This window comes from Ambystoma mexicanum, chromosome 2q, assembly GCF_040938575.1.
Source record: "Ambystoma mexicanum isolate Mex_15411 chromosome 2q, UKY_AmexF1_1, whole genome shotgun sequence".
NCBI lineage: Eukaryota > Metazoa > Chordata > Amphibia > Caudata > Ambystomatidae > Ambystoma > Ambystoma mexicanum.
The window spans coordinates 134,692,276-134,764,364 of record NC_090924.1 but is presented as its reverse complement, the minus strand read 5'-3'; the positions used below and the strand labels follow the sequence as shown (position 1 = coordinate 134,764,364).

The following is a 72,089-nucleotide window of genomic DNA, read 5'->3' as shown; positions in this document are numbered from 1 at the left end:
AAGTTTTCTTGGATTTCCAAAATCTCTTTGCGGTAGACTCATATGACTGTGGTCGCACCGACATCCACACCACAACAATCCCCACGGACCCTGGCATGACTCCAGTGTTTGTGAAGCAATATCGCTTGCCTCTCGCATCAATGGAGTCCCTTACTGAAATAATTAAGAACCTTGAGTCCCGGGGAATAATCCGTCCAGTCCACAGCACCTTCAATAATCCGGTGCTGGGAATATTGAAGCCAAACGGCCAGTGGAGACTCTGCGCTGACCTCAGGGAGCTCAACAAACGGGTCCACACTTCCCGATGGCCTCTTCCCTACATTGACCAAGGGCTGGCCCAGATTCAGGGGTCACAGGTATTCACTGCAATAGACCTGACCAATGGATACTGGACCGTGCCTGTCAGTAGGGAGGACCAATACAAGCTGGCTTTTACCTTTGGGGGCCAGCAGTACACATGGACCCGGACTCCCTTTGGATACCTTAACTCCGGTAATGAGTTCAATATTTTCCTACATAAGGCCATGCCCGACCTGGGTACGAGGGGTAACCTGGCTTATGTAGATGATGTCCTCATCAAAAGTTCATCTGTGGAGGAACACATAGCAGAGATCCGTTATGTTCTGACACAGTTGAGGGCCGCCGGAGCAAAACTTTCCTTTCAGAAAGCACAGTGGTGTAGAACCCGTGTTAATTTCTTGGGGCATGAGATTACTCCTCAGGGTCTCTGTCCCCAGGAAAAGAAAGTGGAAGCACTTCAGAAACTGAAAGACCCCACAACTCTGCGGGAACTAAGGAGCCTCCTTGGACTGACTAATTACAGCAGAAAGTTCATTGAGGGCTACGCAGAGATCACCAGACCCCTGATTCATCTCCTGAAGGGGGGGGTCAAGTGGGAATGGGGTCCAGAACAAGCCGAGGCAGTAAAACAACTCAAAAGAAGCCTCTCACAAGCGCCTTGCCTAGCTTACCCTGTCAGAAACAAGGAGTTCTTCCTGGAGACGGGGTTCTCTAATACGTGCTTGACGACAGTATTATATCAAAAGCATGACAAGGTCAATAAAGTAATCTCCTATGCGAGCAAAACTTTATCCTCTGTGGAGGAAAAATTCAACGATTGTGAGAAGGCACTCCTGGCAACGGTGTGGGCATTGAAGAATTACCGCCCGTTTATCCAGGGGGAACACATCATAGTGGAGACTCCACACCAGCCTCTGCAATATCTCCAAAGTGACAGAATCCGGGCCGGAAATGTGAGTAATTCCCGAATTACTTCCTGGACTCTGTCAATGCAAGGCTTTCCTGTGGAGGTCAGATATGGCCAAAACAAGAAGAGTCCCCTCGCGCAAGGTCTGGCTGACTTGCATGATTGTGCCAGAGAAAACTGTCTCGAGGACGAAAGTCTAAAAATAAAGGACAACATGGAGGCATACCTTAATTCCCCCCACAAAGTCTTTGAAGAAGACAAGTGTGAGGGAATGCCCACTGTGTATGTGGATGGATGCTCTTACCATGTCGACAACAACGGGGAGAAAGAACTGGTGGCCGGCGTAGGGAATGCATGGGTGAATGAGTCCCCAGAACCCTCCGCTGGATACAAAATTGGTCCCCGAAGTAGTCAGGTGGCAGAATTGATGGCTGTGCATCAGGCCATCCTCACTGCTGTCCAGCATCAACTCCACGAACTGGTCATAATCACAGATTCGGATTATGTACGGAACGGGTTCGTGGAGCACCTGGTTAATTGGAAGACCAGAGGCATGGTATGTGCTAACAACAAACCCTTGAAACATGGGAAGTTGATCCAAAACATTGATGATCTGGTCACCTCGAATGGGATGACCATCTATTGGAAGAAGATCAAGGGTCATTCCAAAGTAGAGGGACCAGACAAAACTGGAAATGACTTAGCTGATCAGCTGGCCAAAACCGGGGCCATCCAAGGGGATCTAATTGAGATTGAGTCCCTGTTGGGGGAAATCCAGGTCACTGCCATCACTAGGTCCCAGACAAATGCTCACAACGACCTCTCAATTGCACAATGGAGTAAGGAGACCCCTGATGCTGATTTGATTACTGCTCAGAAGGGGGATCCAATAATTGGTAAATTTTACCAGCACCTTGAGGACCCTGAGAACTTTCCCCTGACGGATACCGATTACATTGGGAAAGAGGACCTAAGAGTGTTGATGAAATGTCCCAAAATGTTCCGGATCCAAGACGGTTTGTTGGTAAGGAAATCCAAAGCTGGCCACGATCAGTGGGTGGTTCCTACCTCATTCCGAAGCCTGATGTTAAGTCACGCCCATGATGCGGCCACTGCCGGTCATAGGGGGTTTCACACAACATTGGAAATCTTAAGAGAGGTTGCATACTGGCCACACATGGGGCAGGACCTCGACCAGTACCTGAAGGGTTGCCTTGTGTGTGCCCAATTTCAGCCATCATCCCTCACACACCGGGCGCCTTTACAAAAGAGGGGAATGACACTGCCATGGTCAGATTTACAAATCGACTTTGTAGGCCCTGTGATTCGCTCGGCTAGGGGGAATAAGTACATGTTGACCGTGACATGCTTGTTTACCAAGTGGGTGGAATGTCTCCCAGCCCCAAATTGCAAGGCAGAAACTGCAGCGGCCTTGATGATTAACCACATCTTTTCCCGTTTTGGTCTACCTCAAAGGATTGAGTCAGACAGAGGTAGCCACTTCACCAGTGAAGTAATGACAAAGATGTGGGAGATACTGGGGGTCAAGAGAAAGCTGCATATTGCTTATAGACCAGCTTCTTCTGGGGCAGTAGAGAGATATAACCGGACAATTGTGAGCATATTAAAGAAGTTTGTGGCAGATTCTGGGCCAAGTTGGGATATCCGATTACCTCTGGTCCTAATGGCCATCAGATCTACCCCTTCATCTGCAACCAAAATGTCACCATTTGAGTTGATGACTGGGCGCAAGATGGTGCTTCCGCAGCATTTGCTCTACAGGACCCAAGAGCAGACACTGATAAATGCCTCCACTACTCATGAGTATGTAGAGAATTTAAGGAAACACCTCCAACATGCTTTTGCTTATGCTCAGCGGAATCTAGAAAGATCGACTGATAGCATGAAGACCCATTATGACCTGAAAACTTCCAGGAAGGAATATCAGGTGGGAGACCGGGTCTATCTATACAACTTCCAAAGGAACCAGGCCAAGCAGCGCAAATTTTTGCCTACATGGAAGGGACCCTTTGAGATTGTCGATAAGATCTCCCCTGTGGCCTACAAGATCCGCATCCCCAAAGGTGGTTCGGCAGAGGGGGAAGACAAGTGGGTCCACATAAACCAGTTGAAATGTTGCCATCCCAGGCACACTCTGCAACAACTGGAGGAATCCTCTGGAATCCTAGCGGGTACTGTATCAGACTAATTCAGTTCCAATCATAAAACCTACCACATCTAGTCTCTAAAATAGTGTGATTTACATGAAACTGTCTCTAGTGATGCTGTTTTTTTTTTCAAAATAAGAATGTAATATTTCGTTACGATGAAATGCATATGCTGCCCCACTATCTCAACAGTGGTGGAAAAAAAAATCGTCTATGAGTAGATATTGCCGCTCTTCCTTTATCATCCTAGGAGAGATGAAACCATGAAGGATGACCAAGAAGGACGATCCGGAGACCGGGAGCAAAGACACAACGGGCCCGGGGTACCGCCCAATCTTCCCATCAGGACCGGCGAGGAGAACTGATCGATCTGACCGGATGGAGAAGAAGATGCTGAACTGTGCCATCTACAGAAGAGGAAGAAGATTATGCGGACAGACCGGTGCGTGGGTCAAAACCCTTGGGCACGCGACTCCCCATCGACCCAAACTCAAAGTGCAGTCACGTGGGGGGGCTTGTAGGGTGTCCTGACCCACGTTTAAGCTACCCTGCTACAACATTTGGTGCTGTGGGCTTAGGAAATTCAAGATGGCGGAAAACCCACATGTGCGCCGAAATCCAGGAAAGCTGCGCAGTTGTGCGCACACCAAAATGGTTACCTAACTTGCCACCCACCAGGGTAAAGAAAGGTCTTTGTTAACAAAATCCACTTTTACTGATGTCAAAAAGTTGCTGAAATCGTGACTCATTGGACCACTTTAAAGATTCAACCCTTTTTGTGGGGTTCCACATAACCATCTTACTGTAAGGAGCCCCATCAAAACAATGTTAAGCAAGGATTTACTACCATGTAAGAACCATTCCTGTTTAGAATGCATTAATCCAAGAAAATCCCAAAAATGGGTGCAGTACCAGTACTCACCACTATCCAAAAGCCGGCGTTTTAAAACCCACTGTGTGTTTTTCTGAAGGCAAGCAAAATGCCTATTTCAAACCTTGCAACATGTGCAAAATATTCACTGAACACCAGCAGACATTTGGCAGAATGGAGTTTTGTGTGCCTACAAAATCTGGGAAATGAAGAGCCCAAAAACAATGCTTATAACAAAAATGCTATGGAGTCAGCAGCTTAAGCCTAACTGCAACTGGATTTAAAACCACCAAAATCGAAAATGTTAAATTAAATGAGTGACCTATGTTTGGTGTCACATGCCTTTGTAACTGTTGAAATGTCATAGTTTTGCACTTAGAATCAGCATTCTAGCTGCATGTGTAAAATTACAAGTTATTTTAAAAGCAACAAAAAGTTAGCTGAAGGTCTGGCTTAAGGAACTTGATTTTGCCTAGCAACGGATCCCATCAGGAGTGAAACTTGAGTCACAACTATGTTCCCAGGCCAATGTTCCTTTTGCTGCCCACACTAAGGATATGCCATCTATCTGATAATTGAATTTCCTGTGCTCTGCCAGAGAGTGAACAAAGCCCTCTCCACTCAGGCAAAGGTTTTTATTACAGACGTCGTAAAAAGTGGCTTCCTCCTGGAGAAGCTGGGAGGGGCACTGCCTGTGAGAAGCAAGCTGGCTTGGCAGAAACTGGAAAGACTGGTTTCTGTACCATGTGACCTGAAAAGACACACCCCTGCAGCAAGGATATGGTTTTATAAAAAGGGGGATAATTCATAGTGCGGACATGTGAAAATTTTATAAATGATACCATAATTCTTGTGATTTTTCTGCCCACAGTTTAAGACGTGGTAGGAACCGGTGGTATGTTCAGGGGGGTTTTAGCGGAAAAGTGGATATTACTCTAAATGTGTGCATGTTAAAAATCTGAAACTTCATCAGTTAATGTCCCTACCCCCTGCACACATGTATGTAAAGTTGGGTCCATGTCGGAAATTGAAAAAGCAGTTAAAAAGTCAATTATGTACACTCTTTGAATGCAAGCTCCGAGAATGAGCAGATTTGGACATAGACATGGCTAAATTCAGCCACACCATGTATATGTAATTTCAAACAACTGTGTAACTCTGAAGTATGGATTTTGATCATATATATATTTGGGTGCACAGATGATAAGGGAGGTTGTTTCAAGAGATCATAAAATGACATCAATCTGACTCACAGTTCAGTTTGCCAATCAAGCGGAGGAATGGAAGCCTGACCAATGACGAATGAGAGGGGCAAGTCTAGTGATGCAACACACACACCCATTCTCAAGAAACAGATAAAAGCAGAGAGTCAGGACACATAGAGACATTCAATTTCATCTGCCGCTGGAAGCCCTGCCGGAAAAATCCATACTTACCTCCATCAAACTCCAGAAAGCCAAACTAGAGACTTCAATCTATCCAGAGCAGAGACCAGACCAGAGAGAAAGCAGTGCTGTGCCTAGCAGAGACCAGACCAGAGAGAAAGCAGTGCTGTGCCTAGCCGAGACCAGACCAGGCGCTGTGAGCAGAATCCGGAAAGACCTGACCAGACTGAAGATCGTGACCAAGTCGCTTTCCTGTTCAAAATCTCTTGTGAGTACTTAGCAAAACTCAGAACACATCTCTTAGTTTAAATTCATCTAATTCAATCTATTTAACCTAAGTAGAACTGCCTCCTATCTGTCACCTGTCATTTCTAGTAAAATTTGTCATTTTGAAAAAGTGTGCGTTTAAAATTTACAAAACCAAAAACGACCTTTACTAAATTACTCATATCTCCGCAACCGTTTGGGCTAGAGACTTGCAATAACTTTCATTTGGAAGCTGAGATCCCAGGCTTTCCTAGGACCCCAAAACGGTAGAGATAGTCCTTGCGGTTCCTTTGTAATAGCGCTCGGCGCATCCGCGAATTTTGCCGCGATTTGCAATTTCTTCACATGTAAAAAAACTGCTGCTGCCTGATTTCATTTGCCAGAAATTCGTTTAACCTGCTAACTATCCCTGCATCATTGCTAGTGTGAGCCTGGACTAATATTAACTAGATACCACTCATCCTGAACCTCTAAAAGGGAATTAAGAGCGTTTCCAGCATATTTCTCATTCATTGCTAGCACCTATCAAAGCATTTGCCTGTGTTTTCAAACTTCTGTTTAAGCTTGCTGGATTGAACTGAATTACAGTTGATTGCATTTCTGAGAACTGTGTGTTTTCCTTCCATTTCCTTGCCTTGCCTCAAGGGGGGGAGGGGAGTAGCCAGAGAAAAGTGATTACATTGTTTGGTTGAAATCATATTGCGTATTTTCTGTACTGCATTCATTGAATATTGCATCCACCTGAGCCTACATAAAGCATCCTCTACCACATTATACTTTTGTTCCTATTTACCAGTGTGCTACCTTATCCATTTCATGTCAACTCATTAGTGATTAAAGAAGTGTGCTAGTGCCAGATTCTCCGTTGTTAATATTTACCATATCAGATTAAGTGTGATATTCAATTATTAATTTATTAAAAAGTGTGATATATATTTTAATTTATCAAATAAACCTTTTAAACTTGCAAAACAGAATTACTTCTTGGCTCAGTGGGGTCAGGGGGATTCCAAGAGAGGGGTGTTATACAAGGATAGTCATCCAGAACGCATGAACTGGACCTAAAGATATATCAATAAGGGTTTTCATTCAGTATTCTAGACTAGGCGTTAACTTGGCTGTAGTGCTGAATTGAATCCTCTTACAGGGTCCCGAAAATGGGAATAACCGGGCCCGCAAAGGTCGGAATGGCCTGGTAATTCCCATTTTTTTCGGGACCCGAGTTTGGGGGTAGCCATGCCGCTAAAAACGGCATGGCTACCTCCAAACTCGTAATGAGGCCCATAGTACCAAATGGATGCTTATGCTACTCTAAATGCTTTTTGTAATTTTTGTCTGCATTGTGAATGTGAGGTGTTTAAGAACAGACTAAATCAGTGACTCTGTCCCTGAAATGTGCCTTAAATAAAACTTTAATGAGTCTAGTAATTATTGCATAGAATTCCAGAAAGACAGATTGGGTCTCATTATTGGTCCGGCGGTAACCACGCCGGTAAAACTGGCAGGTAGCCACAGGACCCGTAATGAACTACCGGCGCCTGACTTCCCAGTGCCACCAGGCTATTCCAAGTCCAGTAGATCAGAAGTCAGGCGCTGATAATTGTGTTAGTCCCCATTCCCAAGGAGTCGCATAGGACTCCATGGGAATGGGGACACGGGAGCAATCTGCGATCTGCGAGTGGGTGCTGTCCCATGCCGGCAGGTCTGACCCTGTTGGGCAGGATGGCACCCGCCCGCAGAGTTGTACTGTGCTGGTCTGGAAACGACAGTGCTGGTAGGCTTACCCCAAATTACGTCCCTACCTGTCTCAGGCTGGCTTTAGTGCAATCACTTGTGGACAAACACTTAAGAAATAATGTGTTGGATCTCTACTGATAGAGTTGACTTTCCAAAGACCTCCTCCAGTGAGGTGACAACGGAGTCTCCAAAGCAGATGTAAGCTCTGCTCCCTAACCATCCCCAGGAAACATTGGGGGTGATCTGTTTCTGGAGCAAGACTTGCCTTTCTGCCAACCACAATGGAACCCAGGACCTCACTTAGCTGAAAGAACCTTGCAGGTGTGTGGCAGCCTCCTATGTGTTAGAAGCCAGACAATAAGGACTAATCTTATTCTTGGGTCCATGGAGTGGGACTCAAAGCACTTTAGAGCCAATTTTTCACTGTTAAACTGCTACATGCCGTGATTCAAGCCTGTTCTACCCCATTGAACACAAATGACCCTTCTGAGCTACCTTCGGTGTTTGACAGAACTTTGAGCCGCTGTACTGCACACTCGAGCCAGTTTGCTGCCAAGCCACAGCAGCTGAGCATAGCACTGCCTCAGCTTGCACTTGAGGATCAGCACTGCATTTACTCTGCCCTTTGACCCACAAGTATCTTTGTTGCTGATCTTGATTGACCAAGGTGGCCTCATCAAACTGTGACCATCTAATGGTGCATCGAGCCACCTGACTTGAACCGTGCATCCATTCACCAGCATCTTCATTAAACCGACTGCCGGACTGACCTGGATAGCCTTTTCAAGCCATACCTCATCATAGTCCTCATCAAACCAATTGTCTAGTACAGCTTAAGCAGTCACCAGCTTCTTTGCATCAAATTTAATCTCGAACTGACCCTGGTGGACCTCACAATCTGCCCTTCTTTAAACATCGCTTTGAACCCCAGCAAACTTTAGTTCTACTCCAGATCAACACCTGCATCCTGGCAGGAACAAGGCAACCACTGCATCTGAGCCTGATGCGAACCACACAAACAGGACCGTAAAGCCTGGTTCGACTCTGTACAACTATCCAAGAACAGCAAAATGTATTATTGACTGGTAAATGCCCCGTTGTTCCATCTTTGGACCCTAGGAACTGGCAAGGTCACCATTAATCCCTTTTTGCACAAGAACATAAACAATGAATGAACATTGTAGTTTTTACTTATCTTTCTTCCCTGTGTCACTACGACATCTTTCTATCTTGTCATGTTCTGTTTTCTTTCCACAGGGGTGGTATTTGTGTAATGTTTTTCTATTTAGTTAGTTGTTGCAGATGTTATGTTTAATTAAAGTGCATACTTGATTTTTAACCTTAATTTGACATTCACTTTATTTTGAAATGTTAACCTATGCTGTTTGGGTTGTTACTTGATCACATTCACATACGTCTTGAGAGTATAGCCTTCCATCGACTTATGTTACCACAATAAGTGAAGGATATATTTCTATCAACTGTGCCTTTTTCAACTTTATGATTGGGATCACTCTTGTTTTGTAGAAGTTTGAGGGCTGAGTAGGCAGTTCAGCCACTTATCATCCTTGTACCCCTGTGGGGCAGTCATTTCATCACAGGGGTACAAACAGGAGCTAGGAGTGGACAATGTTTCATAAGGCAAAAATGCATGCAAACGCACAATGCTAAAATAGTGTACTTCGGAGCATGCGCAGAAAGGAAAACAGGAAAGATAAAACCCTCCCCTTCCCACGGAGCGGCCGCAGAGTCAATGCAGAGTCTTTTGTCTGCCTTGCTGCCTTGCTGCGTTTTTCCTACTTGTGTGGCTGAGCTGATTGGATCAAGTCCTCTTTCTGTGCCTGCAGTATAAAACCCTCCCCTTCCCGCGCAGCAGCCGTGGAGTCAACGCAGAGTATTTTGTCTTTGGTCTGCGGTCTCCGGACTCTGGCCCCCGCGGCCACCTGCAAACTACCAAGAGCAAGCGACTGAGCATGACCGGAAGAAGGAAGAACAGGAACTACACGCTGCAACGTTCTGAACGAGGAAATTACATATCCCAGTCTGAATAATAATTCAGCTGACAGGCAACATAGTAATAAGAAACTATAACACCGTACAAAAAGCTAATAACTCAACTGAATAGTAGTAGACACAACATAGGGTACGTGGAGTAACACAGTGGGCTGGCCTATCCTAGACAACTACAAGCTCACAGAAAAATTTAAAACACACCGGAGACTGTGGGACTGACAGTCTGATCCGGTCCGCCTTTGCAAATTACAAGCCACCATTAAACCGTGAAAGCACACCGGAGACTGCAGGGATTCGCCCTTTGATCCGGACTTCTTTGGAGACGCCAAGTTTCCAGGAAAACACGAAAGCACACCAGAGACTGCAGGGACTGGCCCTTTGATCTGGTCTGCCTTGGACAAACTTCTAGTAAAAGAAAAACTAAAAGCACACCGGAGACTGTGAGGACCGGCCCTCTGTTCCGGGCTGTGTTGGACAACCTCAGGAAAACCAGAAAGCATACCGGAAACTGCGGGGAGTAGCCCTTTGATCCGGTCTGCTATAGCTACTGAAAAGTGTACAGAAAGATTATAGAGATGCCGGTGAGTATGAAAACCAGTACCTTGATCCACCCGAATCGTTGTTTACTGCAAGCGCATAGACACTGCACAGAATCTGAATCCGGCACAGAATTTGAAAGAAAAAACCTTTGACACCGCGGATGCATCAAGTTCCATATTAAAGGAACTATGCAAACAAGCAAAATAGAAAAACCAGCCATTCAGGTTGGACCGAAAACAAGACAGAGAGGAAAGTTGGATGCCGCCTCCCCACGAGGAAGTGCAAAAAACCAAAATCAACATACTATAGCGCAAATACTATCCAAAAAGAAAAATATAAAGCAAGAACAAGAAGATATCGGCAGGGCACAGTCTATTTTTCTTCAAAAATCAATCACAGCCCAATTGGAAGAACTACAAAAATCAAAGAAGGAAGAAACTTGTAAAACGCAACAACATCCAACAAGCATGGAGCAAATACCGGAATCGCGGACCACCCGTAAACGGCCATGTGCAGTGTTCACAACTGCCACAGGTGCACACAATCAGCACAGGTGGAGGCAATATAGACTGGGCCAGCACAAAAGGAGCACACCCCACCCCTTTCCACACCCAGTCACACACAAAAATGATTCCAATACTACTAGCAATGCTGGGGATGGAGGACATGATTGCAGTGGAACTCCAGCTACAACAACAACAACAACAGGCAGCACAGAGGAGACGCAGGAGGAGAAGGAGGCTGAGGCATGCCCAGCATGTCCCACCAGTGCAGCCAGTGTTACCATGCAGGCAGCCCCCAATCCCTCGCATCAGAGCCAGTCCATTCAACCTAACCCCTGAGCAGATCCACACCCTGTACCGCCTGGAGCGGGACACCATCACCACCATTGTGAACATGATACATGACGACATTGTCAGCCTGATTGAAATACGCACTGCCATCCCACCTCTACTGAAGGTAGTGTCTGTGCTCCACTTCCTGGCCACAGGCACCTACCAGCACACAGTGGGGCACATGCATGGCATATCACAACCATTATTCTCACGTACGCTGAACCAAGTGCTCAATGCCCTCCTGAAGCACACAGGCGACCACATTTTCCTACCACAGACAGCCCAGGAGATCACCAACACCAAAGTCGGTTTCCATTCACTGGCCGGCATCCCTGGTTACATTGGCGCCATCGACTGCACCCACGTAGAATAGGTGGTCCCACATGCCATGGAGGTAGTGTACCGCAACCATAAATTATACCACTCCATCAACGTGCAAATGGTATGTGACTCAAACAAAATCATCACACATTGTTGTGCCCGATTTCCCGGATCAACCCATGATTCAATGGTCATGCTGAACTCCACGATAACACGCTACATGGAGGGACACTCAAGGCACAGATCCTGGCTTCTCGGTGAGTTGCATGTCAGGCTCATGGCATCACGATGTGGGTAGGTGATTGCGGGGTGAGATGCATACTTCACCTGGCTGAGATGGGGTGGTGAGATGCATACTTCACCTGGCTGAGATGGGGGGGAGAGATGTATACTTCACCTGGCTGAGATGAGGGGGAGAGATGCATATTTCACCTGGCTGAGATGGGGGTGGGAGAGATGCATACTTCACCTGGCTGAGATGGGTGGGGGGATGCATACTTCACCTGGCTGAGAGTACCTGAGAGGATGGACCATGCTCATACCATGCTCATATCCCAAAGCAGGCCAGACTTGACCTGACACCTGACTCCAAAATGCAAGACGTAAGCTGCCCTACAATGAAAATGATGCAGTGCTACAACCATTCCATAGCCATCAACATGTACACTGCACATAATCAGACTGTAGCCCCCGCAACACAATGCAGCGACAAGCAATTAGTATGGCCAATGCACAGCACCAAATACCATCATCAAAAAGGACAGTTCTCCATTACAGCGTACAAAGGCGTCATATGATCGCAAAATACATGAACACACCCCTACACCAACACAGAGGTCCCGCAAAACAGCATGTCAACATCTCTTGTGCTGAGTGAGATCATCATGAGTCTGCCATCAATGGTGACAGGATGAAAGCATACAATTGACTACACAGCACCCTGATCATGGGAAGAACTGGCGTCGATTACCACAGTGCATGGGCACACACAAGGAACAGGACACCCCTGCGCCCACTAAACGATGCCACGCAGACCTGTTGACCAGATGAATACACACATTGCAGTTACATCATGAGGCTTCGTTCATGCATGGATATGTGGGTGCAAACAGTAAATAAATGCATGCTATGGTGTCATTGATGCAGCCCCATATGATGCGATCACTTACACATAACCATTGTTGCACACATGCAGGTGATGCAGGCTATCCCTTGAAGAGGTGGCTCCTTAACCCAGTCCGGAACCCGTAGAACAGGCACGAAGAGGACTACAATTGTGCGCATACACGTACACGTGTGGTGATTGAGCAGTCATTTGGCCTTTTGAAGGCACGTTTTCGCTGCCTCAGCAGGTCTGGTGGGGCACTCCTGTACGGGCATGAGAAGGTGGGCAAGATCGTCATGGCATGCATGTGTCATGCTACACAACATGTGCATCAGACGGAATGTGCCTCTGCCCCCTGACGCTGAACTGCAACCACCTGATGATGAGGATGAGGAGGGTGGAGATGGGGCTGCACTTCAGGGAGGCAGCGATGCACAGGAGGGACGTGCCATGCGTCAGACTTTGATAAACCAATGTTTCTAGCACACATGGATGGGGAGTGTGACATGGAGGTGGGACTCAGGGCACTGGGCGTGTCAGGGACATGGACACTGTAGATTGTTCACCAATAAAGCAGACGTACACAATAAGCAATGTCCGCTCATGTGAATTCTGATTTCACAACAGGTGTTTTGAAGAAATGTAACAAATAAAGTGCACAAGCCCTCCACCCCACACACCCTCTTCCCCCTCCCCCTCCCCCCTCAACTTCCCCACACACCCTCTCCCCCTCCGCCTCCCCGCTCAACTTCCCCACACACCCTCTCCCCCCTCCATCTCCCCCCCTCAACTTCCCCACACACCCTCCCCCCCTCCAACTCCCCCCTCAACTTCCCAACATGCCCTCTCCACCCTCCCCCTCGCCCCTCAACTTCCCCACACACCCTCTCCCCCTCCCGCTCCCCCTCAACTTCCTCACACATGGTGTGCACTTGCATGCACCATTAGTCTTCAGGAGTTTGGATTGCCAGGCTGCACCCCTTTTCCACTGGCAGCATCGGGAGGACCCCTATCTGACTTGCGCACATTCCGCCCAGACTTACGCAGGGGGCTGGTCTGTCTGGAGCTGCCATTTGAGGAGGTCTCTGGTTGTTGAACCACCTGTGTGGGATGCAGGGCCTCCAATGCTGACACCATTTGGGTGAGGACCTGCCTCACAGCCGCCAATTCGCTACACATGTCTTTGCCAGTGGACTCAATGGCAGATTTGAGGGATGCTGTGCAATCCCTAATTTCCTCCTTTGCCTGGCCCATTCGGTGATGTGCTGGGTCAGCAGCCCTGTCAGCTCCTCCTGGCGCTGTTGTATTGCCCTGATGCCCTCCTGTCTGTCCCGGACACTGGCGGATGTTGTTGGTGCATGCGGAATGGGTGGTGCCTCATGCATGCTCCCCGTGGGCTGAAGCTCCCTGGCCAGGACTCCACGGCAGACAGCTTATGGCTGCTGGCATACTGATTGCTGGGTGGGGAGTGTTGGGGTGACTGCTGGGGGCCTGTAGCAGTAGGTGTTCCGGGTGAAGGTGTGTGTTCTTCATCATCGGACACAGCTGCCGTGGCAGCTGTCTCCCCAACGGTACTGCTTGCAGTGGATACCGTGCCTTCAGCCACTGGCTCCTGTGTGGATGTGGCTGGTGGGGGTGCTGTGGTGGTGTCCGTAATGCAAATTTGTGCTGTTGGTTCCTGCGTTGTGTTGGGCTTGCGCAATAGTCCAGGTTGCCCAATTCCCCTGGATGTTGAGGGACGGTTTGCTGGCTCCATGCCCCTGGAGCTCTTGGCTGGTCCTCCCTGGGGTCCTGATCCTCAGTCTCAGATTGTGTGCCTATGGGGGACCAAGAGAGGGAGTCCATTAGTGCTGGGTCTACATGCATCAGGCATGCATTGGGGTAGCTGTATTTCTATGGAATGGCAGGTAATTGATGTTGGTTAGTGACATACGGGTAGCTAGCCTCTTGGGTAGGTCATGCAGGGATGCGTCTGGGATGTAACATATGGGGGGTGCATCATGCATGTAGACAAGATGGTGCTGTGCACTGCCTGTAGGCAGTCTTGCAAACATGTGTCTGGTGGACCCTGCTTTGCATCATTGCACTGTCAGTTCAGGGGGACATCATCGTGTTACTCTTTACAGTGGCTCAATTGGGACACCTACCTCCATCAGCTGATGACGGGACTCAACGCTCCATGTACCCCACTCCCTCGATTGCCTCCATCCCGATGGTGCTTGCAGAGGTCTCCTCCCAGCGCTGCATCTTGATGGGGGAGGCCGCACCACCACCTGTTGCCATCCCCGGGCTAAGGTCAACAGAGAGGATGTTGCGGACGCGTAAGCGCAGGTCGTCCCAGAGCTTCCGGACATCTTTCACTGTGCGTGGGGTGGTGCCAACGACACTCACTTTCTGCGCCACCTCCACCCATATCTCTTTTTTCCGCTGCAGTGCAGGTTGCCGCATGTAATTGGAGAAGACGACATCCTCATTTTCTACCAGCGTGTCTGCCAGCATGTTGAGCTCCTCTTCTGAGAAGCGCTCCTTGGGCAAGCGCGCAGCACCTTTTGTTTAGTGCCTTGGGAATTGTAATATGCTGCAAGTATAGGATGGGTCAGGTGTGGTGGTGATATGGGTCCTGGTTTCAGAGGATGGCAATGGATTGTGTTTTTAAAGATGGCTGCCGTGCTCTTTCCCGTTCCTGTGCGATGACGCTACTTCGGTTCCGCTTATTAGCAGTGACCGCTAATAGTTGTCACCGCTGATAGCGGTCACCACTAATGCCGGCAGCATGGCGGTGGAGCTATCTGTGTTTCGCGCTATGCCAGTGAGGGCGATTTTTCGCCCTTTACCAGCAGGGTGGTAAGGTCCTTACCGGCATGGAGCAAAGCTTGTGCCCGAGTACTCGTAATCGCCATCTAATAGCGAGCTTGAAGCAACACGGACACGGTATTTGCTCCCTGCCGATAAGGGTTGTTCTTTACCTCCATACTCGTAATGACCCCCAATGACTTGGTCATTAACACAGGTCCGACCAAAACTGTGCAATTTTCAGGTACAAAAAGGAAAAGATATAGCTATTCATAGTGGTTGAACAACAATACGCTAGAGACTGTGAAGGAACTGAAATATTTAGGCTTCAAAGTGACTCCTAACGCGATCTGGAAAATCATTTTGTCCAAATTGAAGTCAAAGTTCCTGCATATTTGAGGGCAAATGACATTTTTGAATGATAGATAAGGACATTTTTCTTTGAATCCTGTAAATAAATTCTATGAAGGGAAGGTCATTCTAGCAATATTATATGGGTTGGAAACCCACCGTTGATTTTCATTGTTCATTTGTAGAAACTTATTAGGCTTACCGGTCTGTGTTCCGATTGGGCTGATCCACTTTGAGTTGGGGTTATGCTCCTTGAACTTCTACTTACTATGGAGAAGATTATTACTTTGTAAAAACGTAATGCTGCACCCTAAAATCACACATGTTGAGCTTTTCAGTGAAAACGGCCCCAGGAATAGCATGGCCTATGTGAAAACCTGTGAAAAAATTATCCTAGACAAAGGATTGTCATTCATTAATATTATGGACAATTGGGAAAGTGTGAAGAAATTATTGAAACAGCAGAATTGGTATGAGACATGTCACCATATAAGGAGCTATACACTCTTCCCCATTCTATCAATGGAACATAAGACATTAGGGGATAGAAATTGTTTTCTAGCACAATCTGCTTCCCCAGTTTTAAGAAAGATATTTATGACATGATGTTTTAACCTACTCAACCACGGACGTCACTTGGGCGTTCCCAGGGGTCACAGTAGCGACTCTTGGCGACTCTCCAGTGACCCCTGACATGGCCGTTTTGACCCATGCAGCTTGCAATTTTTTTTAAAAAATATTTTGTTGTTGAAACAACAAACTATTTTTAAAAAATCACAAGCTCCCTGATGCTTGCCTGCGGTGTGGCAGAATTGCCACAGTGTCGCCAGACGTTCTCGATCTCATGGTTTAGCAACCATGAGCTCAGCTCGTTAGACTTCCATGGGTGTATGGGTGCACATTGTGGCCTGACAGCACACTGCTAATTGGCTGCTTGTCTGGGCCTCAGATACTTCCGTAATTCCTGCGATTCCACCCAGATGAGATGAGCCAAGAAAGAATAGCACCCACCAAACTATTGCTTGTGATGGATTAAGTGCCCCCTTCTGCCATCCTTGATGTCTCTCCAACGCTGGGCTTCATTGCTCAGTAACACCGGAGAAACTTCCTCTACTGGAAGGGACAGAGAGAAAGTAAACTGCAGTGTTCAATCCTCGGCCGTTCCCACAGGCCCTGCAGTCGACAAGGGGAAGGCGAGCAAGGAAGGTGGCGAGAGAACGAGGCACTGGAGGAAAACAAGGGAAAGGGCATTTTAAGCAAAAGAAATGGAAATGAAGATGATGCCACAAACCCCGTCTGCAGCAGCAGGCAGGCCCCTTATGCCCACAAGACAAAGTAAGTTAATAGAATTATGTATGATGAGTTCAAATTAACATTTGTGATGCTTTCTGAAGTTTTCGTGTCTGGAAGGTGCATTGTCACAGTGGCACAGTGCTTTCAAAATTGAGGGTTGAGGATGTTTGCGTTCATTCTCACTGGTCTTTGTAGTGTGGGGCCCAGGGACGGAAACCTTAAGCATTTGCAGTGTTTTTGCCTTTAGCTGCCTTCTCTTGGAGGGATAGGGGAGGGGCAGGTACGGGTGAACTATTCGTAACTTTTCTCGCAAGTTACTTTGTCGTCTGTGTCATGCATTGAGTAACACTGAAGTAACACTTAAGTAGACCTTGGTAAAGGGGCTTTCTGGAAAACGCTGTAACAGAACATGCTGCAGATGGCTCAGAATATCACTTACATGGACATCATTTAGAGGTTGCCAGGGGTCAAAACTGTGATCCGTGAGGTAAAAAAATGCAAACTTTTTTTTGTTATTGAGGCGCATGGGCTGTGGCCAGCAGCATGTGGCTCTTTGTTTCTGGAGTGGCTGATTTTCGGATAGCTATAGCCGGTAAGATAGCTCAGTGGGTTGTGCACTGGCTGCTGCAATGTATGCGTGATCTGCTGGCTGTGTGTGACCTGTAGGTTGCAGGTTCGACTCCCAACAAGGTCAACTCAGTCTTTCATCCTGCTGAGGTTGATACATGAATACTAACACAGGTTGGGTGGTATTGTATGTATATTAGTTCTATATGAAGTGCTCACGCGTAAGTTCTATAAAATAACACATCATAATCGTTTGGCCTTGGACGTCTGCTTGCATTCACAGTAATTTGGTAATATAGGCCTATACGCACTGATATTAACGATACATATGCTGATCCATTTTTGTATGAAATGTATATCACTTTACAGTGATATTGTAACAATTTTTCATAGTGTACTCAGAAACAATTGCTTGTTTTGCCACTTCCTGTTTGTCGAGGGGTAAAAGGTTGTGATCCATCGCTTTCCATGATGTCACCTCCTGTGATCTCATCAGAGGTCAAGGGTCATATGATGTCACTTTCGCTACCCCTGGCATTTTGGTGAATTGACGTCCCTGGTGACTTATAATAACACCCAGACGATTGATTCCTGTTTGACGCTGTGATCACCTCAGATGATGTTTGCAAAAGGCTGTTAATGACTCAAACTGAACAGTGCAAAAATGTACATGCATACCTATGCCACAAACATGCATATATCCTTCCGGAATGGACCTTTTGCCCAGGGCCATCCCCTCATGTGTGTTGCTCTCGAACTTCATCTGCCCAAAACATGACATTGTTTATAATAGCGCCCCTATTTTGTCTGCCAATTTCTTGACAGACCGTTTAAATTATAAAAATTGAACAGCGGGTGTATGACCTCAGTAACAGCTACTATGGTAAACAGTTTTCATGGCCAATTGCATATATGGAGGATTTTGTGGGTGTTAAAAATGGTGAAAGTAATTAAAATGAAAAACAAGTGTGGGAGGGTTAGGATTAGGATTGGAGTTTGGAGCAGATGACAAGGAGTAGCCAAGGACAACTAAAACATTGTGACAGCTATGGGATAGACTCAAGTGGGGGATAGAGTAAAACATGTAAGGTATGTGCAGACAAATAGAAGTATACCTGGGTAACATGGGTGAGGGGCTAACAAGTACAAGTTTAGTGTGCGTGGGAAACGGCTTTAAGAAGCAAAAACTTAGTAAAGAAAACATGGGAAGGAAACATGTAAAGAAAGTATGCACAGGCCGTCACAAAAAAAGTAGCCATAAAAGAAAAGTCACCATACAAACAAAATGCACATTCGTCATAACAAGTGTTCAAAACAATATCCACATCAAAGAAAATGTCTGTTAACACATGCAGCCATGTTTGTCTCTCAGGGTTCTCCTTTCATGCCTTTGCTATTGTGCAGTCCCCGAAGCTGGCATGAGTTGGCAAGTACAATAGCAAGCCTTGAGATTCCGTGTTATGTACTTAAATGGGTTGCTTTTGCCACGCCACAGCTGACACACTGACCTGGAGTGGTTTTGTGGGACCCCCACTCTCCATCAACAAAACCACCCCCTCGAAGACTGCCTCACTCATCCCATAATGCCATTGCTTTGATGTGGTAAGTAAGTGGGCTGTCTGAGTATGCAGTGTGGCACAGTTCTGGAGATCATGTGGGCCCTGCTTCGACATTGCATTACACATGACAGTGCATGCAGACTTTGCATACATGTATGTATACAAGCATACACTTGTCACCGTAGCACACATCATAAAATGTTGCAACATTGTAGCACAGTACACCGAAAGATAGCATGAGGTCGCAGGGCCTGAAATATACAAATAAAACAGCGCAGAACAAAACGTAGCATACCATAGCACATCATAGCAAACCTAGCATAGAACGGCTTTGCATGGTATACTTGCATTACACAAGATGACAAGACCTGACAACATAGCCTCATGCCAGTGACTAATAAAGCAACAAAGCACGCCATTGCAGCATTGAAAAAGCAAGCACAACAGAAAACATGAACACATAACATCTGAGCTGAGCTATCCAATTGTGACACAATATGCTATAGAATCAGTGGCGCAGTTAAATAGAAACATTTATGAGGATATCTTCTACTCACCAACCTCAAGAGTACTGTAAAAAAAATATGGCACTACAATTATCAGGTTTATTAGCGCACCATGACATATCCTGGCTGCTTCTAAGCACTGTAATTATAAGTGTTATGTTAATAAGAAATGTAACCCTACATTACCAAATGATGTGGTATGCACATTTAAGGATGCATATCTGATTAGATAGCTCGGTGGGTTAAGTGCTCACTGCTGGGTCTATGTGTGTTTTGCCCGTCATAGGTTTGCATCCTAGCAAGGTCTACTCAACCATATAGGCCACTGACCAAATAGCTCAGACATGTAGAGTTAGTAACATATAAGGTTAGCAGCATGTAGGAGTGCAATGTTCTGGTGTCAGCCTCTTGGTCTGCTTGATGATGAACCATATATGCATTCCCTTTCAGTTTGTGTATGAACTTTTGAATTCAAATTTGATTGATTATATTGCCTCTACAAACTTGACCTTAATATTTTCTTGACAGCATTGTTTTTTTTTCAAAATTCCCTACCAAATCCAAGTCAAGATGTGATGTTGATGTTGCTGCATGCGCCGTTGCCTCTTTTTTCCCCCTAGGTGCAGGTTGCATTAGTTTCAGTGTAACTGTGCACCCTGACCATGCGTTGCCATTTTATCCTATGCTAGGTTTCTGCATCCTGTGGCACAGGACTGGGAGCAGAACATCCAGAGCGCACCAACACTAAGAAGGAGCAGCATTTATTGTCTTGTACGGTAACTCGAGATGACTGTAACTGCAGGCAAGCCAAGGTAAGGCCAAATGATTACATTCACTGTCATTTGGTAATATGGGCCTATACAAACTGAAAATAACGCTACATATGGTGAACCATTCTTGCCTTGTATGAAATGTATATCATATTACAGTGATATCGTAACCATATTTTTCTTCGTAATGTACTGAGGAACAATGCTATGTGATATCACTTCTTGTTTTGTCAAGGGGTGAAAAGCCATGTGCCATCACGTCCTGTGATGTTAATTGGGGGGAGTCAAATTACATCACTTCCGGTGATGTCATCAGATGCCATGGGTCATGTGATGTCACATCCGCTACCCCTGGCATTTTTGGTGAAATGATGTCTCTGTACTCAACACACAAGAAATATTGTGTATTTGATGCAAATCTGAGTTGAATTCGCTATGCAAGTTTTGTGAATGGAATGGAATGCCTCTGGTCTATCATTATCCCAAGGAATTTGTTGGGTTTAATGTATGTCCTCTTGCGATTTTTCCGGATAGTTAATTTAATATCTAATGTGGCATAGAGATGAATTTAATATATATTGACGTGCACTCGTACTGTGAGGATTGAGATTAAATGGGAAAAACACATTTTAAACCAGAAATACAAGAAACATAAGAGGAAAGTGTCAACTTTGTGGAAACATGGGTCTGTTTCGATGTTGTATTTGTGTGCTAGCCACAATTAAGTTATCATTAACTGGTAAATTGTGTAGAATTTTAACGATTTGATATTTGATAATCTTCTGTGTATTGTTACTGTGTTATTTAAGTGTAAGGCTTGAATTAAAACATGTGCACTAATACAAAAAAAACATGTCTAATGGCTAAGTCTGTGGCGGCTGTCTGTGAGGGGAATTGGTGTTTGTAGTGCAAGGTAGTAGGAGACCTTCGAGGGTAGGGGTTAGTTAGAGGAATGGGGGAGTTGGCCATTATAGGCAAAACAACCTGCAACCTTGCACTCGCACCATTGGCCCCTTGAATACAAGTGAAAATAAACTAGTCTCTCTCTCTCTCTCTCTCTCTCTCTCTCTCTCTCTCTTTCTCTCTCTTTCTCTCTTCCATACCTTGTTATCTCATGTGCAATAAAACCAGCCTTTGCAAGTTGGCAGATGAGGGGGAAAGAATAGTCTGTAAACTCTAGTCAATTACCATAAGCCACAGCTTTTGTTTGATGGAAAGGGCTGCAAGAAATTTGGGGACATAGTCACCCATTTTGCCTTGCTTAGCATGCTGTTTGGCAGGCTGCGAGATGGCACAAAGCTCACTCTGCCATGCTCAGGTGCTGTGCTCAGTGGCCTGCTGAGGCTTTTGAGAGCTGGTGTGGATTCCAGGCACTTGAGTGTCTGCATTCCATAGATTGCAGACGTAGACACAGAATCCCAAGCCACTACCAGCAACAAAGCGGCCTATATTATAGTCTGATTCTAGCCTAGATGCCCTGCCCCCACTGTAATGTGATGTGCCATGTGCATACAAGGGTGAGAATCTGGTAGCCAGATAAATGTGGTTGGTGGCAGATGAGACAGCAGAGGCAACAGTGCTTGCTACAGGAGGTAAAATAATACTTGGTTATTAGTAATATTAGTCAGGAAAAGAGAGGTGGGCAAAAACAGTATGGGTTTAGGGTAAAGAGGGAGTTTGGAGATAGTTTGTGGAATCAGTGGCCCCACCGGAGGATGCTGGCACTTAGCAAAGGGTAGCAAATAGCACTACCTATCTGTGGGAAAAGGCATTACATTCCAATGGGCAAGGGAGATGGAATGCACCAGGCATAGCAACAGTTGTGCAGGAATTAGTGAGTTGTTGTGTCCTCTGCTTGCAGCACAACCTCGTAATGGGGCGGTAAGGGGTTCCACCCACAGGCCTGTCAAATTGACACTACCCATATGGCCAGGCCTGCTGGTTACACTTATGCACTGGCGGTGATTAATCTGTTTAGTGGATGGGTGGAAGAGTATCATGTGACAGAGGTGACACCATCAATTGACCATCTCTTTGTAAAATTCTGCCAGTTTGCTCTACCCAGTTGATTGCCTTTACGACTTGCCCTCCTGTACAGGCGAGCCAGGTCTAATGGCACTACTGAATTATTCCTGCCATTCCTCATGTCAGACAACTCACTGCTGCAATCTTATCCAGGCTACATGCCTTCCAACCTAGTGCGCCATCAGGAATTGAGGATGTAATCATGAGCTTCCCAGTCAATAGATTTTACATTCTATGTTCAACAAATGTCCAGCAAGGGAATGTGACAAACGCTTTCACAGGGCTGAATTGTATTGGGAGAAATCTGCATTCACTTGCCCATGTTTAGGCTGCCCAGAACAATATCTGTAAAATGTATTTTATGTGTCCCTTTGGGCACTTGTGATTGTGAGTCCTTGGGTAACCCCACTGCACGATTCTGGTCAGTTACACAAAATATATATGATTATCATGCGTCATTATAAGGTGTCCGGTGCATGCAAGGTATTCTGTGTGAGAGAGAGTGGTACCTAATGGAAAGAGTGTCGCTGTGACTGGCAGAGTGTACAGGTGATTGAATAGTAGTGGAGGGGGAGGAAGTGTAGCTGTGTAGTAGAGAGGTAGAGAGAAACAAAGAGCGTAAAAGTGGCATTAGAAAGAGCAACTGGGGAGTGAGTGGAGTGGTGAAAGTTAAGAGTGCAAAGGGCAAGGGGTGAGAGTAAGAGGTAGTAGTAGGAACGAGTGAGGTCTGAAGGTAGTTGGGAGATGAGAGGGAGAAGACTGGATGGCCAGAAGAGACAAGAAGTGCGAGGAGCGAGAGAGAGAACGAGAGCAAGGATAGAGAGAGAGAGGAAAAAAAGAAAGGAGATGGGGCAAGAAGGAATAAGAGCTGAGAGGTGGAAGAAGGGAGAACAGGAAGGGACGACTGGAGGTAGTAGGAGGTCAGAGGAGAAGGTGGGGAGTATAGGATGGGAGGAAGATCAGAGAAGGAGTTAAAGCAATAGAAGAGGAGTAGAATATGGAGACATGAGATCAGGAGCGGAGTGCATAAGAGGGGGGAGAGGGTAAACAGGAGGGTCTGAGAAAGAAAGTCCCAGTGCCATTACCTTTGGGGAACCAATCATTGGAATAGGATTTGAGTAGGGTAACCTTTAGGAAATCCTGACGACAGTTAGGCAGAGAAGGGCTCAGCTTTTACGGCCGCCCATGGCAGAGAGGTTAATCTAGATAGTGGGGTGACCGGTCTCTGGTGTTTCATTTGACGTTGGGAAGTTAGAGTGGAGGGAGCTCCGGAAGGCTGAAAGACCATCCAGATGATCCATGTATCCACATCAACCTGCAGCTAATACCACCACCCTGCACCTCCCCAAGAAATATAAAAATAAAAACCCTTGAACCGTCCATTGAGTTTGTGAGTTTCTTTAGGTCATCTGTGACACAGGGTAGTGGTGGGAGAACTGGGATTTCTAGGAAAGTGGATGGCATCAGAAGGGAGTTGGTTAAGGGTGGCAGGAGACAAGATAAAAGAAGGAACCAGAGTGTAGTCACAAGGATGAGGCCAGGAGAGATTAGTTGGAGGGTGGAGACTGAAGGGAGAGAGAGAAGTAACACCAGGAAATGGAGTATATAGAGAGAGGGTAGAGATCTGTTGGGGCGTTGAGAAAGGAGAAGAGGGCAAGAAGGGTAAGGCTGGGGATGGAGTGTGGACAGAGACAGAGAGAAGGACGAGGGTGCCAAAGGGAGGAGACAGGTGGGTGCAAAGAAGGATAGGAGACATCCATCGGGAGGAGAAGGGCACCAAATCAACAAGACTGCCCTGCTAGGTCCAGTAGGAAATCTCTGTCTGTTCACCGCCCAACTGTGGGATCCATTCCTGTGTCACCGTGCAATGTAGTGACTCTGCTTTCCATTTGTCTATGGGTACCAGTTTGTGCACTGCCCTTCAAGTTCAGGCTAGAGTATATTGTACACCACAAGACCTCATCCCTACCGTACAACCAGTTGTGGACCCCTGTAGTGAGGTTTACACAATGGCTCTGTCCCCATCTCTGGGCCAATCCATTATCAGGCTCCAGTCATCTTTGACAGGTACCCATCCCATCCCTGGGCATGAATGCACCTGCTCTAGGCATCTGTATCTGTTTTGATCAGATTGTTGGATACAAGCCCATGATCAGACCATAATTAAGCATCCCACGAGATAACAGAATGCACTGGTAAGAACTGCCCTCTTTCCCCATCTTGGGCAGAGCCTCAGAAGGTCTGAGAAGGTGAAACACCATGCATGGCAACTGCATTACCTGGCACTCCACATTTTGGACCCATGCCGTCCACATTGCTTTACAAAGGTCGCTCAGTCTGAGGGAGAAATTCAGCCCTTACTGTGCCCACACTCACTATCCTGAGCCTTTATGTTTGTTCTGAGACAATATATAATCCCTGCACCAGGTCATCTCTGAAGCCTCAGATTCCCGGTGTAGAATCCAACAGACCCTTAGGTTGAGACCTGCCCAAGGGTAGGAAGGGAGACAGGAACAGAGATGATTTTGGGCAGTCCTTACTACCAGCATATCTTTGTAGAAATATTTGCCACCTCTCTGATTCTTGCACCATGGATACTCTGGGTGGAAGGGTCCCGTGAGATCATAATCTCACCATCTGTCTGTGCCATCGTCGGGTCAGAAGGCAAAACCGGATGGTCAGGTGATACAATCTGTAAGTAACTGCACCACCAGCAAGGACTGCCCATGTTAGCTCGCCCTGCAGAACCCCACATATGGGTTTGCCTTCAGATGCAGGCATCAGGGGTCAGCAAGAAAAAACATGGAGAACCACACCTCTGGTTCATTGAAGCCCACTGAGCATGCACCTATTTGTGTATGCAACTCTGGTGGGACATTCTGTCATCCGCAATTGCTACCGCGGGTGGCGGCTCCTTCCACGTTGGAGGCTAACCGGCAGGTAGAGAGGTTTAGTCCCTTCTTTGTGTCTGGTATCAAGTCATGGCCAATCACAGCACTGCCGGGAGTTTATCTGCCCTTCAAGCCCGGCAGTCGCTGCCTTTCAACCTATTGCTGGTTCTCGCTCCAGCGGCTCTGGTTTTTGCGCTCCCAGCGTTTGCCCTCTGCTCGCCTCGGCGTGCGGCGGGTTTTCTCTGCTTGCTTTTCCCTTCTCCTTGGGATAAAGTTCCTTCTACTTACCTGACGGCCGTTTAAGTTTCAGCGGTGGCCTTCTTTTCTGCAGCCTCTTCCTTGCCGATCCCTCGGCACTTCTTCGCTTTCTCCTTCTAGTCTCGCCGCTCTTTTCTCTCGCGGCTCTCCAGTTTTCCCTTTTTTTTCTCTGTCCGTTGTTTTCTCTCCTGTATTTTCTCTCTTTCTTACCGCGCCTGTTAAGTCCTTGGGCCGGTTGTGGCTTCGGCTTCCTTCACCTCTCATTGGTGTCGCATTGGACTTCCCTCCTGTGTTCAACCCTGTGGACCTCGCATCTGCTTCCAGTCCTACTGGTTACAAGCTTGGATCTTCACCTACCTCATTGCCAGAAGTATCCTAAGGGTTTTTCCCACGTGTGGGTTTTTTCCCTTTTGTCCGGCCTGTTCCCGGTAAAGGGGCCCCAGGACGGCTGTCTATTCAGTTGTCACTGTGGCTTCTCACCGAGACAGGCAAGTGCTACCTAAAAAAGAACGGGACTACCTGAGCCGGCGGAATCTACAGAACGCAGGCAACTCTGAAGACTCAGGTGAGGAGAGTGTGGAGGGACGGGAAGACGAAGGGGTTCTACAGCTTACGCAGTCACAGATTGAAACGCCATTAAGGACCAAGATGTCAGCCGAAGAACAAGTTCAGGAGTTATGGAAGGCTTTTCAGGCCATGTCACTGGAATTACAGGGGGTCAAGACGGAGAATGCCCTTCTAAAACAGATGGTAGCGGTCCGGGAACCCTCACATCCCCAGGAATTGCCTCCTATGGCTCTTTCATCAGGAAGATTTGATGGCTCACCTAAGAGGGTAAAGGAATTCCTGGAGGCCTGCAATGTGTACTTCACCTTCAGACCACACACCTTCTCCACGGACCAAGCCAGAGTAGGGTTTATGATCTCAAATATGACAGGGAATGCTTTAGCCTGGGCTACTCCGCTAGTTACTAACAGTAATGCCATTCTACAGGATTTCTCGGGGTTTCAGAACCTACTGAAACAGACTTTCGAGCGACCCGAACTATCTTTTACTGCAGGTGAGGACCTGCTGGATGCACGACAGGGTGCTCTAGATGTGCTGTCGTACATCTCCTCCTTTAAGACACTGGCAGCAGGAGTGGGATGGTCCGAACAAGCACAATATGCTGTATTCCGGAGAGGGTTGAGAGATGAGATCAAGGATGAGCTAGCCAGATCTCCACGCTCTCCCACATTTCCGGACTTACTTGCTGCCGCTCTCCACATCGAGTACCGTCTCCAAGAGAGAAGGACAGAACGCAGGAAGCAAAGAGGATCAGGAAATCCCATGAACCCTCCTTCACACTCTCCCTCTGGACGTTTCTCCTCTACTCAGAGCGAAGAACCGATGCAAATCGGAGCTACCAGAGCACCTCTGTCATCAGCGGAGAGAAGGCGAAGAAGAGAAAAAGGGTTGTGCGCCTATTGTGGTTCCGATCAACATGTACTGAAGGATTGCTCTGAGGTACCGGAGAGGAAGGCGGGAAACGACTACCCTCGGCGTCAATAGGGACGGGCAGCCGGGGGTACTCCGATCTTTTTCAGCGTCCCTATGTCACACTTTCGGTGTCGGCTTCAGAATCCCAAGAGGATTCCAGACTGATGGTACTATCTGTTACCTTGAATCTAAATGGAAGACCGGTGGAAACATTAGCCTTATTGGATTGTGGAGCGGCAGGGAATTTTGTGGACACTCTGTGGGCTGACAAGATGGGGCTCACTCGGATAGTTCGGAAGGTGGGTCAGAAAGTGGAAGGAGTGGACGGTACACCTTTGTCGTCTGGACTAATCACTCATACCACTGAACAACTCTCTGTGGTCATCAACCAACACACAGAGGCCCTGCAGTTCGACATTATTAGAGCCGCACATTTCCCCATAATCCTAGGCATTCCTTGGCTGCGCAGGCATAACCCGTATATCAACTGGACGGAAAATCGACTAAGTTTTTGTTCCACGTACTGTTCGGTCAACTGTCTTCCTCCCAATACCAGGGAAGATCAACAGTCAGTTAGAGTTCTCTCCAAAGATCTTGTAGGTATTCACGCGCTTCCTTATTTTTGTACACAATTCTCCGGGGTATTCCAAGAGAATCTTCACGCTCAGCTACCTCCTCATTGGCCAGAAGACTGCTCAATCGATCTCGAACCTAATGCACTGGTTCCATTTGGGCGCATGTTCTCTCTCTCCCAGGCCGAAAAGAAGGTATTAAGAGTCTATCTGGATACCAACTTGGAGAATGGTCTTATTCGACCTTCGAAGTCACCAGCTGGCGCCTCCCTGTTCTTCATCAAGAAAAAAGACACGACTGATCTCGGACCATGTATCGATTACCGGGGCCTCAATAAGGTTACAATCCGTGATCCGTATCCCATGCCACTCATAACCGACATTATTGAGGCGGTACAAGGGGCTCGAATCTTCACCAAATTGGATCTCAGGAACGCATATCATCTGCTTCGCATCGCTGATGGGGACGAATGGAAGACGGCTTTTCGAACTCCATACGATCTTTTTGAGTACAGAGTGATGCCGTTCGGCTTAGTGAACGCACCGGCTGCATTCCAGAGATTCATGGATAGGCTATTTTCAGATCTGCTGTCGGTCTCGGTTATAATATACCTCGACGACATTCTGATTTTCTCCCCTAACATGGAGGAACATATTCAACACGTCACACAGGTTCTGTCTCGTCTTCAGGAAAATCAGTTGCTGGTCAAGGGCGGGAAGTGCAAATTTGCAGAATCCTCGGTTCACTATCTCGGATTCATTCTTTCCGAAGAAGGGGTGGCCATGGACCAAACCAAGGTTGATGCTATTCTTGATTGGCCAGCTCCTACTTCAGTCCGAGAAGTCCAGAGATTCTTGGGATTAGCAAATTACTACCGCAGATTTATCTCAAACTTTTCGGAGGTAGTATACCCGATTACGTGCCTACTCAAGAAGGAGGCTGTTCCATTTTTTTGGTCTGATGAGGCAGAGAAGAGTTTCGATTTTCTCAAGAGATTGTTCTGTACTTCCCCCATTCTCCAGCATCCTGATCAATCACAACCATTTGTTTTGGAGACCGACGCTTCTGCGGTAGCTGTAGGAGCGGTATTGCTCCAGATCATCCTAGGAGTGGAACACCCCGTGGCATACATGTCAAAAACTCTTTCTCCTAGCCAGCTCAACTATTCGGTACTGGAGAAAGAACTCCTGGCCATGAAACTTGCCTGTGAAGAGTGGCGCCATCTCCTACTAGGAGCCAGACATACATTTCTGATTAGGACCGACCATAAGAACCTCAAGGTACTACAAGATTTGGAGTGTTCAAATTCCAGGCAGGCCAGATGGGCCCATCATTTTGCACAGTTTGAATTCCAAGTCTCGTATATCCCGGGATCACAGAATAGTCTGGCGGATGCCTTATCCCGCAAAGACTCCACCAAGGAACACCTGGAAATCAAGAGGGAGTCCATGTTCAAACGCAACCAATCCTAGCCTTTGTTGGCTCTTTCCTTAAAGTGGTGAAAACTGCCCTCATTCAGGAAAAGCCCCAACTACCCCTACGTATTACCTCTCCTTTTCAACAAAGAGGTGACTGGCTTTTCTACAAACAGAAATTGTACATTCCCAAAGGTCCTCTTCGTTCTAGAATCCTGAAGTGGAGTCACGACTCTCGCTCGGCCGGACATAGAGGGGCCGAGAATACCTTTGAGCTTCTCTCTAGAACGTTTCTTTGGCCAAACGCTAGAAAGGAGACATACGAGTATGTCAAGGCTTGTCCAATTTGTGCCAGAGCCAAATATCGCCTGGGAAAACCGTTGGGTCTTCTCACACAGGTCGAACTTCCAACGCGCCCCTGGGGTCTCATATCTACCGATTTCATTGTCGATCTGCCGGTATCGGAATCCTGTACCTGCATTATGGTCACGATAGACGCTTTTTCTAAGTTGGCACATTTTTCTCCTCTTCCAGGTCTGCCCACTGCGGCTAAGATGGCGGAGGTTTTCTCTCGAGATATATTCAAGCTACACGGTCTCCCCGATAAGATAATCTCGGATCGGGGAAGTCAGTATATCTCGAAGTTTTGGACTGCCTTCTGCAACCGTTTGGGCATTGAAAGAGCTCTCTCTTCAGGGTTTCACCCGGAGACCAATGGTCAGACGGAACGCCTGAATGCGACCCTGGAACAATACCTAAGGTGTTATATATCTCAACATCAAGACAACTGGGTCTCGCTGCTTCCCACGGCAGAGTTCTTGTACAACAATACCAGGCATTCCGCCACAGGACTCTCTCCTTTCTTCTGCACTTACGGGGTTCACCCTCGTGCCATGTTTCCGGAGTTTCCCAGCTACACCAACTCCCCGACGGTAGAAGAGGTATTAGGGAATATTAAGGAAGCCCAGACTTCAGCTATGCGGAGTTTAGAGGACAGCAGAAGACGGACAAAATCTTGTGCCGATCAACATCGGAAAGAATGTCCAGTATGGAAGCCAGGGGATCAGGTGTGGTTGTCCACCCGGTTTCTGCCCAGATGGACAAGGCCTTCTAAACTGCCTCCTCGTTTTCTGGGACCTTTCACTATTCTCTCTAAAGTCAATCCTGTAGTTTTTCGCCTTCGGCTTCCCTCCTCTCTTCGCCGCATTCACCCGGTTTTTCATTCCTCTCTTCTCAAACCTTACTGTCCCGATCTTCACCATAGAATCATTCCCAGATCTATCCTAGCACGGTCCTCGGAGCCTGATGAGTATGAGGTATCTAAGGTCCGTGATTCCAGGTATTATCGCGGACGTCTTGAGTACCTCCTGTCTTGGAAGGGATACCCTGAGTCGGAGGACTCATGGGAACCGGCTTCTCAGGTTCATGCACCAAGGTTGTTGGCTACTTTTCACCGCCGCTATCCAGGGAAGCCTGGGGCGGTTAGGTGGGGAGGGGGTCATACTGTCATCCGCAATCGCTACCGCAGGTGGCGGCTCCTTCCACGTTGGAGGCTAACCGGCAGGTAGAGAGGTTTAGTCCCTTCTTTGTGTCTGGTATCAAGTCATGGCCAATCACAGCACTGCCGGGAGTTTATCTGCCCTTCAAGCCCGGCAGTCGCTGCGTTTCAACCTATTGCTGGTTCTCGCTCCAGCGGTTCTGGTTTTTGCGCTCCCAGCGTTTGCCCTCTGCTCGCCTCGGCGTGCGGCGGGTTTTCTCTGCTTGCTTTTCCCTTCTCCTTGGGATAAAGTTCCTTCTACTTACCTGACGGCCGTTTAAGTTTCAGTGGTGGCCTTCTTTTCTGCAGCCTCTTCCTTGCCGATCCCTCGGCACTTCTTCGCTTTCTCCTTCTAGTCTCGCCGCTCCGGCGGCGGGCGTTTTTTTTCCTCCTCTTTGCCGCTTTTTCTCTCGCGGCTCTCCAGTTTTCCCTTTTTTTTCTCTGTCCGTTGTTTTCTCTCCTGTATTTTCTCTCTTTCTTACCGCGCCTGTTAAGTCCTTGGGCCAGTTGTGGCTTCGGCTTCCTTCACCTCTCATTGGTGTCGCATTGGACTTCCCTCCTGTGTTCAACCCTGTGGACCTCGCATCTGCTTCCAGTCCTACTGGTTACAAGCTTGGATCTTCACCTACCTCATTGCCAGAAGTATCCTAAGGGTTTTTCCCACGTGTGGGTTTTTTCCCTTTTGTCCGGCCTGTTCCCGGTAAAGGGGCCCCAGGACGGCTGTCTATTCAGTTGTCACTGTGGCTTCTCACCGAGACAGGCAAGGGCTACCTAAAAAAGAACGGGACTACCTGAGCCGGCGGAATCTACAGAACGCAGGCAACTCTGAAGACTCAGGTGAGGAGAGTGTGGAGGGACGGGAAGACGAAGGGGTTCTACAGCTTACGCAGTCACACATTCTTTGCTTTGTTTCCCGTCCCTGACTTATTTCAACCAGTACCTGTCCACTGTTAGGATATTGCTCAATAGAGCCATATGCAATTATGCTGATTAGAACGACACTGACCATGAAGGTCTCAAAATAGCACACCCCTTCCAAAAGTGTTTATATACTCCTTGGACACTGTTAGCAATACTATAGACATATGTTCCTGGGGAATGTCAGACTTTCCCAGTTCTGTTCCTGTTGCCATGTTGATTGGAAGTATATAAGTTGTCCATTGCTAATGTACAATTACTATCCTACCCTGGGGTCTACTGGCTATGCGGGCAAGATGGATGCCATTCACTGCCTCCCAGATTGGATGGTCACCTGCACCATAGGAATAGTAACACCTTCTTCATATGTGCTCTCTCTCTGCACCACTGCACATGACACCCTGCACAGGTCCTAGGGAGACTGATGGAAAATCCTCTGACCAACCGCCCTTGCTGGTGTAATACTCTGTTTGGTGCATACCTCGCACCCTGGGGGCTTGTCGGACACAAAAGGACACTGATCAATATGTCCCCCTTACTGGAAATCTTTAAAAATGCCACAGCTAATGTAATTGAGGCCCTACAGCGTGAGGTTAAAAGAATGTCTGCAGACATGGACAGAACCATATGGCTCTTGAGTTTCTCTTTCCCTCAGAGGATGGAGTGTGCCTCCTATTAAGCACCTCCAGCTGCTACCTAGTAGTTGGCTCAGGCTAGATAGGTGCTGATGTTGCTTCCAATAAGGCCTTGAGTCTTTGACGCAGTGGCTAATTTGGGAACCCCTCGACCATGTGAATATTTTAAACTAGTTAGATCATTTACTACCTGACATGTGAGGTCAAATATGACTGCCATTTATACTTGTTTTAGTTATACCACTGCTGCTGATCAGCATACTAATGATGATACAGTGCTGTATCCTTGCTATCACACACCTGGCACACCAGAGAAAGTCCCTGGCACCCTCTCACCTCTTGATATCTTTCGATTACCCAATACCTGACCTGATGCCCGAATGTGATGACGCTCAAGAATTCTTCGGGCACACCAGTCTGAACACCGAATCCTAGAGGCACTTTATTGATGCCTATCAGCATCTCAAGGGAATTATCGGAGGCAGAAAGGGATAGCATACCATGCACCATTTATATACTATGGTATTATTGTAATGTTCCTTTCAGGTTCCATTTTTAAATAACACATCTTTTGTAATTTCTCCTGGTCTTTTCACTTACAAGTGTCTTTTTGCCTTTGCTCTGTTGTATTCCCTTATGTGCTTCTCCCTGGCTGATCAGCAGGACTTCTTGTCTGTGCTCCAGAAGGACACATCATTAGACTGTGGGAGCACATCTTCTTCTCCGCTGGCAGACAAAGTTTAACTTCAAATGCTTGGGCAGTTCATGTCTGTATGATGTATGGTCTGGAAGGAGGGTCAGGAAGGAGCTGTTCCCACCACTGGATTCCGCTTATAATGAGATTGTTACAAATTCTGAATAAGTGGACGGTACAACAAGTTCAGCAGGACTGAGAAGTGCATTATTTCTTGCAAACGGACATGTGTGTGCATCTGTCCTGTATGTGGTGTCTGTCATTGTGTGTATCCTAATTATTTCTGACCTCACAGAGCTGGAGGATTCCTGGGAAAGACAGTAGGATCTTCAGTTTGTGACAGTGGTACTAGGACTCAGAGAGTGGCACTGCTGCTAGGGCCAAATGAATTTAGCATGATGGGAAAATAAAAGATTTCATTTTGCAGTGCACTGAACCACTACTACCAGAGTCCAAATCTGAGCCCAAATCTGCATAACCTTTCCTCATGCTTCTCTATGCATGTGACTGTGGCAGGCTTGCAAAAAAAAACGTCCATGGCTTTTTATTCTTGAAGACTCCATCCCCCCTTAGACGAGCAACTTATGCCTCGATGATTAAAGTGGCCAACTTTGACAAGGTTTGCCCCACCGAATAAAACCAAACTCTACTTATTGGCTTTCGTACCAAGACACATAATCCTTGATTTGGATTCATTGAGTAGAAGGTGTCCATCCCAGCAGAATACCTCAAGTTGTGCTAATTATTCACAGAGACTAGAGAACATCTTTGCAATCAGATAGTATCATCCACAAACATTAAGATCAGGATCTCCCTTCCACTCATTTTTGGCTTGTTGGCCCCCACTTTCTGCAATACCCCCACCAATGCCCTGCTATGAAGAGTAAAAAGAAGGAGAGGCATGAGACACCCCTGCCTATACTCTCTTTTTATGTTAATAGTGTAGGCTAGCTCCCCACCACTAAAATACTGCGTGGCAGCTGTGACGTCTGTATACAAGACCTGGAGTATTGCAATAACAGGGGTCAAACTCATACTCTATCAGGACTGACCACAACCTATTACTATTCACAGAGTCGAAAGCTTGCTGCAGGTTAATGAATGCTAACTACAGGAACAACGTGTGCCTCAATATACTTTGCCCATAAGGGATATAGCAAATAGGCAGTGGTCCACTGTCCCTATGCCTTCCCCGAAACCTGTCTGGAGCAGTGTGAACAGCCTGCTTTACTTTCTCTCAGATATCAACTTCCCTGTGGGCCCTGCTGTTAGACCCTTCCATACACAAGCTGGCCTACTGGCAAATGACATTTGGTGGCTGCCCAGTTTTGACCATGAAATCCCTGCCTTGAGCACTGGTCCACATATCCATTGTTAGTTTGACTTCATAATTCCTCAGTGGTACAGTGCTATTTTCACTGTTTCCACAATATTGTCTTAGAGGCGTGGTACAGAATTTCGAGTGAAGTAGAGCTGACTCAATTTCCCAGCGAAGATGAACAAGCCTAAGTAGCTTCCTGAATCCAGTGTTTTCAACCAAGGAATAGGGCAGTACATCTACTGCCAACATTACACTGTAGTTGCTATCGAATAAATATAGCATTTTCTGTCTTTTGTGATATTTTATGACATGCTGAAAATCCTCAGCAACAGTGGGCTCGTACATGGAGTGGGAAATAAGTTGCCTGCATGCTGTGAGGTCTGCTGGCAAATCAGGCACTCGGACACAGCTTTTGAAAAGAAACAAATCACCAGGATTCTATTTTGCAGTAGTGCAGGGTAGTGGCCCATATCTGCGTATTCTGTGCAGTTCAGCATTAGGAGCCTGTCCTGTCCCCATTTCCATTTTTCAAGCATGTGGTGATCTTCAAACTTTACATGGAATCACTCAGAACCCTCCTCGCTCCACACAACTTCCACGTCTACCAATTGGCAGATGGCACACAGATCTACTTCAAGATATCCCCCATCAAAGACATCCACAGGCTCATGGTCTCCATCACATTGATCCAGTCCTGTATGTCCAGTGCTTACCTGAAGCTCAAACCCTCCAAGACAGGATGACAAACAACACTGAACACTTTGGCATTCAGACCTATCTCTCTGCTATGAACCTTAAGGGGTGGCCAGAAACCTGCACCAAGTACCTTGGGTTCGACATTGACAGACACCTCACCTTAAAACAGCACATAGCAAGGAAGACACAAACGGCTTGGTACCAACTTTCTCTCCTGCATAAAATCAAGCCCTTCATCCCAGAGTACAACTTCAGATCTGCTGTTGTAGTCTTGGTCCTCTCCCACCTGCATGGTGGCAATGCCCTTTAGGATGCCTGTCGGTGACTACCCTGGCAACCCTAAGATGTCTCCTGCATGCAGCAGCATGACTTAAAAAAGGCCTCTGCAAATTCGACAACATCACCCCGACCCTCATTGAACTGCACTTGCTCCATCTGCAAACCCATACCATGTTCAAATTCTGTTACATCACCTATAGGGCTGTCACTCTGAAGTCCCCAAGCTACCTCACTGAGAAACTCAGCATATCTGGATGACTGTGATCCACCACAAGTAAGGACATGTGCAGACTTGAACTCTATTGGTACAGGAAGGAGAGAAGCAGCAGATATGCTATCTCTGTCTATGCCCTAAGACTCTGGAAACTGTACCCTGTCAACATCAGACCAGTCCCATCATTTCTGCAGTTTAGGAAATAGCCTAAGACCTTCCTCTTCAAGCAAAGGCTCCTCCCTAACACTGAGAGGACCACAAACTCTCTACTCCCCACCGTACCTGAGGTTCGTTGATCTGCTCCTCACTGTTTCCTCCACTGGTTGCTTGTAGATCCCTTGCTGTCAATTGTCCACCCTCCCCAGTTGTTAGCTCCCCTCTCTCTTTTTCTCTGCTTCCCTCACTGTGTTCTTCCCCATCCGAAGCTAGGTCCGCCCTCAATAAATACAATAATAGTAATAATAATAAAAATAATCATAATAATAGTAATAATAATAATAATAATAATAATAATAATAATAATAATAATAATAATAATAATCATAAGGAAGAGGAAGTATCATTTGAGCCCACAATGAAGAGGGTCTAAATTGGCACCCAGCTTCTCTCGCAAGACAGATTCCTTGCATATAATGCAGGTGGCAAGAAAGCTTGTTACTTTTCCAATGTAAAGTAACTTCACACATTTGATTTTGTGGGAGGGCTGAGATTGTCCCTTACCTCTCCTCCTTCTTAGGATCTTTTGGCGTACTTGGCAGTGGATCCCTGATGGGTGCTGGTTATGTCAATCACTACACATTTGTACTACCTCTACACCGAGTGGTTCCAAACCGGTTTTTGGAAAGGACCGTACCCTAGCACACGGACAGTGTCAGAAGCCTTCTCCCTGTGTACTTTTCTTGCAATTGACAATAGCAATGAATCATCAATGCCTGCACCGTGTTCTTTTGTCTGGTCTCCCTTGGTGCCTGTAGTATTGACAAATAAGAGGTGTCTGAATTTCGATTCTGAATCAGGGAATGGGGCATAATCATTGTCATGCTCTTTGTTGTAATCTGTTTCCAAGGCAATCAAGATGGGGGATTTTCAGGAATCTTCCTCATTAATGTATGTCTCTCTTTGTTGCAGAGATGCTGTCATATCTTTCCCATCGTGTGCCTTAGTTGGTGGTGACTCAACTGCTTCCTCATCCTCCTCCTCCTACTGCATGCCACCCTCTGGCACCTGATGCATGCGAAAAGGCGCTGCATGCACAATGATATGTCTTCACAATGCACCAGATTATTTTGAGACAGATACCCATGTTTTTGAAGAATAAGAGATCTGCAGCTACTGATTGGCTGGCTTGTCTGGTGCAGCGACCCACATAGTATCTGCGCTTCTCCAATGCAAACAGCTCCTGTTACAGCAGGTGAAAAAAAAGCCAACATATGCATTCCTCACCACACCGGTACCATGCACCCTACCAAGTTTGGGTTTTGCAGTAGCTGCAGACCTATCATTTTAATTCATCACTTATTTAATTCAATTAAGGCACCAATTGAATTCAATAAATACACATAGGGCCTCATTATGAGTGTGCCGGTCCGGAAACAATGGTGCCGGTAAGCCTACCGGCACTGTTGTTTCCGGACCGGCACACTACAACTCTGCGGGCGGGTGCCATCCTGCCCACCAGGGTCAGACCGGGTGGAACGGCAACCACCCGTGGAGATTCACGGAAGCAACGGCACCCTTATTAACGGTGCTGGTGCTTCTCTGTTCCCCATTCCCTGTTGGACTCAATTGGAATGGGGAATTACAAAATTACCAGCACCTGCCTTCCCGGCCGCCGGACTTGGAATAGCCCGAGGGCACCGGGAAGTCAGACCACCGGGAAGTCAGACGTCGGTAATTTTTTATGGGTCCAGAAGCAAGCCGCCGGTATCACCGGCAGGCTTACCGCCAGACCCGTAATGAGGCCCATAGTGTTCTCAGTGCTTTGGCCTTCTCATCCACCTGTAAATTGCACATTGGCTTTTCAGGGCTATGGCTTTCTGCTTCACCTACAAAATACATGTGGGGTTCCCAGTTCTTTGGCCTTCTCCTATACTTAGGAAATGTGTGTGGGGGGGGTCTTGGTGCTTGGGCCGTCTCCTATGCCTAGTAAGGTGAGGTTCCCTTTTCCGCCGACTAAATCCACATGGCGGTTACAGTGCTTTTGATTTCTCCTATACCCATTAAGTACACGTGTCCAGAGCGTGTTGGCCCATCTCTTAAACCTAGTAAATGCACATTCAGCTTTCCTGCTTGACCGTAAACTACACTTATTCTACACAAGTATGTTCTACTCCCCATCAATCTCAATAACACCCTCACCCACAAATCATGCTGCCCGAATCCTCCCAGACACAAATCCCAATGTGACTCTACCTAGGACTCATTATTGATGTAATTCTACTCTAACCTTCACTATCCTCGCTCCAATGTCCTTCCTTAATAAACAAACCCGAGTAGCTCCTTTCTCTCCAAATGCCAATCCATTAACTGTGTCAATGTTCCACGACAGGGCCTTTCTATAAACGAAAGGGCGAACCAAGATGAAATTCATATATAGAACCTCGGGGAAAAAAATAGGAAAGTTTGACTTTGTCGTACCCTTGAAAATACTAAGGATTATAATTTTTCCAAGCCCCATCCAAATGCCCCCACTGCTTAGGTGTAACCACGTTTACTTTGCCGAATTGAATGAGCTTTCATGGATGCAGTGAAATGTTCCCCAGGATTGATCTGAACTACCTACTGTTCAAAGCAAGTGTTTGTGCGTATTGGTGCAGTTTGAGCTAAGCTCTGATTTGTAGAGTGGTTGACTTTATCAACAAGCAAATCCCATGGAAAAGACTGCGTACACTGAAGAGTGCATACTCACCGCCCTCTCCCTTGTGCCTTTTTACACCCCCATCAGTACAAAAGTGAGGGCGTGTTGGAACCAGCATTACATCGAATTCCTGTGGGTTCAGCCTGCTTCTCGCACGCAGAAAAAGAAGGTGAACTCTGTCCACTGGCATCAAAATGAGAAGGTCAAAGACACTGGTAGTTTCTCTAAAAGGAAAAAGCCTACCAGGATGAAAAAGTAGAATAGATGTTACACTCTGTGGTTCTACTCCACCCAGGAAATAATTCCAAAATGACCCGTAAGATAATAAGACCAACTGCTTGTCTTCGAATATTTATTCATTCTGTGTCGTTTACTACCGGATGGAGAACGAGTCCTATCAGCTTGTTAAACTCAGCAACATTAACATATTTTCGGTTAATTCACTCATGTTTTTCCAAAAGTGTGTATTTTACAAAATTCATGTTTTGGTAATGTGTCTGTGTGTGGGCACGTGTGCATGCGTTTGTCTATGTGTGTGCCCGCATGCCTGTGTATGTGTGTGTTTGTTAGGGGTCTGAAGTGTGCTGAGTGTGGTAGGTTTGTGGGCATGGTGTCATTTGGTCATGCCTGAACATGGGATCTATGGTGGCCAACAGAGATAAGCTGTCATGGAAATTGTGCAAAGAGGTGATCTTTTCTGGATATTTGTTGGGAATATGTAGACAGTCAGGCGGTGCGGGAGCAGGGTTCTTGAGCATGCGTGCGTAGAGTGAGGGCAGATGGCGTGTTGAGTTAAACTCTTAGAGATGTAGTAAGTTTGTCACGTGCCACCGTGATCGGGTATAGGAGGTGATACGGGTTTATGGAGTCAGGTGGTTTGTATTGTGTTCATTATTTGTCAGACTTTAACATACATATTTCTGTTACTATTGAATATATAGCATGTATTTTATTCTTTTTTATATATTTGTTTGTATGGAAGTTATGTAATATGGTGCTAAACGTCGTTTATAAATAACTAAATGCACACAAAAAAATACATAAATAAATACAAAATAAAATATACAGTTGTTTGGCTGTTAGTGCAATCCCATGGCCCATTCTAGTTTTAGCCCTATGTGTCAGTGTCTCTTTTGCTACAAGATAGGGTGTGTGTACAGATGTTTCCTTTTTTAGCATGCATCTAAATATTAGCCCAATTTATTCATTTTACAGTTCCGTTGGTGCAGTGATATTGTGCACCTGCAGTGGAACTGCAACATTAATTCTCGCCTTTCTGACTGTGTACACTGGGATATACAACCAAGGATGGCTCTGACGGGAGTTAATGCGCCCATATCTTTCCCTTGAATCCAGGAGTTAAATCACGCCTTATTCATTGGCATATGGAGGAAAAAGCGGCGTACTAAATCAAATATTTAATTTCGTTTGAGCCCACACTGTGCAACTTTTTGTGTGACATGCGTAATTAATGCGCGCTGCTCAGCCATATCTCCTCTCGCTGACATATGTCGGAGGCGTCCACCTCTTCCATGTAGTTTCCTGAGGATTTACGAGGCCGCTTTCCCCATAAACCACGGCTTGCTGCAGATGCATGCAAACACGGATCTAGGCGGCTGCCTTTCCGGGTGCAATCTGTCCGCATTTGCATGCCAGATGTCAGCGGCGCAGGAGCAGCGTTTGAGAAGCTGCTCTGGTGACGTCATAGCATCGCGCCAACACATTTCAATATCTAAATGGGATCTAACACAACTCAGGCAACTTTCTACTCACAGTTATGCTTATACATACAACTCTGTGGGTATCCAGTGATTCCCTCGAATGCAAAAGCATCGAAGGCAAAAGCCTCGAATAAATGCATTTATTTTGTAGGTAAAGGTTTTTTTTAATAAAAATGGGTTTTAAGGGGTAAAAAAAACGGGGATTAGGGGAGGTGTCCCCAATAAAAAAATGAAAAAAAAAAATGAAGTTTTTCGATGCATTTTTTTCCCGAGGCTTTTGCATTCGATGCTTTGGATGTCAAGACTATCATTAGGAACCAACTCTATGTACAAGTCGCCACTTGTTAACTGAGCTTAGCTTCTATTGATTTCCAGTGATACATACCTATATCAACACGCACATGTATGGATAATTACTCAATCCATGCGGGTGAGGGCGGGGGGGAGGGAGGGGAGCAGAGCAGCTGTTTGGATGAGGAATACTGTAAGTAAGGGTGAGCCCCAGGAGTGAAAGGGAAAGAAACACTTTTCAATAAACAGCCTTCTGCTATTTGGTGGAATGTGTACATTTTGGGAAGTGCTAGAAGTTGATATTTGGTTCAGAGTTGTGTTTTTCCATTTGAAATTCTCAAGTGACACCAGACATCTATTGACCTTAAGGTAAGCACAGCATTGCATTGGAGATCGTCAAAAATTTTAAAGGAACTCCCAAGGATTTACTATTTTGTGATATGACTCAATGTGACTCGCACAAGAATCCGGCACAACAGGTGATGGGTGTATAAATACACAAGTAAACAATTCTTTCCTTAAAGCTCCCACTTCCTCACCACAGCACTTTCTTTGGAGGCGCCCCATCATTTTGGTAGGGGCTCGTTGACAACAATTGTGTAAAAGCTCTGCCCGCCGCCTGGAATGGGACCTAATAAATCCCTCAAATGACTCATAATCCTTTGGATTTGTTTCCGGATTTCCATGATAAGAACTCTGGGGCCAGATTATCTAACATTTGCACTGGTGCTATAAAATGAGGACATGCTTTGATAAAGCAAAATAGAGCAAAGGGATGTCACCAAAATCCATTTTGTCTAAAAACGTTTGCACTAGGACAAACATTAATCAGGCTTGTTTTTGCACTATATTTGCAGCATAAAATACCACATAATGGGCCTGATTCACAGAGCGTTTTCCAATGGGATTGCACCATTATAAAACGCTTCTGTGAATCAGCCCCATTGAGTCTACTACATTTCTTTTCATGTTACACAGCAAACACAGTTAATGAAACAGCCTGCTTCAATGTTCCCCGGTGTAACATGCTTAGATAATACTCAATGGGGCTAAACCTGTTTGCAAAATTGGAGCTAAATTCATTTGCTCCACCTTTTTGCACATGTGCAAATCTTTGATAATCCGGCCCCTTGAGGTCATTTTACACAGCGTCTCAACTGTGCTCTGTAAAACACCTCAGCATACTCTTCATGGGGTATACTCATCATTTATTTTAGAATTACGCCTCATATAGCAGTGCAATGTATAACTCTCTCCTTTGCATAGCCACATTAGTCATAACACAGACACGTCGCTTTTAAGTGACGTAAATGAGCGACCGCCATCAAATCAGCGGCAGGTGCCGATTTACCACAAAGCAGATCCGGGAGCAAAGAGTGATGCTACTCATTCACTGAGCCCCCCCCCCATGAGCCCTAAGAGAGGCAACACCACCTCCCAACGACCAAAAACACCACCCATATCCGATGGAAAGGAACCCCTAAAACAATATAAATAAATAACAAAGTAAATAAAAACATAGTCCCCTGACATCCTCAACACTCCCCTGCCACCTACTTTTATGAAATATATGTATATGATATTTCATTTATATCACGCCCATACACAAGTGTTTCAGAGCGCAACGAGGCAGGGGAGGGAAACATAGGAGGACAAAAACAACAATCTTACCATGCCCAGTGACATTGGGAATGTGCAAGTGCAGGGGAGAAGGGAAGGGGAAAGTGCAAGGGGAGGAGTCGAAAGTGCTGAAAATGTGATCAAAACAACAACAACAAACAACAACAAATAGTGCAGCCAGCAGGGGGTAAGTGTGGGAATAAGGTGCAGACAACGGGTGACAAATAAGTGCAAGAAGGGGACTTTAGGTTTGCAGCTATAGGCCCAAGTGCAAGGGAGGCCAGGAGGCAGTGCAGGTGTGTGGCAGGGTAGGCAGGGAACTGGGCTCAAAATCAGAGGGTACTCAGATGCCGAGTGCCGGAGCAGAGGAAGATCAGCAGGGGAAAGGAAGATCGAAGACAGAGGCAAAGAGGAGGGTCTTGAGGAGTTTCCGGAACCAAAGATAGTTCTTCTCAAGTTTCAAGGAGGCAGGGGGGCTGTCCAGAGGGAGGCCCCAGCCGAAGAAAGGAATCTACCCCCAACTCGTTGCGTGGAGATTGGAGGTGGAGGAGCGAAGAGCTCGAGTGGTAAGGTATTTGCGAAGGGAAAGTTGAAGGTATTGCAGTCCCAGGCCCCAGAATGCCTTGTAGACAATGCAAAGGGTATTGAAATTGAACCTTGCAGCCACTGGGAGCCGATTAAGAGATTTCAGGGCTGAGAGATACGATCCTTGGGCTTGAGGCCAAGGACAAATCTTGCAGTCTTGTTCTGAATTGAGTTGCAAAGGGCAGAGAGTAGAGGCAGGAAGATTTAGAAAGAGGCTGTTGCAGTAGTCCAGCCTAGAAAGAACCAGAGCTCTAGAGACAGTGAGATTCTGGGGGAAGGAGAGGAAAGCATGAATACCTCTGAGGAGGTGTAGTTGATAGTTTGACTTCTTAGAGATGTTGGAAATGTGCAGCAAAAAGGAAAGTGTGGAATCGAAGATGACTCCAATGTTCTTAGCTTCACAGGTGGGAGCAGGGAGAGGGACAAGGGAGGACAGCCAGAGAGTAATAGGAAGGGAAGGAGAGGGTGTGCCAATGAAGAGGATCTCAGTCTTACTGGCATTTAGGCAGAGGTTGTTGGCGGAACACCACTCCTGGATAGAAGACAGTCAGAGATGAGAGAGGAGACGAGGTGGCAGAAGGTAGCCTGAAAACAAGCTGAGTGTCATTCGCATAGCACTGGAAATTGGAACAGAGAGCAGCAATGCAGTGGGCGAGGGGTGCCATATATTGGTTGAATAGCCAGGGAGAGAGGTTAGACCCCTGGGGAACACCACAGGTAGAGAGTGAGATAGGAGAGAGGAAGGACCTAAATTGGACATGGGAGGGTTGGTTAGAAAGGAAGGAAGCCAGACAGGCCAGGGCCTGATCAGTGATACCCAGGTTATCACGTAGTCGGTTGATCAGGATGGCATGGTTGACTGTGTTGAAGTCAGAAGAGAGATCAAGTAGGCTGAGGACAGATGGGATATTAGAATCCATGTTGGAGAGCAGGTTTTCATGGCTGTTTAGGAGAGCAGTTTCCTTGCTTCTGGCTGCTCTAAAGCCAGATTGATGATCATGGAGACAGCCTACAGAATCGGTGAGAAGATAAAGCTGAGAGATGGCCAGTTGTTCCAGGAGTTTGCCCAGGAAAGGAATGATGGAGATTAGGTGATAGTTAGCCAGAAGGGAGAGGTCAGCAGTGTGTTTCTTGAGAAGAGGGTGCACAAGAGAGTTATTCTGAGGGGAGGAGAAGGCTCTAGAGGTGAAGGAGTGGTTACAGAAGTCGGTCAATGCAGGAGCGACAGTGTCATTTGGTCCTTGATGGTTTTGGATGAACAGGGAAGAGCCTGTTTTGACGAGACTTTCATAGATTGGACTTGTCTGGAAATCGTATCAGGGGAGAGCAGAGGAAAGGAAGAGAGGAGGGAGGAGAGGCTGCTGCAGGGGGCCTGAGGTGGCAGAGAGAGAAGAGGGAAGAGGAGGAGAGGACAAGAGGGTGGACAGGATGTCCTGAGTTTTAGAGAGACATGTCCCATAACCTACAGCCCCTGTACACACAACCCACCCCAACACTTTCATGCCTGCCCCTTTACTCTCCAGTGCCCCTTCAGGCTGCTGCTGTCCTACACATGCTCACGCTGACTGCTCTTGCTTTCTTTTCCCCCACTTGACTCTATCAGGACCTGCCTACTGTTCCTGTCCCCCTAGCCGTTCCTTGACTCTGTTTGCCCTACTGACTGTCCCTGATACCCTTTGCCTACCTTTGACTGTTTTTGTCAGCCGCTCATTATTACTGTGCCCCTTAACACTAATGTGATAGAGTTTGGGTCCCTGTGTCCCCATTACATTTTCTGCCTCTCATCGCCCTTGTAACCACACCCCGGATTGCTGCACATCCCCCCTCACCCCTGTATGCATCCTGCTCCTACTAACATCCAGTCTCAGCTGCTGCCAACCGCCCAGGCTTGCCTCAAGGTCATCTTATCCTCATGTTCACTAACCCCAACACTAGTGCAAAAAACGATTTCCCATTTCTGGGACCCCAATATGTGGCCCACTATGCACCTGACATGCATGCCTCGCTCTCTTGTCTATGTACTGACCACCCTCCAGGAGCATGGCCCAGTCCCATCGCCAAATGTTCAGCGAGAAGGAGCAGAAAGTCCTAGAGTAGAGGTTAATTTTTTGTTTAGTTCTTTTTTTTAAAATTATGGTTGGTTTATTTCAAACCTTTCATACAGAATCTATATTCTTCCATCTCATTAAAACAAGAACAATCCTTGAAAACATTAAAAACGTCATGCAGCATCAAATGTTTTCCCATTTCGTTAACACAAGAAAGCATCCTTAAACATCTTCCAAAATAAATACACCTCTATTAGCCTTAATAGAACCCCAATCCCAGTCAATTTACAGATTGCAATTTCCTAGTCTGCCTTTGAAGGACTTCCAGCCATTTGCTTGTTATTAGGCAACATCAACACTTATTCCATGAGTTTCATCACCCCCTATAATGGCTGTTTTATTATCACCAATTAGAAAAATATTCCACCATTCCTTTTGGTTAGAGAGTTACAGCCTTTCACGATTCATGGAAATATTCCTTCCTCAATCCATTCAAAGCTTCACAATCTATGATTAGATGCTCAAGAGATTCAATCATGGGGGTCTGTCCACAAAATCGCAATCCAGGGGGAATCCACCCAACATCCCCCTCTGGCTCAGTACTTCCCTGGTTGGTAGAATATTCAGTCTTAAATTTAGGAATAGATTATGGTACCAAGGACAAGATATTTTAGTCAGGTACAATGATAGTTGATTCACCCCTCTACCTTCCCGACCCAAGTTCAGGGCTAGTTTATATTTTGATCGTTGTGCAATTGTTCGACTCTGTCTTGGTAGAGGAGTTGTTTTTATACTTTACCCAGGGTCCTCAGTAGAACCTCCTCTGTGAGACCCAGGTCCTCCAGCCAAGACCCACATTCTGCTTTCCAGCAACCTAGCAGGTCTTCCCTCCCCTTACTAGGCTTAACTTTTAGTATTCCAAAAGGCAGATTGGCCTCTAAATCAAAAGACTTCACATAAAAGGCCATTATCTTCCATTCAATCCTAGATCGCATCAATTGAAGCCTTAATTCAAATCTGATAATTGCATTTGGGTAGATTGGCAAAGACAAAGCACTCTTTTCCAAAAACAACCCTTAATGATCTCCCAAAAGGCTCTAGGCCACCTCTGAATGGACTCTGCACCATATAACAGGTATGTGTCAGGTGAGGACAAAGGCAGTGAATATGGCAAGGGAAATGTGCACAAAATCACACAGTGAATAGCTTTGAGTCAAACAATATGCACACAGGAACCAAGACTCATGTATACTAAAACCAAGGAGTGCAAATAGAGTGTGACAACAATAGAAATATATAAAAAAAAGGGATGTGGTGTAAGCACTTAGAAGCTCCTTGTGACTGCAAGGAAAGTCGGCAAGCTCCTTACCCACAATTGCTGTTACAGGTACTGACAGCGCTCAGCCCATGTAGAGGGCAAGCAACGACAGGATCTGTGAGCTAACACTCTTGATGGTATTGAATAAGGGAAATTAAAAACAGTACTCACGAGGACAAGAAATACCTCTTGAATGTCAGGAAGCCCACAAACCCTGTTGATCAAACAGGGACCCAGAAAGGCTATAACAGCAATGGGAGGATAACTAAATACATAAGACTCAAGACATGGGGCAAGTTGGAATAGTGATTACAGAATAGTCAGGAAAACAGACATTCACAACAGCACACCACACCTAATAATCAATGGGAAATAAATGCAGAAGTGCAAGGGAAAACATGGAATGGATTCCAAGAGAAAGTAAAGGAACTGGAGCAGGGAAAACAAAATTACAAAAACCAACTTCCCCCATCCATCCAAGGAAAAAGGCAAGAAGCTAAATATATAAAGAGGAAAGACTAAAGCATCAAGGTATACAGCAGCAAAGGACAAAGTCAAAGTAATATAGAACACAGACAAACTGGGCTGCATCAAAAGGGAAAGCACTGAGAAATGCTGCTTGCAAACAGAAGAAGACAGAAAGGGAATCTAGGAAGCAGAAATCAATTAAGCACATACATTCGAAATCCAGGGATAATGAACAAGGAATAGAAACTTGGAACTAGGCACAAAGCTAAGAACCAGGAACAAGGGACCAGTCACAAACAGGAACACTGCATCTATGACCGGCGCTGGACTGAAGCAAACTGAGGCTTTTAAAGCTGCTTAACGAGCACACGCCTCAGGTGTGCTGCTTGCTGCACCTGCAGCCACAGGTATTGCCTATCCTCCACCCAGCCTTGTCCTGCAAGGGTGGAGATGAAGCTGTGGGCCAGGCATTCTGGGAAGCATAGTAATTCGATTAGAGCAGCATACTGGCTGCCAAAAACGTGGAATGGATCCGGAAGGCAAGTAGCTTGGAAAATAAGGATTTAGCGCTCCCAATTCAACACAGCACTTTAGCATAAGGTTTGGAAGGAAAGTCCAGTAGGGAATGAACCCCAAATCATGCCCCCAAGTGGTGGGAATGGGAGCGAAGGGAGCGAATCATGACAGTATGGTACAACCCTCTGTTTAAAGAAGGTACATATAGGTAGCAGTGAACGATTTCCCAACCTTTTGTGTAACATTAGCCCCTGCATCGTAAGTCTTTTAAATTTGAGCCTAATGTTTTCCATCCATTGTTTTTCAATACTAATTTGATTCAGGGTCAAACCTAGATAAGTCATAGTATCCACACAGTCAAGGGAAACCTTATCCACCCTCCATATAAAATCCTGCTTCTTTTTCCCCTTTGGGTATTCCCAGATCATAATATTCGTCTTTTTGACATTAATCCATAGATCATTCTGCTCAAAGTATGTTATCATCTCATTATGTCTCTGCTGCAGGCCTATTTGCGTCTGATCGAGGATCGCAATGTCACCGGCATAGGCTGATTATAAAGCTTCAGGGGAAATGCCCGATTAGGAACCTGACCTTTTTCAATATGAGTCTGGAAAAGGTTGAATAAGACGGGGAGGGGGGGAAGCAGCAGCCTTGTTTCAGACCCCTACATTTCTGGATTTCCTAAGTGAAGTGGCCCTGTGTGGAAAGTCTGACCCTCACACTCCTTTTCGAGTATAGGGACACAATTGCCTCAACCAGATCTCTCAGACATCCCCAGCATAACAGCCTGGCCCATAGGCTTTCCCTGCTGATGCTATCAAAGGCCTGCTCCAGGTCGATGAATGCCATATATAATTTAGAATGTGTCCGCAGATCTCTAGCCTTTAATACGTTCAGCAGGAAAAGGTTGACACTTGTCCCCATCCCCTAACCAAGCTAATCTGTCTCGAGTACAGATGCCCAGCCTCTCTTGCCAATCTGAGAAGCTGTCGTTGTAAGAGGGAGGCAAATCATTTTCCTATAGTGTCGAGCAGGGCGAAAGAGCAATAGTTCAAAGGATCTTTCTGAATGCCCTTCTTGAACACCGGATGATGAGTGCCGACTGTGATGCTGGAAATGCATTGGAGGGACAGGGCGTCCATGTCTTTGTCCTGTACTCCCTTATCATGTGTATTCTGTGTTATTTTCTGCACAGGAGTCCTTGTGGGACTCCTGGCAGTGCAGCTCTTCCTCTTTTTGGTTTGGTGAAAAGACCCTTTGGATACCCTCACATTGCTCTATAGTCTGCTCTGTAATTCGTGTATCTAGGCACTTTATGGATTGGGCATTCTACTTATGCTGTACACACTCATACATACTTATACACTGATGTCCATGTACTGCCACTCAACACGGACTGCAAACCTCGAACTTAGGTGCCCCATTGACTGCGCATACTGCCGACTGCCGCTTTTTACACTACTCTCTAGTCTGCACTGCCTATCCTGAGTTCAGATGCACCATTCTAGTGAATTGGCTCTAGGTGAACTCCCTGATACCAAAGTTATTAGCAGCAACATGTCCCCATTAGCTACCATCCACACCCTCCACACGACAATCCTTGTTCTGAGCACTTTGTTCTTCACCATGGCACCTATCACTTCTGCCAACAGGACACTGCCATCTGTGTCTTCCAGCACCTCACCCACTCCGCATATTACACTTCCTAACATGGTAGATACCACAAACTACTTCCCATGCAAGCCATGCTCAACCATGGACAGAAATGTACGCCTTAGAGCAAGACTAGCCAAAATATACGAGCCCCTCACTAGGTCATTAAACATATCCCCAGAATCTAGGACACCGAGCATGCCCTCAGCCCCCCACTGCGTTTCCGTGCCTACAAAAACAAGCTCAACCAAGCACAGCAAACCGAAACTCCCACTAGAAAGAAGATTTAGACTTTCTTGCCATCACTGAAACATGGCTACACCCTGCTGCAGGCCCCATGATCATGCTAGCACTCCCTGATGGGTTCTCCATCCTGAGACACGACAGACCTAATTCTAGAGGAGGAGGTATCGCCTTTATCTACAAATGCGGTCTCGCCATGCGACTTGTTACCCAGAACGAAATCCAGTCGTGCAAACTACTCTCAGTCAAAGTTCCTCTAAATAACGCCCAAACCCTAAACATCCACCTCATATACCGCCCGCCAGGTCCACCCAGAACCTTCATGGACGACATCAACTCTATACTTACCAACAATCTTAAAAGTGCCTCGCAAGTACTTCTTCTTGGGGATATGAACTTGGGCTTCAAAAACCAATCAGACCAGCTTGCTACAACCACAGCTAACACCCTATCAGAACTTGAATTCACCAAAAGATGTAACAGTGCCACACATGAGAAAGGCAGAATACTTGACTCGGTGGCTGACCACAACTGCCAGGCCAACATCTAAGCCATCTCTCCTCTAGCCTGGACGGACCACCACCTTGTGTCCTTCATGCTCTCTACCAATAAACGTCCACCGACTACGGCCCCTAGGGCTCCACCCACACTAACCAGAAATAAAAAGAGTATTACCGCAGACAGGCTTATCCCTTTAGTACACCCCACTCTCAACTCTCTCCATGACAACACTGAACCGGAGAGTTTGGTTGAAGAATTTAATAAAATCATAACTTCGTCATTGGACCAGATGGCCCCCGCGAAACTAAGACCTAGTAAGCAGAAAAACCATTTGAATAAATGGCTCATGCTCTTCTTAAAAAACTTAAGACAACAAAAAAGAAGCTGCAAGGCTACACGGGTGAAACATTCAACTGAAGCCAATAAACTCAAACTTACCAAATTGTCCTCCCTCTACAAAAAAGAAATATGCCTAGCCAAACGAACTTCCTTTGACACACGCATATATAATGCCAAATCTAACACAAAGGAACTCTTCACCATTCTCAAAGAAATAGAGACTCCGATCGCCCCACCCGACACATGTTTGAAAGATACAAAATGGTGTGAAGATATCCAACATGCCCTAGCCAACAAATTAGCCACCTTAAAAAATCATTTAATGTAAAAGAACTAGCCTAAATGATCCCCCTGGTTCCAACACATCCGGGAAGGCTAGCAGAGATGAATCTACGCGATTTAATTTCAACAAGGTCTCCATCACTGAAGTGGAAAAAATAATTATGTCCCTTAATCCCTCGAATTGTCAGGGTGACCTTTGCCCTGCGCAGCTTATTAAGGATGCTGCCCGCAACCCATCTCCATTTATCACTAAATTCATCAATGCATCCTTCTCCACTGGCATTATTCTTCCCAACCTTAAACAATCATGGGTACTCCCTCTCTTAAGAAAACCCACCCTTGACCCATCCTCACCCACCAACTATAGACCTATTACTACTGTGCCTTTCCTTCTAAAAATGTTGGATAAGGTAGCATATACTCAAATTCAAAAACATTTGGAACAACAACAACTACTAGGTGCTAGACAATCAGGCTTCCGTCCCCAGCAGGGTACGGAAACTGCGCTTATTGGCTTGAAGACCCAAATACACGAGCTCAAGGACAGTGGGAAATCAGCACTACTCCTCCTCCTAGATCTCTCAGCTGCGTTCGATCTATTCGACCATGCTATCCTCTGCAACCAACTAAATACAGCAGCACACTTCTCGAATGAAGCTGTCACCTTGATCAGATCCTTCTTAAATGGCAGAACTATGAGCGTCTTCTTGCCATTAGCTGCCGCCGACCCCATACCCATTACCTGCGGTGTGCCCCATGGTTCTTGCGTTTCACCCACACGTTACAATATTTTCACCAAGCCCCTTTTCGATGATCTGGACCATCTCGGTATCACCTACACTAACTATGCAGATGACACCCAGATCCTCCTCCCGCTTTCAGGGGATTATGAAAAGGATTTGGCCTTGGTGAACAGGGTCTATGCCTGAATGATGATAAAACTGAACTCATCATCCTGGGCACCCCGCCCAACCTAAAAAAATTAGGTCCCAATTATGCATCATTCACGATCAATGGCAACATCATAATTGTAGAGCACGGCTGAGCCAAACTGATACGCACGGCTAAGCCTTTCCTCTATGACAGTAGTTGCATTACTCTAGCCAGAGGCCTCATCCTTTCACGTCTGGACTACTGCAACGCCCTCTACCTAGGATCGCCCAAAGCTACCATTAAAAGAATCCAAATCCTACAAAACAATGCTCTTAGAGCGGCCTTAGGTATGTTTAGAAGAGACCATATTTCAGAGACTAGTCGACAGAATAATTGGCTCTCCACCTATGACAAAGTCCTCCTCAAAACTCTATCACTGACACACAAGTCTCTTAACAATGCCGCACCCATCTACTTGGCTGAGAGATTTCACAAGCAGACATCCATTAGACCAGTAAGACTTATGAACAAAGATTGCCTCATCATACCTAGCTTCAAAAGATCCACTATTGGAGGTAACAGCTTCCCGGTGAAAGCGTCCAAATTATGGAACACATTGCCTCCTAGCCTAAGAACAGACCAAACTTATCACAAGTTTAGAGCCAACGCCATTACATGGCTAAAATCCAACAACCAACACTACTAATCCCATGCTCACTGCCTCAACATCTGCTCACAATTCTTTGTATATATACTTACACTACAGTACTTACTGTACATAGGATTGTAAATATGTTTTCCCTGTATATAATTCTCACGTGTTTGTATCTATATATCCTGTATATATCTATGTAACCCATGCATATTTCTATGTAACCAAGCTTCGCATATACTTGTAACTGCTGTGCCCTGTTACCCCTGGTTATGATGCGCATTATAAATAATAAAAAAACGAACAAGCAAACAAACAAACCCTTATGGCACCCATGGGTGGGGGTACAACCCTCTACCCTTAGTGTATGTTTTTGGGCACCTGTGTGTGGCCCACAGAGCAGGATATGGGCTGGTGGCAGCTCCATGCTGTATTTGACAGGTGCCCTGAAAATCCTCCATTTTGGGGTACCCAGGCCCTGCCATTGGAATCAGTTGATTCTTGATAGGAGACAAGTTGGCCCCTGTGGTCTCTTGCTTTCTATTGCCTGTTACCTTGTTTTCCCAAAGTACTGGGAAGCCTTGACTCCGTCCCTTCCCCTGACTGGCTGTTGGGTGTTAGTTCCATATATGGTATTGTGGGGAAGTCCAGACCAGACTGGCTGGACCCTTCCCAGTGACTGTATGTTGTGGGTACATCCTTGGGGTGGCCCCTGGGTGAATGGAGTGTGTGACCAATATACATTTCATGGTATGGGTGTCTGGTTTATGGTGTGTGACACAATGAATGAGACAGCACTACCTGAAACTGGTATGAATGCAGTGTGGAGTGCTGAATGTCTGGGTACGTGTCCCAATCCACATTCCTTGTTGTGAGTGTCTGGATGGAGAAGAATGGCCTGAAAACACTGTGAGCCTGATTGGCTGCCTGCCTACGGAAGGCCTTTCTGAATGATTGGCTGCCTGAGCCTGGCTAATCAGTGTGAATGAGAGACAGAACAGTATATCTGGGGACCTCTCACTTACTGGAATTGTTCAGAAGCTGAAGTTGAAACTTGATGCTTATTCTGGAAGCCGAGCCAGAAGAAGTAGAATTGGTGCTGCCTTCCTTTGACGGAATCTGACAGCTGCTGTGCTTTCGAAGACTGATCCAAGAGAGGACCTGGCTAGGAGACCTCTTCGCGAGCTACGAGGGAACAATGTGCACCAACTAACCTTCACTAAGGCTCCCTGGAAGTGCGTCCTGAAACAACCGCCGACCGAAGACGGGGACCGCTGACGAATCTGGAGTGACGCCCCAGGACATCAAGGCCATCAATGACCGCCACTCTTGACTGCATTTCGGAGGACCGATGTAACCTCGTCAACTGGAGCAGCAATGCTCCATTGCCGAAGACACTTTGAAATCAAGGACTGCCTTGTTCATCACCGTGGGCCGCTTTGTTCCGCCAGAGAATGTCAAGGTCGCCGATGAACTGAGAAGAATCCACCAATGGATTTCCTGCCAAACGAAGTCCACAAAGATGCAGATGAAGATCCAAAAGCCAGCCCTTGCTTGGCCTATGTTATTCATGGACTCTTTTGTGGCAACAAACTCTCATCATTGAGGTGCCTCATAGGCCTCATCCTCGCAGGATGTCCACGACCGATTGTTAACGAGCACCGCAAGGACCGAAGGTGCTGCCTCAACAACATTGTTCTCATTTTCTTCAAGGAATCTCAACGATCTATGTCTACTGCCTTAAAGGGAGTTCACTCAAGAAGGATCCGTCAAAGACCTGACGTCGAACTCTGCTAAACCAGGTACATTGGGGGCAGTAGAACCTTTTTAGGACCAAGACTACACTGAACAATATATGAACTGTGCTTGTTGATACACTTTATTTACAGGTTGCCCAGGTGGGGGGGATTCTCACACAGAACCGTGTCTAGGTAACGGGACCCAGTATTCTGCCAATTGCTTAATCCAACTTGTTTTCCTCTCATATCTGGTGTTGGTTCACTTTGCTATTAGACTGTATGTCATTTACAACTGTCAGCAGTTGGTTCATTGTAAAGGAGTCAAGGGTGAACTGTGGTACCACATAGATATTGTACATATTCATCATTGTATTATTGCCTGAGCTCAAAGTGTGTTATTGTTTGTGTATATATTCTGAAACGTATTTATGTAACGGACTGTTTTATCACTAACATAGTGTGTGGACATTCCTTTGTGGGGGCTTGGGGACTACACTTTACCTAGGAATCAGCCTGCATCACCTCGTGAGAGCTTAAGCTTTGATTGCTCATCCATTGCTACCGCTTAGAGAATCTTGGCTGGAGTGCTCTGTGCTTCTACTCTGCCATATAGAGGGCAGGAGAATAGAAAACCCCCTCCAATCTTTACACCCACATCCAGGAATTTGGCACTTCCTTACAATCTAAGATCTGTCTAAGCAGCACAAAGCAGAATTCAGACAATAGTTCCAAGTTCTGCTTTAAGATGTTGTTATTAAGGCCATCGGGCCAGCAGCCCTAAATGTGTTTAAGTTCCTTATTAGACAAATTATAGCTTCCCTATCGAACACGTTGTCCCATTTTGAATCAGAAATATTATTATTACACAATTGCTTTTCAGCCTCCAGGGACAGGTTCTGTTCCAAGTATCTGGGCTCTGATGAATTGGCCTTCCTACTAAGCCCCTTGGCGAAGAGAGATGAATAATGCTTGATCCACCTGAACTCAAACTCTGTTGGAAGAAGGGTTGCCAGATGGTGATTGTCGCTGTTATTTAGCACAGCCCAGAGGTCTTTACTATTTTCTTTCACTATTATTTTCAGTATTGTCTCAGCATCATGCTGCATACACATGGCCTTAGATGACAACAGCCAATTGTGGTACTGTTGTTCCTTTTCCTTATCAGTTCATATCTATCGGACGCGATCAGCTTACTCACTTGTCTCAATTTCGCCAGATATATTTCCCTTTGTTCCACCAGATCTTTGTTATAATAGTGTGCCCTCGTGGCCTCGGAACGGGAGCACTGGTGACGAATGGATTAAAACTGTTGTACAAGCCCTTCATAGTTCAGGGACGCCCCCCTGACCAGAGACAGTTGCCCCGGACCCTCCACTAATGCTGCCACCTCGCCTGTCCGAATAAAAAGCCTGCTCCAAGCATGATTTACCTGAATGATCTCACTTTTCATTTTTTGGCATCACAATCCCACCCACCTTCCAAATACATTTCAGAAGACAGTGGTCACTAATTCCCATCGGGCAGCCCTCCAATGAGGCAACCCATCTAGAGACATTAGAAGATACAACAAAATAATCTAGACAAGAATGTTGGGTGCCTCTAGACCATGTGTTATTTGCAGGTATGTTACCCCTAGTTTGGCCGTGTAGCATCTCAATATCGCAAGCATTCAATTCTTTTATTCATAGTGAGGCTTTTTTTTCTAGGAAGATCCTAGAGGAGAGGGTAAAGAAGGAGAGACCACGCATCACAGGTCCTTGCCACCAGAGTCTGTTAGTCTGCCAGTGCAACGCTGTCTGGGAACCAATCGTCATCAACATTATGCAAACCCAACGTGCCAGAGCCCAGGTCTGAAAGGGTTTTTAGGACCTACAGAGTCATGTCCACAAGCTGGTCAGCAAACACTGGAGGGTGTGCTTAGCCACAGGGGGCTGTGCAGCTCCCCCTTCCTCCCAAACCTCTATCTACAGTCATGCAATGAGCAGGCCAGGAGGGTGATGTACTTCAGTGCCTTTAAAAGACTCGCAGGTGTGGAGACTTGATTCGAAGGTGTACTCAGCACACATACTGCAGACAAAGCTGTGTTGTGATGTGTAATGTGTGTGTGAAAAAGCAACACTGAAGGTGACACCGAAAAGAATCGCATTTGAGTTACAATTCCACTTTGGAAGCACTGCCAGTCACAACGGAATTGCCAATGGATGCATAGAGACATGTCCCAGATGTGGGCCAGCACATGGATTGGCACAAATGCTTACCCTGTGTGCTGTTACATCCCTTACACTGAATGGCACCAACAAGCACGTGCCCAAACAAAGGGGTACATTTCATGACATGTGGGCTGAGAAATAAAGGTGCTGTACACCTTAATGTTCTGCTCTAGCCCATTTTCAACTGTTTACGAGACCGAGAAGTGCCAGAGAGGAGGGTTGCATTGCTGCTGTGTTTTCCTATTGATGTTGTAAGTGTTCCTCCTTTAACGTCTGCATGGAATTTTTATTCACGCAAAAAACAAATGGATTCCAATGGAATCCACGTTTACGTAACACCTGCTAAAACGAGTGGATTCCAGAACAATCCAATAGTAGATGCCCTCTGCAAAGTGTACTTTTTTACAAGACAGATCATAAAAGGAAAGAGTAAAGCTGATTTTGCCCAGTTTCAGTTTCCCCTTTTGCACTCTGTCTTGCGTATGTTAAAACGTGCATGAAGGGACCCCAACAGCACACATGTGCTAATGTTGGGGCAGCCCCATGCATGCAATGAACAGATGGTACAAAATGACCCCCTGAGTGTTCAGTAGTGAGTGTCAGTGTCATCACACGTGCACTACAAAGGGGAGATCCACTGCAGACAACTAAAGCAGGAGGTCCAATACCAACACAATACTCCCAGGTACATGATTGCAAGAGCCAACTGTGCTCCCCCAGATAATATGATAGTAGATATGCCACCATCTGCACTGTGCAGAGCCTGTGAGGAGAATGTCGCAGGTGGGTGGCCATCCACTTGAAAGGATCCATGGCAGGGAAGTGAAAGCGCTTGGCAAAAGCAGAGAGAACACATGCAATGTGTGCACATGTGTGCACTGTGTACCCTTCTGAGATAACATACCAAATACCAGGAGTATTTGGCAACATTTCATGGAAAGGCATGTTTGAAAGGTGTGAAATCGATCATTAGGACACTGTACACCTACGCTAAAGTGGACAGTGCACGGAGGGAACAAGTGCAGTTAGCACTTGCATGCTGAAGTGTCCCCCTCCATGTATTCATCCCCATTTCTGAGATGTAATGGTTACAGCAAGCCTGCAACCTGTTGCATCCTGGATTTAGATGCATGTCAGCGACTCCATTTCAGAGAATATTAACATGGCTCCTGCAATTAGCACTTGAAGGAACTGACTACAATAAATCCCAGGGTAATGTGCTGGCTATTGGCTGGTGTTTATGGCAGGTTTATGCTATGTCAACACATTGGTGTACCCCAAACATGAACATTCAGTCTGATGGAATACCCATGGCCGGCCCTTGGATTTGTCGGGTCAAGTGTGGCAAATTAAGTGTGATGCCCCTTAATTTGCATGATATGACATCACAGGAAGTGACATCACAGGATAATGACTACTATGTATGTAGGCAGCATCGAAAACATGTGCATATATATCACCTATTGTCAATTTTCAATAATGTAGATGATGCTGCTAGTAACTTCTATTCATTTTCCCCCAGTCGTGGATTAGGGGATTGGTGGATGAATGCCTACCTGGGTTGCCCACATTGCCAACAGCATGTTGTCATGAAGGGTTGGACGGGGGACAGGCCTGCACTGTTAGTTGGAGCCGATGATCACCCCAACATCTGCTGGGGCTAGTTGGGGTGCTGTCACAGTCTATTTATATTCTATTTTATTCTGGTGACGCTTCGATGTTACAAGCAGTAAACTCTTCTTCACATCTGAAACCACACACTTAAGGAATGCTGTGAGAATGAACATGCAAGTACTAACCCCTCATCACGATTTCATCACAATTTCAATTGCCTAAAAATGTATGCATATGAATGCAGGTGCTAATAACAATGAAATGCTTTACGTTAGTAATTGCAGGGCCTTTGTTAACAGTAAAGCCCAGGTGCCATTTAACATCTTTGTCCTGTTCTGTTCAGCTATGGGTCTGTGGTTCAGCCAGGTTGAGTCAACATAGCGGAAAATGTTTGGCGAGGGAGTGGCTAGATATCGAGGTGCTCAATGGTGCTGCGCCACTGCATTTTTGTTACAGTCTGGGTCTCGCTGTACGCTGCCTGCCGCTCTCTCCCAATGGCTGCGCATGCTTGCACTTAAGTGCAGCTTTAGAGGGCCGGCCACAGGATTTGTGGGGATATGCTCACCTGCAAACATCCGAGCTAAAATCAGTTTGTTTTTAGAAATGTTTTCCACGCAGAAGTCCTGGTCAAGTCTGAAGAGCTTGGATGACCAGTTGGCCTTAAATGCAGAGCAAATCAATAAGTGATTGATTAGGGCTTTCCCAACAGTGCTTTTGTCTAGTGCTCACAAAACATCGACATCATGCAGGAGCTTTATTACACGCGCATCTCCACGTAAAAGATCAAGTAGACATTTGTGGATAGAGGAAAAGAGTTTTCTTCCAAACAGTGGTAGATCGGGACCAGATATTGTTGAGAAGAACAAGACATTCCAGAGGAGAGAAACAGCATGTGGAAATCTGGCGCCACCTTTGAAGAAGAGGTGGCTTCTTCCGGACATCAATGAAAGTGAAATTGAATGACATCAGCTCGGTTGCCAAGACATTTTTCCCCCTCCTTTAGAGCATGTGTAAACCAGATTACCTTCAATTTGATCCTAGCTTCCTTCCATATAAAGTCAGTGGAGGCAATTAAGTGGGGAAACTAGATTCCCATCTACTCTTTTGCCAGGATGCAGCTGCAGAGTTGCTGACATCGGTTGGCTTGCGCAGGTATAGCGGCTGCAGTAATTTAGTCATTGGTTGATAAAGGTAATGAGAGTCATGTGTGCTCCCATAAATGAAGGTTTTATTTCTATATTACTGGGAACCGATGTTAGACTTTCAAAGTGTTGACAAGTGAGAGCAACTCTAGAAGAAGCATTTAGTTTCTTACTTCCTCAGATTTACTGACGGTACTTCCAAAAGGATGGATGCAGAAAGGGACGAGAGGAGATCAAAGGCTTAGGATAAAAAAAAAATCAGTTTTAGAAAACCGCATTACAATCCCCACTTTGTAGACATTCGGTGTTCTGAAAGCATTCTGTGTTTCTGGGAGTTTAAGGTGAATTTGGGTTTAAATGTAATCCAGAAATCACATTCATGACATTCATTTCTGCACTCTGATTAAAAAAACTCAGAAAGGAACATGTGCTAGGGGAGGGCACAGATTTCCAGCAGCTAACTGGTGCTTTGCATGTGCTTTCAAAATAAAAATGCCCCTTTGCACTTCTTAACACGTTAAGAACGCGTTGTCCAAAACAATGATCCCTTAAATAGGCCATCACTTGTAAATCGCACCTGCTTTAAATGCTCTGCTTTAAACATAAGAAATGATCAGCAGCTCTTTAAAGGCTAGCAGCGCCTTTTGCGCCACTGGGAGTGGAGTATTTGCCTCTCCAGAATTGCAACAGGAGGTTATGTGACACGTTGCCTCACAGGACAAACAAAAACAGAGTTTAGCCTCGAGGTAGAACACCCGCATTTGAAAAAGATATTCCACAACACCGGCAAGCTTCTCCATCACCATGCATGCTGAAGCGTGGGCCGCCCGGGTGCTCAGCGTGCACTGCAGCACGTTTAGTTACTCTGAGCCCACGCTGCAACCTGCAGAACGATGGAGTCAACGGCAGCCTCTGTGCAGGGCCCCATCAGCGCGGAGCCAAGTGCCGCCGTGCACGCCACACACGCCTGGCGCCGGCCCTGGGAAGACCAATTATATGGGGCAGCTGGAGAGGGATGAGCACATAGACAAAAAAGGAAAGATGGCAATCAAAAGAAAATCCAGTGAATACATCTTCTTTGTCCATCGCCCCCGGAAACAGGGTTTCCATGTGTCCAAGAAAAGCATGTGATGTCAGGGGGCCCTGTGTGCGCCACCACACAGTAAACCTGGCATGCACGTGCATGCACTGTGTGGAGAACAGTGATACTAGGGATGATATGATAGGTTGTTTATAACACGCTTAATACCCAGAGGTTTCTTAGCGCAGACCCGGGGATTCAAACTTGTGGTGCTCCGTGTCATCTTGCTACCAAGGCGAGCATGTCGCCCCTGAGCTATCCTCCCGAGACTGCTAGGCCTTTGAATCGGTGCAGTCTCATATCTTCGATGACCTGACTAATGCATACCCTTTCAGCATCTTGGATTCAAATGCTCCTTGCGGAAGCTACGTCTCTCCATTGTCCACCCATCAACATGTCTATAGATATTGCCTCACAGCCATCGAAACTATATCGACTATATTGAAGCAACATCCAGATTGAAGCCACAGAGCTGGGGCGGTGGGTTAGGGAACGATTGCCCATTAACATTATGCCGGCACACCTCGAGAAACAAATAGAAGAAATACGACCGCATTAACAATAGCCAGACCAACGCCTGTCTTGTGGTAGATTGTTAACATGTGATGTGCATAGGCACTGCACCAACAGGCCAAGCAAAGTTCAGCAGCTGTCAGGTATCATGCACATTATCAAAGCATGCCCACAGTGTCGGACAACATACATGTCAACTGTGACTTTGACATGATGGAGGGTCTTTGTGACCTCATGCAAAGCCACACATGGCACTATCTCACAAGACCCTGCTGCATGGAAAGCAACGTGTCCACAGCTAGACACAGGAATGCTGCACCTGCACAGGAGTAGGGCAGGAGCACGAGCACACAAAGGCTAACATTGTCACGCTGGCTTTTACATGAATAATACTTGATTGTACGTTGATGCTTCTATAGCGCCACACACCCAAAGGCCTCAGGGCGCACATCAAACAAAAACAGGACTAACAAAACAAGGAAGAAACGGCCCAAGCAGATGAAGCAATAGTCAAAACACATCTAGTCGACTCCTTCATTGAAGAGATGAGTCTTAATAGCTCTTCGTCATATAAGCACATGAGGAAGGAAGTGTGTTTATTAAAGGACAACTGAGAGTCAAAAGAAACTCCAAGGGTTTTGACATGGGGGGCTAGTGCAATGGGGCAATCTGCTATCGCAAACTTAGTATACCGAGGGTCAGGTTTGTGCAGTCTAGAAACAGAACCTACAGTCAGAGGTTCAGTCCAGGTATTATTGAGTGCTAAACAATTATATGACATGCAGGCCTGACTGAAGGGGCAAAACTAGCCTGGTGGGACGTTAGTAATCCTGTGCAAAGCCCAACATTGATGCAGAATAGCCATCCCACACTGAACACTATCACATTAACATTCCTGTGGATAAATGTTCCTCCACCAAACACCCTTCCTGTGCCTGAAATACAGCAATAGAATATCCTAGCTGCATTGAGGAATTGCATGAAGAATATACCCGCAGTACTCAGCAGCACTAAATGTGTGCTTTCTCCCACTGAAGACTGTGAGGAGACCCTACAGGGAGATGAGGATGATGTTTATGATGGTGGTGGTATATGGAGGGGGTATTTAATCTGCAGATATACTTGGCTGAACACTTTGAAGCGCCACAAGAGACTATTCTGCCACCTTGTAGCTACACTCAGGCCCAGACCGCCTCAAGCAAAAGACAATAGCTAGACAACCATATCACAGCAACAACTGGCAATGTCACTGTGGCTTAACCAGAGCTATAGCCGCTGAGGGCCGACAATATTTTAGTGGTGGTGAATGGCATCACCACTACCGTAGGGGAGCCCCTACCTCAGGCATGTACAGAGATTACCACACTGCCACCAGCAATAATGGGATCAGTGCCTAGCCAGGAACAGGCCTTGACTATTCCCTTCTCTACTCCTCCACCCATACAGTTCCTGTGGCTGGCACCTTCTTCGACAACGCAAGTGAGAGAATATCAGCTATGAAGGCTGCCCAGGAGCTGGTGGAGTAGAATGGGAGGGGGCTTGTTTATGCCTATTACACGTTGGAGCCAATTATGGATAATGGACTGTGCTTGGAGACAGTGCTGCAAGTTGGATGCAGCCAACCAGTTGAGGAAGGCATTCCTCTGGCAAGTGCAGGACGCTAAGCAAGAGGCCGGGAAGATGCCCTGCTGGTCTGGGAGCATGCAACTAATGATGCTGATGTTGTTGTCGATACATCTGCAGCAGCCTGTGCTCAGGCCAGGGAAGATGTCCTGCTGACCTGTGAGTAGGTTGCTGCAGCTGCATCTGCAAACGCATGTGCTCAGGCCAATGGCCATGCACGACTAGACTTAGCACAGGCTGCTGCAACTGCAGCTGCAGTTTCACCTGCAGCAGCCTGTGCTGAGACTGGTGAGGTAGCACAGCTGGCCCACAAGCTGGATGCTGCTGTTGCAGCTGTAGCCCTCACTGCATCTGCAGCAGGCTGTGCTCAGGCCAGGGAAGATGTCCTGCTGACCTGTGAGTAGGTTGCTGCAGCTGCATCTGCAAACGCATGTCCTCAGGCCAATGACCATGCACGACTAGACTTAGCACAGGCTGCTGCAACTGCAGCTGCAGTTGCACCTGCAGCAGCCTGTGCTGAGACTGGTGAGGTAGCACAGCTGGCCCACAAGCTGGATGCTGTGGTTGCAGCTGTAGCCCTCACTGCATCTGCAGCAGGCTGTCCTCAGGCAAGCAAAAATGCTCAGCTGTCCCTGGACCAGGCGGCTGCTAATGTAGAAGCATTTGTAGCTGCCTCTGCAGTAGCCTATGCCCAGGCCACTGAGATTGTGCAACTGGCCTGGGAGCAGGCTGCAGCTAATGCAGGGTCCGCTGCAGCTGCATCTTATGCAACCCGTGCTCAGGTGAGTGACGATGTGTAATTGGGCCAAAAACAAACCCCCAGGCACAGCCAGGCTGCTTCCCATGATTCGCATTCCTCCTGGGCAGCTGTGAGCCAATGCTGCCCTCTGCCGCTTTGGAGCAGCATGCCAGCTTCCAAGTGAGCGAGAAGTGGGGGGAGATGTGCTTATCATGGCTTTTCCCTTGTGCAACCATTTGTGTGTGCTGCAGAGTCCAGCATTGCAGCTGGTCAATTAAAGGTTTTATACACCTCAATAGCTGCACCCTGTCACAAGCCACATTGGGGTACATGCACCAGTACAAGAAAATGCACAAGTGTTTGCACAAGACAATGAACAGTGCTCCCCCCATCTGCATGTCTTATCTAATGAGAATAAGGAAAGAATAGCAGATGGAGTACTTGAACAGCAAGAGGAGATTGAAAGTGCAAGGTCTCTATCTCCACTAACCACATCCATACATTAATGGTGGCGAGATGGATATTATTGTCACAAGTCTCTCCCCTTCTCACCTGTTTTTGTTGCTTGCTGGAGACCTCCTTTTGTGACTTCTTTCGCTCGGTCCGGGATTTGTATAAACCCGTGTGCTGGTCTTCGGATTCCAGCGTGAGGAATACAATCCAACTCCAGGATACGTTCAGATGTCCAGGATGGAGACCAGGAAGGAACAATGTCCGAGCTCGGAGACACGGAACGCCGTGACGCGAGCGCGGGCGAAAATCCAGGAAGTTCGAATATAAGTTTTGAGGAAAGGAAGGAAGGAAGGGGGGTTCAAGGAACCGGGAAACAGGATTCAGAAGAAAGCCCCGAGCAAAGTCCGGCAACACACGTCCAACTACAGCAAGCAGTAGTGTTGAGACGCGTCGAGCCGCAGGGGTGTGTCTGTTTAGTAGAACGCAGAGCGTGGAGTGCAAGGACTGGCAAGCAGCGTTCCGTAGCAGGCGGCCATGTTGGAAGGATTACTGCATTCAATCCCCTATGAGTCAGGGACTACGAAGTCCAGAAAGGACGTAGACGACAGTTCATGACAGTACGCCTCCTCTGAAGCCCAGGTCCTCCAGGTTTGCCTGGATGGATAAGATGGTATCTTCGAATCAGCCTGGGGGCATTCATGTTTGACACGGGTTCCCAAGTACGCTCACTGGGAGGATAACCTTTCCACTCGACCAAATATTGTAATTGACCACGTCAGTACATACAGTCACAGATTCTGGAGACCTCATATTCGAGTTGGTCATTGACAATCATTGGGGTAGATCTTGGAGCAGTTTGAGAGGGCTGAACATATGGTTTTAGCAGAGAGGTGTGGAAGACTGGATGGATCCTTTTCCATGATTCTGGTAGTCGGAGTCAAAAGGCCACTGGATTGATGATTTCTTTTATAGAAAAGGGCCCGTAATACCTGGGAGCCAATTTATTTGGTCATAGGTGACGGGGAAGGAGTTTCGAGGATAAGCAGACTTTATCGCCTACTGAATAGGAAGGCCCAGGTCTACTTTTGGAGTCAGCATAATGTTTAACGTCTCTTCGGGCCTTTTCTAGGTGTTCCTTTGCTTCTTTGTGCACATTAATAAGTGTTTCAATCCAGGAATCAACCGCAGGAACTGGGGTAGGATGTGGAAGAATGGACGGTAGGACTGAAGGATGAAATCCTTGACTACAGAAGAAAGGACTGGTTTTGATAGCTGAATGATCCGAATTGTTGTATGCGAATTCGGCCACAGGTATTAAGAGTGACCAATCATCCTGGACCTTGGTGGAAAAGCAACGAAGATACTGTTCCAGGGTTTGGTTCACTCGTTCAGTGGCTCCATTAGTCTGTGGGTGATAACCCAAAGACAAGGCATGTTGGATTCCCAGTATACGGCATAACTGTTTCCAGAACTGGGATATGTACTGGGGTCCTCGGTCAGAAATTATCTTGGAAGTTAGCCAATGAAGCCGGAATATGTGTTCCAGAAAAATTCCAGCAAGTTCAGATGAGGATGGCAGTTTGTATGAAGGTGTAAAATGAGCCATATGAGTGAACAAATCAATGGTAACCATTATAGTTGTGTAGCACCTGGAAGAGGGTAGTTCCACGATAAAATTTGTGGCAATGATTTCCCAGGGTCTTGTTGGTATTGCTGGTTGGAGGAGGAGGCCTGCTGGTCTTTTGTTATCATGTTTGTTCTGATTGCAAACTGCACATGTCTGGATATGGATCTTGATATCATCCTTCATCTTTGGCCACCAAAACTGTCTTTGTATTAGATGGAGAGTGTTGGTGATGCCACGATGTCCTGAATGGAGGGTTTAATGGCATAGGCTTGTGATCTTTTGTCTCAGTCCAAAGTGGGAATGACCAAGCGATTGTCCTTGAACAGGTATCCGTCCTTTGTTTTGAGATTACATCGATTGTTTCTCTTAAACTCCTTCCAAGGTTCAGAGGACTGGGTTTGAATTCGAATATCCTCCAGGAGGGTAATTGCTTGGGCAACAAACATTGTGTCGGGAAACATCTTAGGAAAGGTCCGATCTTCAAGGGGTTCATAATCAGGATGTCTGGATAAGGCATCAGCTATAATGTTATGTGTTCCAGGGACATGATGGATTTGAAATTGGTATTGGGCAAAAAAGAAGGCCCAACGGGCTTGACGACTGTTTCTACATTCTAGGGATGACAGGACTTGAAGATTCTGATGGTCCGTGCGGACTTGTACTGGGTGTTTGGCTCCCAAAAGAAGATGACACCAATCAGTGAAGGCTTGACGGATGGCCAACAATTCCTTTTCCAGGACGGAATAATGAGTTTCACTAGGGGTCAAGGTGCGAGAGAGATAGGCGATGGGGTGTTCTAACTTGTCGCCAAGTTCCTGTTTCAGGACTGCCCCAATGGCGTAGTTGGAGGCATCAGTTTCGACAAGAAAAGGTCGATCAATGTCAGGTTGAGCTAGGATGGGAGCTTGTGTGAACTCCGACTTCAACTGCAGAAATGCCGAATCTTGGGCTGAGGTCCACCGAAAGGGGGTATCTTTCTTTAACAATGTAACAATAGGATGCACAATCTCAGAAAATGCTGGTATAAATTTCCGGTAGAAGTTAGCTAGCCCTAGGAAGGATTGAATTTGATTTACAGTGGTTGGCACAGGCCAGGATAGAATGGAATCAACCTTTGAGGGGTCCATTCCAATTGCTTTTGGGCTAAGAATGAATCCGAGATAGTGAACAGTTGATACATGGAAAAGACACTTCTCGGGTTTAGCCAGGAGCTTATGTTCACATAGATGTTGTAAGACTGTTCTTACGTTCTCTTCATGTTTCAGGTGGTCCTTGGAGTATATAAGTATGTCGTCCAGATATACAATGACGAAGAGGAACAGCATATCAGAAACACCCGATCCATAAAAAGTTGGAAGATTGCTGGGGCATTAGCAAGTCCAAAGGGCATAACCAAGTATTCAAAGTGGCCAAAGGGTGTTCTAAAGGCTGTTTTCCATTTGTCAACTTCCTTTATAAGAATAAGGTGATAGGCACTCCTGAGATCTAATTTTGTGAAGACGACTGCACCTCTGACTGCTTCCAGCATGTCTGAGATGAGAGGCAATGGGTAACAATCCTTGAGAGTGCACTGGTTAAGGCCACGGTAATCTAGGCATGGTCTAAGCTCCTTAGAATCCTTCTTGGGAACAGAAAATAGAGAAGCGCCCGCCGGGGACTTGGATGATCGTATAGTTCCATTTTCCAAGTTGGTATCCAGGTATTCCCGGAGGGCCCTTTTTCGGGTTCTGACAAAATAAACATTCTCCCAAAAGGGATTACTGCTGACAATTCAGTATCAATGGCACAATCCTCAGGTCTGTGTGGTGGAAGAGCTTGAACAATGGCTGTTGAGAATACATCTGTGTAAGCCTGATAGGCCCTGGGAATCTGGATGATGTTAGAAACTGTGCCGAGGTTTCCTTCCTGCTGCCCTCCTCCGCTATGCCCACGTTCTCCTCACCTGAGCTGTTGGATTCACTGGTTTCCTGTAGGCATCGCCGGGTGAGGTAGTCTCTTTTCTTTTTGGGATGCACTTGCTTGTTACGGAGAGAAACCACAGTGACAGCTAAGGAACAGCTGTCCTGTGGCTCCCCTTCCGGAATCAAGCCGGAAAGGGAAGAAACCCCGGAGGGAAAAACCCTTGATGAAACACAAGCTCTTCTTTAGAAGTAAAAATACCTATTGGTGCTGACTGGAGGAGGTGGAGAAAGTTCCAACCGGAGGAAGTAAGGAGCGATGTCACAGAAGGTAAATTGCAGTCCAGTAGATGGAGATTCTGGACGAGTGAAAAGGAGTAGAAGACTCCGCCGGAAGAAGCAGCCATCCTTACTGTGCAGGGAGGAGAAGGAGGCGGTGGATGCACCAGGTCCAGGAGCGCCGGGAGCAGGTAAGGGCACTTTGGAGACCCAGGTAAAAGGGAAAGACCCAGAGGGTGAGAGAAACGAGAGAGCGAGCGAGAGAGAGATAGCGAGAGAGAGAGAGAGAGAGAGAGAAGGAGAGGCTCCGTGGAGCCGGAACCGAACACGAGTGAAAAAATATGTAAGCAAGGCACGGCAGAGAGCCATAGAGAGAGGAGGAGCAGAGGAGGGAGGAAAGCACACAAGTGCAATGTATCGCCAAAGCGAAATAGCTAAGTCACTGGCAGAACCGAAGGAAGCCAGAAACATGAAGCGAGAGGGACCCGGAAACAGGAAGCGTCCTGAATCGAGGGTTGCAACGCAACGCATCTCCTGTGGGCGGAGATTAAATGCTGCACAGAGCTGTGCGTAAGGAAACAAAAGAGGGACTAAAACCCTCTATGTCGGTTTCGCCAATTCCAATGAGCAAGAATCTGCCAATCTCGTCCTCTGCCATAACGGCGGATGACAGAAACAGTGACTGGAATTTGTTGAGTTTCTTGAGAGTCATCCGAGGACTTTGCTAAGGTATCTAAGGATAAGCAATGGGACATACAATGTTCAGAACCAAGAAACAAGGAACCTGCTGTCCAATTGATGTAGGGGTTATGCTCTGTAACCAGGGCATGCCTAGAACCATCAGATAGTGGGCCGATCTTATAATGTCAAATTTAATCCTCTCTTGATGGTGATTTATGGAAAGTAGGATCTCTTTAGTTTGAAGTGTTATGGGTCCCGAAGACAGTGGTCTTCCATCAATAGCTTCTACAGGTTGTATTGTCTCTCGAGTTTCATGTGGAATGTTGTGAGAAGTGATCCAATCATGATCTATGAATATGCACATGGCTCCGCATTCCACTAATGCCAGGATGGGGTAAGATTCTTTCTTGGAAGGCGATAGGAATGCCTGTAGAATTTCACAAGATTATTTTGTCCAGGAGAGTTCAAGAAAGGAATTGATGTGGATCAGACATCTCTCTCCCAAAACTGTGCCCCATCTAGGATCGGGAGCTCATGTTTCCCGAACGCCGTGGAGGAGCAACAGGGACTCTCTCACAAGATGTTTATCTGAGGCACAATACATGCATATACCAGTGTGAACCCGGCGCATTCTTTCTTGTGGGCTAATGGGTCCACGGAAGGCCCCCAGTTGCGTGGGTTCTGGATCCGAGGTTGGAGAAGCTGTGGGCTCTGGTCTGGTTGAGTGGTCTGTGGCAGCCTTATGGAAGGTTGACTTAGACTTCTTTTTTTCCGCCTTTCTTTCCTGGATTCGAAAGTCGATTTGCAAGGAAAGGTCCATAAGAGCCTGGAAGGGGTTTGGGCAAGCTACCCTGGCTAACTCGTCCTTTATTTCTTCATTCAGGCCTCTTCGGAAGAGGGTGAAGCTGGCTTCTTGAGACCAATCAGCTTCCTTCACAAGTTGTTTAAAGCGGGTCACATAGGTAAGCATATCCTGGGATCCTTGTTGGAATTCAAGTAAACGTTCTTGAGGGCTGTAAATCTGCTGTGGGCGATCAAACATGGCTTTTAGGGCTTCCACAAACCCAACATAATTATCCAGGAGGGCGTCACCTGAATTGACTAGGGTGGTTGCCCAGGTCAAGGCATTACCAGTGAGGTGTGAAATTATAAACCCCATCTTTGCTCAAGGAGTGGAAAAGTAGTAGGGCTTGAAGGTTAAGTGTACCAAACATGAATCGAGGAAGGCACGGAGGGTCTTTGAAGAACCATCAAATTTGTTCACTACTCCTCCCAATAACATGCTTTCCTTAGTTGCAGAGTCACGTGACAAGACTAGCTGCTTTAATGCAGCATTCTCAGCCTTAAGGTTCTGGACTTCTGTGGTTAGTTCCTGCATGCCTCACACGAGGTCTTGAACCGCAGCTTCCATCTCTGTATCTGTATCATTTTTTAGGCGTCTCAATCTGTCACAAGTCTCTCCCCTTCTCACCTGTTTTTGTTTTTAGCTTGAGACCTTCTTTTGTGACTTCTTTCGCACGGTCTGGGATTTGTATAAACCTGTGTGCTGGTCTTTGGATCCCAACTCCAGGATACGTTCAGATGTCCAGGACGGAGACCAGGAAGGAACAATGTCCGAACTTGGAGACACGGAACGCTGTGACCCAAGCGCAGGGGAAAATCCAGGAAGTTCGAAGATATGTTTTGAGGAAAGGAAGGAAGAGGATTCAAAAGAAAGGCCTGAGCGAACTCCGGCAACACACGTCCAACTACATGAGCCACGCAGAGCCACGGGGGCGGGGGCGTGTCTGTTTAGTAGAACGCAGAGCGTGGAGCAACAAGGACTGGCAAGCAGCATTCCGTAGCAGGCGGCCATGTTTGAAGGATTACTGCATTCAATCCCCTATGAGTCAGGGACCACAAAGTCCGACAGTTCATGACAATTATTTGATATTTATAAGTGCTTAATACCCAAAGATACCTAAGCATGGACCTGGGATTCGAACCTGTGTTGCTCTGTGTTGTCGTGCTTCCCGTGTTGTCGTGCTTCCAAGGCAAACACATTGCCGTTGAGCTATCCTCCCGGGACAAAGATGGTGGTGACAAATTCAAAGATTAGGCTCCATTGCAGTCAAGCCAGAAAGAAGCCTTGGTGTTGGTAAGCATTGGGGCAGAGGAGATAGAGTGGAATGACACCACCGATGCATAGACTATATTAAGAGAGGCTTAAATTCATCTGTGTGCAGTCTATTTGAGAAACAGACCTCCCATCACAAATAAGAACCCCATCACATCATTCTGTGACATTAAGAACACCAACAGCACCAGCATGCCCCCATGAACCCAGAATATGTGCTAACTCACCACGCAATTCAGAAGAGTGGGAGCATTTTACACAGAGTAAACAGCAACTAACACTAGCCACTTGCCCCCTCTGCTGGCAAACATTATACTGAGGGGAGGCAGTGAATAACATGGGTACCATAGCTCAATCAAGCAACCTTTCTTTATTTGAGCATTTCACAAAGAAACACTGAAACAATCTCATGCACATGATCCAAAGGGACAGTAAAACAGGTTAATATTTATTCATTGCAGCTAATTAAAATTGGGTATTGAATCAGCTGTGCATCATTGTACAGTGCTTAGAATATGATCAGCAACCAACAATACAATTGTTAAGAACGAAGTGCAACTGGCAGTAACCACAGTCAAGTGTCAAATGTAGCTTGCCATTACTAGTACTCGGATAGATTGCATAGATTGCAGATAGCAGCCTGTATGCAGCCTGGCACTAGTCAATATTGTGCATGCATGCGTTTCAGGAATGAAGGCGCAGAGGAGTGGACATATAGGGGAAGGAGGAGCGGGAAGACAGTGGCTAAGGCGAAGGCTTCTTAGTTTGTATGTGTACTATTTAGCAGCAGATAGTGGATTACATGTCTTTTCTGCCTTATGAATTGACAAGACAAAGCACATCTCCTGCTTTGTGCACGTCCTGCACCTCGTAGTCAGAACTTTACCAGCAATTGTGAGCCTGGTTGTTGTGGCCAAGAAGATCAGCTCCCATTTCAGCCAGGCTTAACATGCCAAACATGCATTGTGCCAGCTGCAGGTGCACCACAAAGTGCACTGGTTCAACCTGAAAGACTCGAATTTATGAATGCTGAATAGCTACAAGAGCAGTGAAATACCATCACAGATTGCTGCAACAATCACAGCAGTGCCCTAAATGGGAATATTTAAACCAATATCAGTGGATGCTGCTGTCTAATGTCTGCTTAGCACGGCTGGTGAGGGACCTGCTTAAGACCTTGCATGGTAATCCACGGGTAGCTGGATGTAGAGGTGGCCTGTAGTATCTGCTGACTTCCCTTTGTGGAAACTCAATTCAAAGTAAAAGTGACTGCTTTCTGTCTTCATATCTAAGGTGAGTAGAGCTCACAACACAAGGAGGAGACACTGTGCAAATGTGCAAGATGCTTTGCTGTAGTGCTATTGCTTGGAGATAGTATGCAGGCAGCTGAAAGAACCAAACCAGGCCACATTTTGCCAACTACACTAAGCATGGCAAGCTCATGGATGACGATAGCAACAACAAGCCGGACATCACGGATACTCGTTGCACGCTTTTGAAGCAGTGCTGTTGCAGCTTAAAGAGAACACTATCCTTGGGACTGTATGAGGCCTGTTGAGCTTGTTTCATGTACCTACAAAAGAAGCCAGAAAGGAAATGTCTCCCACAGCAGACCTCCCTCCAGAAAGAGGACATGGAGGCATGGGGAGGGCATGGCGGCCTCCACACTGACCCATGGAGAGGAGGTAAGTGGGAGGGGCTGAGCTGGACACAGTGGGACAACAGAATGTCTTAGTCAGACAGGTGGGTGGGGGGTAGGGGGGTGGCTGCCATCAGGAAAGGTAATACAGTTGGGGGAATGGGAGACCATCATTCTGAATGGGCCACTGGCTGGTGAGGGAGAGGGGCAGGGGAGTTGTAGGGGCGACTTGGGTGGCCAAACCCTCGATGACAAGAGACACAGTGGGAAGGGGCGGAGGTGGGATAGTGGGCAGAAATGTGGCCTTATTTCTGGGTGAGCTCCATCAGACAAACCTGAGACTTTGAAACCTGACGCATTCCCTCCTAATTGACCCCGGCATCTTGAATGTAGATGTGCCCGCAGCAGGAAAAGACAGCCGACCATCAGCCAAGCATCACTAGTACAGCAAGAGGTTCATCTGGCAATCTGCACTTCCGAAGTTTGCTGTAAAATCACTGAGCTGCCCCCCACTCTGCCAGTCTACAGTCTATGAGAGGAGAAGCGTCATGTTAAACAACTGACATTTATACAAATAAGAAGGAACCTTTTTTCAGAAGGTTGTGGAACAGCATCCACCCTCGGCCAACACCAGAGCTCAGACGATGATGATGGTGATGATGATTTGTAACCGCGGAACTGACAGACAGAACATTGAAATGGGTTGTTGCATTGTTGGCAAAAGGGTACCTGTAGTAGTGACTGATCCTGACCAGCTGCCTCTTACACATGTCAGTGCTTTGACTATAGAGAAAGCAATTGTTTTGAATCCTGATCACACACTTACAAGGTGTACTTTTGTTCTCCTGCAGGACGTAACCACGCAATAAGGTTACTGGGTTCTCCCTAAGGGTGCAGCCACCCACTAATGGTTTAAGCCTCATTCACAGGGTGCAGCCGTACGCTAAGGTTCTTGCATTAGGCTACAGGGTGAAGCCACCCATTATGGTTCTCGGATTCCCATAGGGAACAGCCACCCACTAAGGTTCTCAGGTTCTTCCACAAGGTGCAGTCACTCACAAAGCTTCTCAGGCTTTCTTACATGGTGGATCCACCCACTAAAGATTTCACAACTCCCCCAACACATTTCACACAGTTCTCCAGATCGCCAACAGACATATGACACTGTCTGATGTCAGTCCCTTTCCCAGGGCTCCCTCATTCCTACTCCCATGCACAACGCCCTACAGGAAGGAAGGGTGGTGGAACACCATATGCCTCCTCAGGTTGCCTGCTGCCCATACATGCTCCAGTGCCCCAAGGCTATGCAAGTCCCCACAATAAAGACATTAGTTCCTTCCATGCTTCATGATGTAGATAAGAGGAGCCTGCCCAGAAATGTGCATCACCAATGGCACACCACTCCCATGGGGCCTGCTTCTGACCACAGTTGCCAGTAGCACTGGCACAGATTGGGCAGAATGGATGCATGTGTTGGTTTGAGGATGGCATGCCCAATGTCACCACTGTGCTGTATACCGGCTCTGGGACATGTAGTTATG

General features: G+C 46.6%; 1 long non-coding RNA gene across 1 annotated transcript; it reads left to right on the top strand.

Moving 5' to 3' along the window:
* Window positions 1-16,624: 16,624 nt before the first annotated feature.
* Window positions 16,625-36,785, top strand: LOC138568923 (uncharacterized). Its single transcript, XR_011303001.1, has 3 exons — window positions 16,625-16,929; window positions 20,209-20,331; window positions 36,353-36,785. It is a non-coding gene; the product is annotated as an uncharacterized lncRNA (long non-coding RNA).
* Window positions 36,786-72,089: the final 35,304 nt, after the last annotated feature.